This window comes from Peromyscus eremicus, chromosome 4, assembly GCF_949786415.1.
Source record: "Peromyscus eremicus chromosome 4, PerEre_H2_v1, whole genome shotgun sequence".
Taxonomy (NCBI): domain Eukaryota; kingdom Metazoa; phylum Chordata; class Mammalia; order Rodentia; family Cricetidae; genus Peromyscus; species Peromyscus eremicus.
In genome coordinates this window covers 126,267,283-126,339,371 of record NC_081419.1, presented here as the reverse complement: position 1 = coordinate 126,339,371, position 72,089 = coordinate 126,267,283, and the positions used below count along the sequence as shown (strand labels likewise).

The window sequence follows — 72,089 nt, the reverse complement described above, 5'->3', positions numbered from 1 at the left end:
GCAAACCCGTGAGGCCCAGAGCAGAATCGCCCAAATAAGATGGATCTCAAGCCCACGGAATCAAGAGATAATGAATTAACGTCATGTGGGAGAGAATGGATTGCTTTCAATGTCATTTAAGTATCGAAGTCATTTGTTACATATCAGCTGATAGCTAATAATGAAAGTGCCTCCCTTCTGGGTGGTTGTTGCTGTGACTGCCCTCTTGACAAAAATACTTACACAAAATTCTGTAACAGAGTCCAGGGTGTTCCCAGGCCCTCCGGAGCTCTGGTGGATAATAGCAGTAGCCACAGCCGTGGTGCTGTGTTTTATCTTGGAATTCGGGGAAGGAAAAGCAATGTCCAGGTCTAGGAATATCTCTCAGAGGCAGAGCATTTACTTGCATTTGCCTGTACAAGGCCCTGGCTTTGATCCTTAGTGCTGCAACCATAAATATCCCACTTGTCTCTCCTCCTAGATTCAATCCTGAGCCAGGACTAACCCAGGTTGTCTACCTTCCTGCTCTGCTTCCATGGAGCTGTAAGGTCTAAACCACTGCCCTCAGCTGAGTAATCTGTACTCCTTCCTCCTCTCTGCCACTTTGAGATTCCTTGTTGTTGAAACAGGATCTCACTTTGCAGCTCTGACTGCCCTGGAACTTGCTCTAAAGACCAGGTAGTCCTGAACTCAATGAAATCTGCCTGCTTCCAGAGTGCTGTGATTAAAGGTGTGCACTGCCATGCCCTGCCACTCTAATCATATAGTCTACATTTCTCTGGCCCCATTTTGATTGTAATCCTTCTGATGGGCTCACACAGACAAGAAAATAAAGTTGTTATCCTTGAGATAATGGGATCTCTAATGGGATCTTAATAGATGGAAACTGTAAGTCTGCACATGCTGGCACATGTATAATCCTAGCACTTCCGTGGCTGAGGTAGGAAGATTACCGTGAGTTTGAGACCATCCTTAGCTACAAAGTAAAACTATCACGCAAAACCAGCTGTGGTAGCACGGACCTATAAGCCCAGCACTTGGGACATGGAGGCGGGGTAAATTCACGGTCATTCTTGGGTATGTGCTACAAGAAACCCTATCTTAGAACAAAAATATATTTCTTTAGAGAACAACAAAAAGGAGGTAGCGACAAACACTGGGGACCTTCATAAGGAGCAGATACATTATCTGAACACTCCAAGAAAAGAGTGACTTGGAAATTGCAGGAACAAGGACATGAGTATGATGGAGTGGCTTCAATGTGCGTGTGAAAGTGCAAATATTGGAGCAGGGCCAGCAATCTAGTTGGAGAAGTGTAGCTAGAGTGTCTGTGTGGTGCTGGGAATCAAACTAAAGGCAAATGCTCTACCCCTGAGCTGCACGTGCAGCTCAAGCAAAGGGGAAGAAACTACCTCCTGTGCCAGCTGCGAATCCCCAGGAGCTCAGATACCAGCTCTTCCCCAGTCCCACAGCACAGGACCTGACAGCAGCCTTTGCTGAATGATCACTGAGCCAGACTTGGGTGCTGAATGTGGTCTGCAGTGCGGAAGAAAAAGCAAGATTAAGTTACAGAGTTATCCACTATGGCTCCTGGAATGTTTTTCCAGCTCAATTTTCCCTGTGTTGTGTGTTCTCTAAAGCCTCCATTCAAAATATAATTAGGAAAACCCAGTTTACTCTTAACATTGATTATGATGTCACTGTCTGCTGCAAATGAGACTGTCAGCTGGATAAAGCCAGAAACTTCTGGCTTAGTCCTTTCCTTGTCCTCCTAGCAAGGGGCTCCCCTATCCCAGGAAACAGCAGAACAACATGGACCACTTACTTCACTGGCACTGGTAGCTTCCTGCGAGGATGGGAGCTGGGTGCTGAACCCTGGGGACTTGCAGCCCACTTAGACACAATCCCTGCAGTGACAAGTGAAGGCAAGCCGATGTAGCATTAGTTTACAGAAATCTGCCCTGCTGCTGGAGTTGAGAGATGTCTCGTGGCTAATATGAGCTGGAGAGGAATTATCTCATAATTTAGCAATTATAGCTACTTTGGAGGCAGAATAAACATTTAAAATTAATTTCCAAACCAGAAGTAGTGCATTCCTATAATCCCAGCTACTTGGGAAGCAAAATGCAAGACGATCTCAAGTTCAAGGCCAGCCTGGTCATTTTACCCAAATTAAAAGAAACCTTTTTTCTTTTTCGAGACAGGATTTCTCTGTGTAGCTTTGGAACTTGCTCTGTAGACCAGGCTGGCCTCGAACTCACAGAGATCTTCCTCTCTCTGCCTCCTGAGTGCTGGGATTAAAGGCATGTACCACCACCACCCGGCAGTAACCACTTTTTATGTACTAATAATTCCTTTAGAAGATAATGGGAGACACAGCTCTTTCACAATGTACTTCAGTTGGTAGTTGCCTAGTACAAAGGAAGCCCTGGGTTTGATCCCCAGCGATGAATAACTGGAAATAGCAGCACAAGCCTGTCATTTCTGCACTTAGATGAAAGGAGGAGGATCAGAAGTTTATGGTCAAAAAGTAAACAGAAGTTCAAGGACACCTGAGCCTACAGAGAAAGTGGAAGAACAGCCTGGGCTACATGAGACCCTATTCAAAAGAAGGAAAGAAAAAAAATATATAAAAACTCTACTAAGGAGTATAGTCTTGAGTAGGTGGAGATTGGCACTCGCCTTCAAATGGAAAATCCTCTAGTAATGATATCCCAAAATTTGTCTGCCAAGTAAATGCAGTCCAGTGAAGATCCAATGCAGTTTTACTGCCAACATGACCCTAAAATTCAACTGGGAAAATAGATGCATCATTTTCATACCAAAAAGATCTAACATTTACTGGCCACTTACCATGTGCCAGGCCCCAGCAGAGAACTCCACAAACAAAACAACAATAACTAAACAAAACAACCAAACAAACCCACTATGAGGTTTAAGGACCATCACTACTAACAAATAGATCAGGGAGCACAGAGTCAGAGAGAAAACAAACTAGCCCAAGGGCCCAAAGGTCAGGCGTCAAGCTCCAGGAACTCAGCCGTTCCTGTTCCACTGCCAAGAAAAGCCTCGCGGTCAGTCATCTGCTTTGTTCAACCAGATCTTAAAATATATTAGGCAGCTCCAACAATAGGGCGATTTCAACAAAGGGCAGACATAACTACTGTACCAAACAGTACAGATAAGAGGGCCAGGTGTGTAAGGAATTGTAGTACGTGATGAAAAGTGGCATATTGAGAAGGAGCAAAAGATAGCTCCGTGGTTAAGAGTGCCTGTTGCTCTTGCAGAGCAATTACATTCTCAGCACCTACGGCAGCTCACAACCACCTTTAACTCCAGCTCCAGGGGACCCAAAGCCCTCTTTGGGCCTCCATGAGTACCCCCACACAACGTGCCACACACCCATAGCACAGAAACAAACCTTTAAAAATAAACTGGAGAAAAGGTAGACGTCAGCAAGAGCAAACAAGCTTGGATCCCATCACCTTTATTAAATCTATATACATTCCAGCATACAACTTATATTTTTATTTACATGTGATAATGAAAGTATTGGAGGAAAAATATCTTTCCTATTCTGGATCTGAAATGTTTCTAAATATGAAAGTTCAAAAGAGCTCTCTATCAAGTAAATCAGTTGATCTGACTACCTAAATTTAAGTCCTATGCAGCAACAACATGAAGGTAAAGATGAGAAAGTGAGGGAAATATCTCCCACCCATGTGATGAATTTAAAATTCTTAGCAGCAAGGCATGGGGTTGGAGAGATGGCTCAGTGGTTAAGAGCACTCACTGCTCTTCCGAAGGTCCTGAGTTCAATTCCCAGCACCCACATGGCAGCTCACAACTGTCTTGATGCCTTCTTCTTGGGTGCAGATGTACATGCAGATAAAGTGCCAATATACATAAAATACATGAATAAATAAAAAAAATATATCAAGGCATCGTGTCACACACCTGGAATCCTAATACTTGGGAAGTGGAAGCGGGAGTATCTGTTTGAGGCGCATAGTTTGAAGTCATCCCGGACTATATGAGACTGGTTTTTGCTTTTTGAATTTTTAAAATCTTTTCTAGAAATTAAGGAGTCACCATATTTATATGTGTATGTGCATGAGGGGAAGCACACACACCATGGCACATGTGTGGAGGTCAGAGGTCAACTTGCTTCCCCTTCTACTATGTAAGTTCTGGGGCTCAAGCTCAGGTCATCAAACTTGGCAACACTACCCACAGAGCAATCTCACCAGCCTAACAACAGCAAACAATCTTAGCAAAGAGCTCTTGTTCTGTTGAGATGGGGTTACTATGCAGCCCTGGCTGGCCTCTCAATGACTGTGTTCACCGGGCTGGCCTCGAACACACAGAGATCTATTGGTCTGTGCCTCCTGAGTGCTGGGATCAAAGGCGTGCACCACCATGCTTGCCTTAATAATTCTTAAAGGTTAATAGAAATATCTCAAATGGTGATAGGTCAAACTGGCAAGGGTTAAAATTGTTGGCAGAAATTGGTTTTACCAAGGGTATAGGAAGATAATCATAAATTACTACTGGGTGCCTAAGCTTATACAGTTGTTTGGGGAGGAAGCAGTTTAGCAATCTATAACAGAATCATACTTGTTTTGAGCGAATGGGATTTGAACACAGATGCAGCTAACAGATATCTGTGATGTATACCGAGGATTAGCCCCAGGGAATAAATAAATAAGTAAATAAGTGAACAGTAATCTGTGTCCAATGTTGCTAATACAGCATTGCATAAAATAGCTTAAAAACTGGTTAACCCCTTCAGTGACCAGCAAGGTTGTTAAATCCTGGTGCAGTACAATCAGGTGTTAGGTGTCTATTAAAAATAAGTCAGTCTAGTGGTGGGGGTGCATGCCTTTAATTTCAGCATTTCAGGAGGCAGAGGCAGGTGGATCTCTGTGAGTTCGAGGCCAGTCTGGTCTACAAAGTGAGTTCCAGGACAGCCAGGGCTACACAAAGAAACTGTCTTGAACAAAACAAAACAAAAATTAAATAAGTAAAAAATAATAAGTCTACGTTAAGTTTTTATGTGTCCACGAAGTTTTATTGAGTGGAAGCAATAATGTACTATGGACCTGTGTATATTGTTTTATTTTAGGTGATCCAAGTAGAGCCCAGAGCCTTGAATATCCTTAACTACACTCAGCCACTGAACTAAGCTCACAGTCCCCTGTATATATTATGAAGGCAAAACTAAAAGATTGTGTACAGATACTCAAAAGATCATTAGCTCTGGATAATGGACTTTCTAGTGATTTACTTCTTTAAATGTTTCTGTATTGTTTTCTTTCCTTTTTCTTTTTATCTTTGATAGGCTTTCACTATGTAGCCTTCACTAGCTCAAACTCATGATGCCCAGCTTCTTGTGTGCTAGGATTACTGGTATACCCCACTACACCCAGCCTTTGTGTCTTTTACTATCAGAATATATAACTAGATACAGTGATGCATAAGACCACATTAGGATCCTCCCTCAATACAATAGAGGTGAGGAGACAACCCAAGACTCAAGAAAGTTAAGCAACTTGCTCTGGGCATGTCAGGATCTGAACACGGGTCTGGGTGACACAGGGACTTTCCATAATGCTGCACCACTACTATTAGTACCATGTGCTAGTTGGTGATATCTTCCTTCTCTTGCATGCCTGAAGGATGGCTGCTTAATCTGTTCAGCAACTCCGCAGGATCTGTTCTACCCAAAGAGATTCTGTGGCGTCAAACCTCCCCATTGATAGCACTGATCTAGAGGCACACTCCCTTCACTGAGAGTCTTTGCTCATCAGGGTGGCCTGACATCTCCATCTTGTAGCACTTGGTTTGACTGCAGCACTTAAATATAGATTATGCATTTAAGCATACTGCATTTAAGCATACATACCATATAGTATGTAAATGAGAATGTGGTGAAGTCTTACTTATCTGCCAACTTTTCACACAGCTCTGCCACCTTCAGATTGCATCATTACTTGGCAGCCATGCACTTTAGTCTAGCTCTCATGAGCCTGGCTGTGAGGTGCCCTGGGGCCTTCCATCCAGCCCCTGACCACCTGGCATAGTTCTACAACGGACTTTGCTAGCCATTAGGCTTCACCACTAGATGTGACATCCCTTTGTGCAGAAGCTTCACCTTGCCTGCCTAGAGCATAGGACACTACTCACTGTGTATAGTGCTCAAATGAACACATGACCCTGCCACCAAGCCCTGTCTGCTCTCATTACTACTGGGATAAACATGCAAAGGGAGCAACCACTGTGTTATCCTTTAGAGCCAATTGTGGTGGTGTGTGCCTATAATCCCAGCACTTGGAGGCTGAGGCAGACAGATCACATTCAGAAATGGCATGAGATACATAGTAAGTTCAAGACCAGTTTGGTCCACACCGTGAGTTCTGGGCCAGGCAAGACTACATAACAAGACCTTGTCTCAGAAAACCTAAAGAAGCAAAAAGGATGTCCTTTATGAAAATCTGAAATCTTATCAGTGCCACTACTCACCTATCAGCTTTGGGAAGGACATGGTCCATGGCTGTAGCCCATGAGTTATGAATGGCAGCTGGAATCTTGTTTGTCTTTGTCTGGACAAGGTACATTTCAAAGCTAGGCCCTGCTTAAGAGTGGCCTGGCCCCATTCCTAGGGGACCAAGACTGTGGTGTCAAGCTGAAGCAGTCCTTGGAATAATGCCTTGCATAGTGAGCTGTGCCAGAGAAAATTCCTGGTGGAGAATTTGCCAACCAAGTCCAGAAAACCCGTGTGCATGGCAGAAAGGCTTACTGTAGGCACGTAACAGAATTGCTTTCTGTTATCTCCAAGGGAACTAATAGCATTCAGGGCTTAATTAGAGCATGCTGGGTATGACCAGGGCTGTGCTTCCCTCCTGGGATGTATATACATTAACACAGTAGCTACAGAACGTGCTGTGGAGTTCCCATTCTTCTGAGCGGCTCTCCACCTGGTCCTCCATCACTCCAAGCCTTACAGATTCCCCAGTCACCAGGAGTGTTCCAGGCACTTGTTCATGTTCCCTTCATCTGGCATGCTCTTGTCTCTTGGCCCAGTGGGCAACACCTACTCAGTCCTTGTCACCTCCTCTGGAAAGCTTCTGTCCACTCCTGGAGCACATCACTCTTCTCTGACAGATGGCACTTGCTGCAGGTGTCAGTAATTACCAAGTCATCTAAATGCCAGACCCAGAGAAGGTCATCAAGTCATCCCTTCAGGGAATTTGGCCAATAGATACACAAATGCAAAGTTTTAAAAGGGCTAAGAAAAGAAGAAGGTACAAGAGACCCTCCAGCCAGGCAGAGATAGGAGGAAACCAAGATGACTGTGGAGGTGACTTAAGATGGTGACTTAAGAGAGCCAGGCATGCTTGCACATACCGTAATTCCATCACTCAGAGGCCAAGGCAAGGGGATTTCAAGTAAAGGCCAGCCTGAGCTACATATGGACACTCAACAAAACAAAACAAAACAAAACAAAAACAAACAAACAAAAAAACCTACCCTGGTACCTAAGAGATGAGTAGGAATTATCTATGCAGAGTAGAAAGAATGTTTTTAGGCAGAGAGCACATGTATGAAACTGCCAACAGAACGAGAGCCAAATGGAGACTGTACCACCTAGCCTCAAAGGTCTGGGAAGGCAGTGTGAAGCAAGGGGCAGATCTCAAAGGTAGCAGTCACTCAAACTCCAAGCCCTTTGTTTTTGACACATACCCCGACCTGCTCAGAAGGGTCACAGTACATCTCTTGCTCTCCCTGTGTCCTGGGCAACAGGACTCCTAGCACACAGTGTGTAGATACCAGGTACCGATGGGCTGCATGGTCCCCAGAGCTGCAGCAAGAGACCTCTGCCTCTGCACACGTCCACCCCGCCAGCAAGTCCCCAGTTGGCTTGCCTAACTGAAGCAACCGGGGGCTGGTTAACCACAAACCCAGTGACAGAAACCAAGGCTGAGACGACAGCAGCTGCAAGAGCTACAGTTACGTCCTTGACAAATGTCACCAACAACTCCGCTGGCAGATGTGACTACTGCACGGTTCTTGGATACCAAATTCTCAGCGTCAACTTCAATCAGATGGCAACTCTAGTCTAAGAGGCTCACCAAAATCAGAAGCCCCAAGATTAAATGACCAGTGTGAAATTCAAAGCAGTCTCCAAGATTCAGTAGTTTCTCAAATACATTTTTAAAACAATGTCTCAGATGAAAATACAACTAAATTGGCAGGAATATCCAAGTCACTTGAGTACCCTGTCCTAGGTCTACCTTCACTGAGACAGTCCCTGGTCCAATTCAGGGTTCTAATATACTTTAAGAACACACAATTCAGATTGCCCTTCAAGCACTTGATTTCTAGTTAGTAGATTCTGACTATTCTCCATTAATACTTACTATTCAGAGCAGGGTCTGGGTGGGTTTCCTTTATGGAATGGGTTGAGAAGTAAAAGCATACTACACATAATTTGAGTATATTTTATGAAGAAAAACAAACTTTGCCTAAGTCACGCAAGTCACTGTCTTAGTGCTGTGTGAACTTCTTATTTATGTTAATGGGCATTTTGCCTGCATATATGTCTGAGTGCCCAGGGCCTGGGGAGGCCAGAAGAGGGCCTTGGATACCCCAGAAGTAGAGATACAGTTCTGAGCCACCACTGAGTGGTGGGAATCAAACCCAGGTTCTCTGGAAGAGCAACGGTGTTCTCAATTGCTGAGCCATCTCTCCAGCTCACGTGTGAATTTCTTGTTGGCATTTTGAGAGTTCTATGTTACATAACCTTCCGGTAGAAGTTCTGCAGACTTTACCCGCTGGTGAGGGTAAAGGACTGCAGGGGATTGGAGGGAGCAGCTCAGTCGAAGAGTGCTTGCTCAGCATGTGCAAGGACTGCACATGCGCCTCAGCACCACCAGAAGTGCATCAGCACTCTCTTCTACAGGACCTCCACCAGTGCTGCGCCCACCTGGCCACACGCCTTCCCTCTTCCCTTGTCCAGCTCACTCCTGTGCTCTAGACCTCACCGCCAGTTTATTTCTTCAGAAGCCCATCCTTTATTTACTAACTATTCTCTATATTGCCATGCTATTTCACGGAATTTATGAAAATTCTGGGTTTTGGTGTTACTGTTTGGGTTTTTTTGTTTATTGGTTTTCAAGACTGGGCTTCTCTGTATAACAGCCTTGGCTAGCCTGGAACTTGCTATGTAGACCAGGCTGGCCTTGAACTCACAGAACTCTACCTGCTTCTGCCTCCTGAGTGCTGGGATTAAAGTCTTTAATTATATTCTTTTGGTTAACACTTTCCCTATAAAGTACAAGCACTGTCCCTTTTCCATGTGCTAGGAACCCTCTTAGTGTTACACTAGTACACTAGCTTGATACACTATAGGTACTTGATAATTGTTAAATGATTAGCTGCTTTTCTTTAGAGTCTGCTAAAGATGCTTTCTAAGTCTTCGGTTAATATCAAATGTAAAGCTGGTTTGCTCAGTACTGGCTCCTGGTTTCCTGGGATATAGATTGTTTATCGCATCTTCCTAAACAAATGGCCTTATTGTGGCAATGACCACACTGTTGAATGTTGCTCTGGGGCACACACTGTGTTGGTTGCTTTCACTATATTGCTAATCTTCAGAAGGGCCCTGTAAGAATATTCTCACCCCACCTGACAGATAGGGGCTCTAAAATCCAGAGAAGTGAATTCAATTCCTCAGACTCACAGAGCTAGAGAGCAAAGTCAGTGCTAGAATTCAAACCTAGCTCAGAGTCCCAAGTTTGGGGTTTTGGTGGGTAGTCTAGATGAGAACCGTCCCCCATAGGCTCATGGATTTAAAACTCTGTCCCCAGTTGGCAGCTGTTTAGGGAGGCTGTGGAATTTTAGGAACTTTGAGGAGCCTTGCTGGAAGAAGTAGGTCACTGGAGGTTGGCTATGAGAGTTTATAGCCTTGCCCACTTCCAGTTCTTCCTCTCTGCTTCCTGTGTGTGGCTGAGATGTGATCTTTGAGCTTCCTGCCATATTGGACTCTTACCCTCTGAAACTGCAGGTCAAAATAAACTCTTTCTTCTATAAGTTGTGTTTGGCCACTGAATTTTATCATAGCAACAGCAGAGGAATTAACCCACGGTTCCTTCTGTTGGTCCCATTTCTCTGGAGGAGAAATGCTCTGGAGGAGGTGCTCAACTTGCTGAAGTTCACCCAGCATGCCTTGCGATACAAGAATCTATAAGACATGAGGCCTCATTCTGATTTTGACATTTTGGTTTCTTAATGGTAACAACATGACATTTTGTTTTTAAGAGAGACATGGATATTTTTTAAAATAAATATTATAAAGTATAATAGCTTCAAAAGAACTTTAAAAACAAAATATGAAGTTGAAAATTTTCATGCCTCTCGCCCAGGCCCAAGTAATTCAGGTCAGGAACTGCCAAAAAAACATAACACAAAATTTTGTCTCTTCCTTCCCTTCTATTCTTCTTTCCTTTTGGTGACGTTGGGGATCAAAGACAGGGCCTTGCACGGTAGGCAAGAACTCTAGCACTAAGCCACACCTCCAGGCCTGGCCTCACTCTCTCGCTCTCCTAGCTGTATTTTTCAAACGTCAGTATTACAACTCAATGCTGGTGTTCTCCTACTCTCCTCTAACTACAACGGTCTAAACACTGAAAGGGAATCACAGCACATCAGCTATAGGCAGGTCTCTTTAAAAGGCACTAATCATTTACAATGACACCTTTTTGTAGATACAATAAATCTGATTGATTTTTATTACATATCTTAGTTTAGAATCACTTGTACATCGCTAGACAAAGAGATAATACAAATAAATATCAATTGTAAAACTTAAGAGTCCCAAGTATTGGCATATCCTTTGTCTAAAGACAGCCGAAGAGAAGGTCAAGATCATCAGTAACTCCAAAGAGCCGTCAAGGCCCCGCCTTCTGCCTGCCCACATCATTCCTTTCATAAATCACCTCAGAAGCATTTCATTCAAGAGACGGGACAGAGAGGAAGGTGCCAGAATCCCAAAGTACCAGACCAAGACTTGCATGGTAACTGTGGGGCATGCTGTTCTCAGCTAGTTCCCTCAGAGCTTTTGCATTATGGCTTTCAGAGTACATTAGTAGCCCATTTCATCCACGGATGGTGTCTGGATGGTCCAAGGTGTTCACGGTACTCCTCAAACTCAAGAGGCAAAAGTGAGGCAGAACTGATAGCCTATGTTAGCAGGGAATCGATGCGTCTCAGGAACTTGGCAGAGTCTACATTCAGTGAGGGAGGACTTAACAAGAGTCAGGAGGGCAGACAGTGGCCCGTGCCTGAGCTGTACCACACTCTGGCACCCTTGGTCACGGAAGTGTAGGTGGAGCAATTCAAGCAGCATGCAGGCATCAGACGGAGCAATTCAACACGGGTCAGTCTCAAGAAAGTGCTTCATGCCTATGATTTGTAGCCGATTCTGAATCTAGGGGTCTGGAAATTGTGTCATTCTACTGATTAGAGGAAAAGAGAGTCTGATGAGGATTGTATACGCAGCCTCAAACACCTTCCAGATAGTCTTCTTAGATCCTTTTAAAGACTTGCTTCTAGACTACACTAGCTGCTGCAGGCATGAAGGCCTTCCAGCATCCCAGAACATTCTAGATAACTATCAGCATAAAGCTCTGGTCCCTCAGGGAGCTTGATATGTCCTCTCCTCTCAGCTCGATTCAGAACTCAAAGCAGCAGCCTTCTGGGGGCAGCCAGACATTTTCAAATCTGCTCTTTTCAGTATCGGATCCATGTTGAGAGAAGAGAAGCACCAGAGGCTGCCGGGAAGAGACAGCTTCATTGCCACATGGATGGCCCTTCTACCTGGTCTCCACAGACCACTGTAGGAACACAGCGGAGGACAGGGCAAAGCTTGCCTTAATCCTCATGGCTGTCGGCTGGCTTTCTTCTTTGGGCTGGAAAGTTCTATTATCACTTAACCACCCCCCATCACATTAGCCACTTCAAAACACCAGTATTAAGGTATGGTATTACCTGAAGTTTGCAATCCTTTGCTTTGCTACACGGATGTTTTCAGCCTACAGAATTCAGATTAGCTATGAGGAAATGTGGTAAGAGAGACAGTGTCGCCAGCAGCCAGTTACCTTAGACGACACATCTCATCATTTGGTTCCTATTCAAACAGGCAAATTCTTAGTACATAAGGAAGAAGCAGGGTTTGAGCCCCAGAAAAGATAAGGACAGGTTCCATTATACCCCAGGAACTGCTCAATAGGGCTCTGGGCTCAGAAGAATGCTCACTAACATAGGGATAAATGGATCTCCATTCTGTAGAATGTCAAGACATTGCCCTTGCTACCTCCTCCTTCCCCTGGGTTCTGATCCAGAAGTGTACCTGGAGACTGAGCAGCTGAGTTAAAAATGCATCTCAAGGCCCACCTGAGTTGCCATCTTCCTGAGGCACCATGCCAGCAAGGTGCACCAGTGTGGCAGACTTGGGGACTCAAGACTGTCCTCTCAGGCTTGGATCATGGACCCAGACACACATGGGGGCGTGCTTCTAGCCTGGATCAGCCATTCACTGGGCCTTCACCACAGACAAAGGCAAAGACTGCACGCTGGAGTATTTCTAAAACTGAGCAAGTTTTCGGTCTCTCTTACAGACACACCCAGAGCACAGGCACCACTGTGCACACACAGCCCCACACACTCATGCATTTCTCTTGGGGAAAATGAGTAACTGTCACCTAAGGACCAACATAAAACAAAGCTCGAGGGGCCGTAATATGAAGAACTAAAACTTACAAAGCACACTAGTCTATATAAACTGGAAGTGTGAACTCTCCTCTGAGCCTGCTCCCTCAGAGCCTCTTCGTGCCAGCACCTAGGGGAGCCACACTTCTAGGAGTCGGGGGGTTTTCTGTTCCTGGCAGACAGGATTCCTTTGCTTCCATTTCTGTCTTCCCTTCCCCTTGCTCTGGGTCTCCTGCCTCCAGCTCTGCATCTGCCTGCTCATCCTTCTGCTCTCAGGACAGGATGGACCCAAATGGGGAATTCACAAGTACCCCTTCCCGAGGCCTTCCCCCAACTCTAGTCCTATCAGAGAAGGCAGAGCCGGCCTCCCTTCTCCCACACAGAGGCCCACCTTGCAGCACATCCTGCAGGCACACTCTCAACGTGTGTCTGTCTACACAAGGCCGCTCAGAGCATGTGTACTGGGGGAAAGACGGTGACAAACGAGGAGTAAAGTGACATGGTAGATGGACATGGCACTGTTTATAGACTTAGCTCTTTAACAGGACGGTCATGGTTTTGAGGTTTGAAAAAAGCTATTTCCCCAAACTCTCCCAGGAGGCAAAGAGAATGTCTTTTCTATTGCTTCCAACACCAAGTCCTTCTGGAACAGGAACTGGAAGTCAGTGCCCCATTCATCAGGTTCCACAGGCAGATCTACTCCTATGCGGGGCCTGGAAGCTGGATCGTTGGTTGTGTCGTCCTGGGACTTGGTTCCAAGTGAGACCTCGCATTTCCCCTGACAAAAGCAGGCATCTGTTCAAGTTCTAGGACTTTCCGTCCCAATTCCACTGTCATTTTACTCCAAGGCTCCACACATGTGGTCCTAAGGAGGCCTCGACACCGTATTGTTTAACAAGAAGGGAACCTGGTGTGAGGAAGAGGCTAGAAGAGAGGAGAGGAAGGGAGGGAGAAGGAAAGCAAGGTTGTGGTCATTCTCTTGCTGTCCACTTGGACTTTGCACTTTACCTTACCCATGCATTTCTGAGATGCTAATGCAAGGACACTTCCCAGAGGAGCTGAGTGCCAAATCAGGACCAGTATGTTCGGGCAGATTGAGTTGGCTAATCTGCAGAGGCCATCTCTTCTCCTCAGGGGAATGGTTCTGCGTTTAGGCTCAAGTCATCTCTGCGGTTTGTGCTCACTCTTCTCTCAGAAGACAATGCTGTTCCCCCCCGGGAGGGGGTGCTGGGTTACTTGGGAACCAGCCCCCGAGACTGTGGGTAAAACTGAGATGCAGGGTTTCCTGAGGAGGAAGAGGAGGATCCTGATTTCCTGCCACTCTTAGGCCTGCAAAAGTCAAACACATGGACATTACCAAGCAGCATGTATATTCAAAGGTGGCCTTTCCTCAAAGGCCTGAAAACTAGGATTCTTTGAACTATAAACCCATTAGACTAGACTAGCATGACCCTCTAGGCCTGGCCAACCCACCTTCCAGGAGAGGTATGAAACCTGAGAGGAGGGACTTGGATGCAAGCCAAAATAAACAAGGGCTAGGACCAGGGCCTCCAGAGTGCTGGGATTAAAATATTCGCTATTATACCTGGCTCATATGTCCTTTCAGATACTGGTCACCAGAAGCCACTCACCTGGCCTTGGGTTTTCTGTTTGCAGTGCTTTCAAAGGATGATGCATCCACCTGTATCTCATCTTCATCCTGCAGAGCTGCATCAAGTGCAGCCTGGACCTTGGGGGAAATGGCCGGGCCCTCATAATCTCTGGTCGTCCGGCTGGGCATATCCAACTCCAAGAGCATGATGTTCTCCGCCTGCAGAAGCACAGCAGCCATCAGCAAGTACAAGGAACCCAGACAACCTCTGAGAACAGAACTGCATGCTACTTGCCATTAAGAGCCTCCCAGGAGGGCTGGCAAAATGGCTCACAACAAAAGGTGTGCTTGCTACCAAGCCTGATGACCTGAGTTCAATCCTTAGAGCCCACATAGTAGAAAGAACTGACTCCCACAAGTTGTCCCCTGATCTGCACACATGTCATGACACACGTGCATCCAAATACACACAAATAACTGTAATAGAAAAAAAATGTTTAAAAAGAGCCTGCCTGGGCTGGAGAGATGGCTCAGAGGTTAAGAGCGCTGACTGCTCTTCCAGAGGTCCTGAGTTCAATTCCCAGCACCCACATGGTGGCTCACAACCACCTGTAATGAGATCTGGTGCCCTCTTCTGGCCTGCAAGGACACATGCAGACAGAATATTGTATACATAATAAATAAACCTTTAAAAAAAAAAAAAAAAAAAAAAAAAAAAGAGCCTGCCTAAAGTGAAAGAGTTGCATGTGTATACATTTGTGTTTGTACACAATAAAATAAAATCTACAAACATACTATACACTATTAGCCATCTTACAATGTAAAATTCAGTACTATTTAGTATATTCATAATTCTGTACAATTATCACAAGGTATTTCCAGAATTTTTTTCACTCTAAAAAGAAATCCTTTTTCTATGACATATTGACCCTCCTTCCTCCTTCCCATAGCTCATGGCAAACACTAGCATGCTTTCCATGTCTAAGGATTGACCTATTCAAGATGCTTCACATGTGGCCTTTGATGTCTGTTTTTGTTTCGTTTGTTTTGTGTTTTTGTTGTTGTTTTGTTTTTTTAAGACAGGGTTTCTCTGTGTAGCCCTGGCTGTCCTGGAACCTGCTCTGTAGACCAGACTAGCCCCAAACTCAGAGATCTCATTTAATATTATGTTTATGAGTCATCCATATTGCAATCCAGACCAATGCTTCATTCCCTTTTTTATGTCCAATAAAAGTTACTGCATAAATATCCCAATTCATGTACATTCATCAGTTGATGGACATTTGATTGGTTCTGGCCTTTGAATATTGAACAAAACTACAATGACAATTCATCACATCTAAGTTTTTTTTTTGTTTTTGTTTTTTTTTTTTTTTTTTAAGATTTATTTATTTATTCTGTATACAGCATGTATGACTGCAGGCCAGAAGAGGGTGCCAGATCTCATTACAGATGGTTGTGAGCCACCATGTGGTTGCTGGGAATTGAACTCAGGACCTCTGGAAGAGCAGTCAGTGCTCTTAACCCCTGAGCCATCTCTCCAGCCCACATCTAAGTTTTTATGTGAACATGTGTCCTAGGTTCTTTTCTGTTGCTGTGACAAACGCCATGACCAAAAACAACCTGGGGAGGAAAGGGTTTATATTACACTTCAAGATCATAATCTATCACCGAGGGAAGTCAGGGCAGAAAGCTGAGGCAGGAACCTGAAAGCAGGCCTGCTTGCTAGTCCATGCAGCGTTAACACTGACCAGGGAACACAGTAACAGTGAGGGAGTACAGTGGGAACCATGGAGAAATGTTGTGGCCAGCAAGTTCACTTACTGTCTCATACTTGGCTAGCTTTTTTATATAGCCCAGGGACACCTACCTAGGGATAATGCCAACCACAGTGGGGTGAGCCCTCCTGCATCAATTAATAATCAAGATAACTCCCCACAGACATGCCCACAGGCCAATCTGAGCTATACAATTCTTTAAGCAAAGCTTTGACTCTAAGCTGTGCCACGTTGACAATTAAAGCTAACTAGGATATGTATTTTCAATTCTTTGGTGTAAACACAACATCCGATGTGTATTTTAAAAATGCATGTTGTTGCCGGACGGTGGTGGTGCACACCTTTAATCCCAGCACTCGGGAGGCAGGGGCAGGCAGATCTCTGTGAGTTCCAGGCCAGCCTGGTCTACACAGTGAGTTCCAGGACAAGCTCCAAAGTTACAGAGAAACTCTGTCTCAAAAACACAACAAATAAACAAACAAACAAAAATATGCATGTTTTGAATTATTTGGGGGGTGTGGGGAGTTAAGTGTTCACAGATGGGTATCAGGCTTAATCTGTCTATGATACTGTTCAGCTCTATTGTTGCCTTGTCAATTACTTGTTGAGTTGTTCTATCCATTAGTGGAAATGGAGTAGTGAAGCTGCCAATGATTACATTTGACCTGTCTGTTTCTCCTTCAGTTCATTCAGTCTGGCTTCGTGTATCTGGGTTTTGCAGTATACATGATTGTGTTAGTATCTTCTCAGAACCTTTATGATTATATAATGTTCTTTATCACATAACAATTTTGCCTATTTTCAATGCTATTTATGGATTATTCTAGCTGTCTTCTGAACTCTCTATGTGTGTACATGTGCGTGATCTCCTTCTATCCTATCTATCCTATGTACACAAAGTGGCCTGAAACTCATGGCAGTCCTCCTGCCTCATCCTCCCAGGTGTGAGCCATCATACTCAAAATGGGTAATTTTAATTTTCTACCTTGCTTTTCTGAATTTTTCTGGTTTTTTGTTTGTTTGTTTGTTTGTTTTTTGTTTTTTTTTGTTTTTTGCAATAAGCATGTCTCATATAAGATATGAAAAGGTACAAAGATGAAAAACAGTCATCACTAATAGTTGTCACAGCTGTTCCAGCTGCTCGGAGGCAGCAGCATCTGTGTGCTCCTGGGAAGCAGGTGCAGGGCAAGGTATGTGCTTGAGCTCCACTTGAAGGACCAGTTTTTGGCCTTGCTTCCTAACTGGTTTGTGAACGGCCTCCATCACAGACATCATGTGGTGAATGAGCCCTTCCTAGCTCCAAAGACAAGTGTACAGAGAGAGCAGAGCACACCTCCCCGCAGCTGCTGCCCACTGCCTCCAGGAAGTCTAGCCTTAGGACTCCAGAGAACCCCATTCATCAGTTTTCAACATCCAGACTGTGTACCGAATTTCTCCAGTGAAGCAGACTGATTACCAAACATCAGGAATTACTGCTTTCATTTCCACTTTTGGTCATGTCTGTCCCCTGAGAAGCCGAATATTTTATCTGTGCACTTTAAAGACTTTTTTTTTTTTTTTTGGCTCAATTACAAAAACCTGGCAAGTTATGCACCATCTGAAACTGCTAGAAAAATGTTTCTGAGGCTTCTGCCTGACACCGCCCTTCCTCCTCCATGTAAAACCCCACATAACAGGCAGTTTTTGCTTTTCTTTCTCAATTTTAAATGACTAAGCACCAGGACAAACAGCACCGAGTTCGTCTGGCTCTGGCTTGAAGGAAATAAAAAAATTTTTTTTTAATTTTTAAATGAAGCCAGTTATGATGACTCACACCTGTAATCTCACTGCTTGGGAGACTGAAGCAGGGGGATTGCCATGAGTTTGAAGCTATTATGGGCTACATATAGGTTCTAGGCCAGGATAAGCTTTAGAATGTGATCCTGTGAAAATCTTTCATTACCAAACTAATACAGGTTGTCCATGGATAGTTGCAAAAATACAATTAAGTAAAATGAAGGAAGGTTTAAATTGAGTACACTTTACCAATCGGGGTAAGCACTTCACATTTCCATGTATTTCACACACCAGATTTTTAATTCATATTTACACTTCTAGGACAAACTTTTTAAAATTCTGTTTGTTTTGTTTGTTGAGATAAGGTCTTTATATGTAACCTTGGCTTACCTGGGACATGTTATATAGACGAGGCTGGCCTTTAGTTACTTCCTGCATGCTGAATTGCAGATGTGTGCCATCATGAATAGTACAAACTGCTTTACAACTTAGCAATAATCATATCTCCCAGTTCATCACTTACCAGCTACCTGTGCTCTAAACAACAGGACCGACTGCACAGGGAAGATTGGAGAGTTCAATTAGAGAGGACAGTCAGAGATCAGGTATAGACCCAGCAGATAGGAAGTATTTTATTGCAAGGTATTTGGGGTCATTAAACAGTGCTCAATTATGTCATTTTACATGACTATGCAACTGATACATGTTAAATGTCCCTAGGACAGACCCATGTCACAACATTAAACATCTGCATCTTTCTAAAGGTCTCACAGAACTGTCAGTGCTTCCTTAACTGTTAACGTCTACTGGCCTCTGCGGACAGGGAGCTTGTTGCCCACCCCCGCCTTGTCTGGGGGTTCTAAACCTCATCTACTTTTCCTGTTTTTAATCTCTGTGTGTGTGACTGCAGGCGCTGGTGTATGTACATGCCTGTAGAGGGCAGAGAACACCCTCAGGTGTCATCTTCAAGAATGCTGCCCACCTCCTTTGAGACAGGGTCTCTCACTGACCTGGAGCTCACAATTTAGACTAAAATGGCTGGCTAGTAAGACCCAGGATCTTCCTGTTAGAGACAGTACTGTGATTACAGGGCACACTGCCCGAGCTGGCAAGGTGGTTGGTGAGTAAAGGTGCATGCCACCAAGCCTGTTAACCTAAGCTCCATGCCCAGGACTCACGTGGTGGAAGGGAAGACCTGACTCATGCAAAGTCGTCCTCTGACCTCCACACACTGACTATGGTGTGCTTGAGTGTGGGTCCTGGGGCTTGAACTCAGGTCCTGATCAAAAGACAAGCACTTTACTGAGTAAGTCACCCCAACCCTTGCCTTTCCATTCAGTATTCATCATCCGCTTGTTATTTCATGCATTATTTGATCTCTGGGGAAGTCAGGTACGCACCCTGTGTCTTAGCATAATGGTGTCTGAGGACTTCTCAAACTTAAACTCTTCTGAAAACACACACACAAACAAACAAACATTGGGGCTAGTGAAATGGCTCAGTGGGTTAAAATGTTTGCTGTGAAGCATGACAACCTGAGTTTGGTCCCTGGGACTCACATGGTGGAAGAAGAGAACTAGCTTCCACAGGTTGTCTTCTGATACTTGCTGTATGTAGCATGCGCGTACATGCCTCCCCGTACCCACAAACACACATGCACACATTTAAAAAAATGAACGTCATTTAAACAATTTTTTAAAATCCATGAACAGTCTTCTGTTGTGGAATATTATGTTAAGATGTGTTACTTTGTTTATGTGGAACAAATGTTTAATGATGCAAAGATGTGTTGCATTCTTTTATGCTGCATTTCTTTAACTCTGTGAAGCTCTGTTATTTTGCCTGTCTAAAACACCTGATGGTCCAATAAAGAGCTGAATGAGGAGAGATGGCTCAGGGGTTAAGAGCACTGACTGTTCTTCCAGAGGTCCTGAGTTCAATTCCCAGCAACCACATGGTGGCTCACAACCACCTGTAATGAGATCTGGTGTCTCTTTCTGGCATGCAGGAGAACATTGTATATGTAATAAATAAATAAAAAAAAGAGCTGAATGGCCAATAGTGGGGCAGGAGAAAGGATAAGTGGGACTGGCAGGCAGAATAAACAGGAGGAGAAATCTGGGAAGAGAAGATCGAGGAGCGAGAGAAGGAGGACTCCAGGGGCCAGCCACCCAGCTACACAGCAAGCCACGGAGGAAGAAGTAAAGAAAGGTATACAGGATAAAGATAAAAGCCCAGAGGCGAAAGGTAGACAGGATAGTTTAAATTAAGAAAAAATGGCTAGGGCTGGAGAGATGGCTCAGCAGTTAAGAGCACTGACTGCTCTTCCAGAGGTCCGGAGTTCAATTCCCAGCAACCACATGGTGGCTCACAACCATCTATAATGAGATCTGGTGCCCTATTCTGGCTTGCAGGCATACATAATACATATGCGATATACATAATAAATGAAAAAAATCTTTAAAAAGAAAAAAGAAAGAAAAAGAAAAAATGGCTAGAAATAAGTCAAGCTAAGGCCAGGCATTCATTAAAAAAAAAGGATAAGATTCCATGTGATTTGTTTGGGAGCTGGGTGGTGGGCCCCCAAAAGAGCAAAGAACAAAGAGACAGAGAGTTAAAAAAAAAAAAAAAAAAAAATAGTCTTCTCACCCTGTATCGGGGTTCTGGCCGAATCATCATGGACATCCGTGCGTGCTGGCTCAGGGGTCTCTTGTATCCCACGGCAGAGACTGGCCGCTTCATCATCTGCTGGTTCCTGAAAATGGATGACAGTGGTTAAGGCCCTGCTGGAATATGCCCCACAGGCCAGGCCCAGGCCCATGGGATAAATACTCAGAGAGTACTCTGAGAAGTAATCCAAGCCAGAGAGAACTGAAAGCAGTAACTTCCAGGACTAAGCCTGACCGGAAGCTGGGTGCTAACTGCTTAGGTTTTCTACTTGAGGTGCCATCTAATCCAGATGTGGGCATCAGGCTTCCTTTAACCTGGAAGGGACCCCAGTCACCGTCTTGTTCTCAGACAGCAGACAAGCATATCCACCACCACTACTATCCCTGCATCCTTGACAGACAGCTCCACATTCCCAGCATGGCCCTGGTATAGACTGACATACAAAATAACCCCTCTGTCCTATGGCCTAGCACATCTCACTTGACAGGGAAAAGGAAAATTTGAGGTCATGGGAAAGGCTATAACTAACTAGCTGACGGGTGATGAAGTCTCCAAGTTTCTAATATCATAATTGGGACCCAGCTTGTACCTCCTGGGCCTGTAGCTGCCACAAAATCAGGCAAGCAGGCTCCAGTACATTTTCTCCACATCTCAGTGGCCCAGTCCCATTGTGCAACATTCTTTCTGTTTTCCCTCCAGCAAGTCTACTTCAGGTCAACTGTGACTTACTCCAGTCTAGTTATAGGATGTAATTTCCAGTGGTCTTCTTCTTCATCAAAAAAGGACCTATTCATAATTTTATTCTTCTCTTCCAAGGGGATAAAGTTTTCTATAATAAGATGCCTGTAAGAACACACAGATAAATACAGATGAAGAATGCACACAGAACCAGGCAGTGGCACACTTGGTCAGCTACCTGGGAAACTGAGGCAGGAGGTCCCTTGAGTCTATGATGCCATCCTGGGCCAGAGTGAGATCTTTTCTCCAAAAACAACAACAACAAAATAAAAATAAGAGTCAAGTCACTCCGCAAACATTTACGGAGCAAGTACTATAGGCTGACACCACCCACAGAGCTGAGATACAAACGTGAAAGACACCTGGTCCTTACCTGAACAAAGAGGTAACAGTACACACCGACAGGTGCTAAGAGTGGGCCCAGGAAGCCGGGCGGTGGTGGTGCATGCCTTTAATCCCAGCACTCGGGAGGCAGAGCCAGGTGGATCTCTGTGAGTTCAAGGCCAGCCGGGTCTACAGAATGAGATCTAGGACAGGCACCAAAACTACACAGAGAAACCCTGTCTTAAAAAACCAAAAAATAAATAAACAAACAAACAAACAAATAGTCCCAGAAATATGGAAAGGTCACTCCTACTCAGGCAGAGTAAGGATGTGAGTGGAAAAAGTATGTGTGTGTGTGTGTGTGTGTGTGTGTGTGTGTGTGTGTGTGTGTGGCAGGGGGGAGGTGACACAGAATCCATCCTAGGGCATACATTTGCTACCCAAAGTATCTGCAGGTGGGCCTTCCATAATACTGAATGCACCTGTCAGTGTGTACTGTTACCTCTTGGTATCAGGTAAGGACCAGGTGTCCCAGCACTCATGAGGCAGAGACAGATGTAGGCAGAGCTCGGTGAATTCAATGCCAGCCTGGTCTACCTAGTGAGTTCCAGGTCAGCCAGGACTACACCATGAGACCCTGCCTCAGAAAAAAAAAAAAAAAAAAGATCCAGAGATCCATCTTGTTGGCTTGTTGTTTGGTTGAAACACTAACATCACCTCAGAGCTGATTTTTTCATTGTTGTTGTTTGTTTTTAAGACAAGATCTCACTGTACAGTCTGGGTTGGGCTTGTGATCCTCCTGCCTCAACCTTCCAGGTGCTGAGATGACAGACATATGCTGCTTTGCTTTATCACCTACAGAGCATTAAAAAATACATTGCTCAGGGGTCTGGGGACGCAGCACAGTTGGTAGAGTGCTTGCACGAGGCCTTGTGTTTGATCTCCAGCACCACATAAACTAGGTGTGAGGGCACATACCACCAGGAGTTCAAGGCCATCCTTGGCTCCATAGCAAATCTGAGGCCAGACTGGGCTACATGAGACCTTGTCTTAAAAAAAAAGATGCCCAGACTTCATGAGAACAATGGTTCTTTCTTTTTTAGATTTACTTATTATGTATACAACATGCCTGCAAGCCAGAAGAGAGCACCAGATCTCATTATGGATGGTTGGGAGCCACCATGTGGTTGCTGGGAATTGAGCTTAGGACCTATGGAAGAACAGCCAGTGCTCTTAACCTCTGAGCCATCTCTCCAGCCCAAGAACAATCGTTCTTATAGTGTTCTGATTGATGACAAAGGTGTTCATTTGACTAATCAGGAAAAAAATTCATGACAAAGGCAATTAAAGATTCTCTCTTGAGTGACAGATGAGGTCAGAAAATCTCAAAGGAGCAAGAAGGGTGAAGGAGAGGGAACAGGGAGACCTTCTCAAAGGGGCGAGAAGGTAAGGGGGAGGGAATGGGAGATCGTGTGGTGGTGACCTCACAGAAACAGGCTGAAATGAAGTGCCTTTGTCAGGAGCAGCAGGGGACAGTGGGGTGGCAGAGGGTGAGCTGGCAGGAAGCAGGAGGGCTGTCCTTGGACAGGACGGCAGGACGCTGCCGACCAGGTACTCACTTGAGCTTTAGCTCCCGGGTGAGCTCATTCTGCGTCTGCTCCAGCTCCTGGCGCTCCTTGATGTGTTCTTCTTGCAGGTCATGGATCTCAGCCTTCACAGCCTGGAGCTTGGAAAAGAGCTGGAGCCGGGGAGACACAGATGAGGAAAGGTTGTCCAAAGGCCCCTCCCCCGGGGGTCCAAAGGCCCCTCCCCCAGGCCTCCCCACACCTCCACCTCTTACCTTTTTGAGCTTTTTGGTCTTGATGTCTACCTCCTGCTGCAATGAGGTGTAAGTCTCTTTTAGTTCCAAGGTCTCCTCATCTCGACTCTCCATTTGCTGCTGGATTTCTCTTTCTCGACGTTTCTGAGCGATACCACAAAATTCATCAGCTTGCCCTAGCGACCATGTCTACACAGTATGGGTCTGGATGCTCCCAGTCGGTCTCCGGCTAGTATGGGGCTGACAGCTCCTCTCCGTTCCCTCTGGAGCTGGTCTCACACCACAGGTGTCAGGGCTGTGGCCTCAATCACGTCAGTCCACGCCTTCCTCCCCACACAAGAACGCAAAGTTACCTGCTCTGCGATCTCCTGGCGTTTCTGCTCCAAGATCTTCTGCTGTTCATTCGTATGATCTACTATATTTTTTCCTCCAACAAGCAGCTTACTCTCCATGGCCTGAGTGAGAAACAAAGTAAAATCCATCCCGTGGTCTCTCCCAGAACAGAACCCCTCACAGGAGACCTGAAAGACACTCTCAGGACTAAGCATGATGGTTCATGCCTGTGGTCCCAACATTCAGGAGGCTGAGGCTGGAGGATTACAAGTTACAAGCCAGCCTGGGCTACATATTGAGACGTTGTTAAAAAAAAAAAATATATCTCCCAAAACAAACAAGTAAGAAACTACTCTGGGGAACAATAAATGCACCCTGGCCATAACGGGATGGGACTACACTGGATGTCTGCTTTTGAGATATCTGTGGCTTTCAGGGTTTTTTGTTTATTTTTTAAGCAAGTCCTTTATTGGGTTGTTTATCCAGAACACTAATCCCACTCTAGACATATTAAACCTAGACCGGAGATGTTACTGTCAGTGAGGACCGGAAGGCTCAGAGCCCACCGAGGGACACAGACAAGTAAACAGCCTTTAACCAGATGGTATGGGATGCTATCCTGAGGGAAGTCTGAGGAACTAATGGGAGAGGGAGTCAGACTTTTGGAGGAAGTTGGGGGCAGCTTCTTGTCTGAAGAGACATCTACACAAAAAGCTGAAGTAAAGAATAAGAATATAAGAATTTGCTTTCAAAAAAAAAGGCTTTTGTTAGTAAGCAGGTAGAATAAGTAGACAAAGCCAGCAGAGGTTGATGCAAAAGCCTCAAAGCCCTGTTAGAAAACCAGGCTTGATCTTAAGAGCCTCAGGGAGCATGAGCGCACACAGTTAAACTGTGTTTTAAGACTGCGCCCCTGCAACAGGAGGAATTCCTGGAAGAGGGCATGCAGGAGGCTACTGCACATCGGGGTGTGTGTGTGTGTGTGTGTGTGTGTGTGTGTGTGTGTGTGTGTGTGTGTGTGGTGGTAGCGGGGTTGTAAAGGTTCTGATGAGGTAAGAGCAAGAAGCCTTGGGACTGAGGAGACGAGAAAAAGGGAAGGAAGAGCAAGCAAGGACACCTCCTAGGAGTCTAGCTTCACTGAGGGAAGGAAGGTGGAGGGCTGTTCTGATGGCCGCGGTCAGCAGCAGGCTGTGGGGCTAGAAGACAGACAGCTGTGGGCAGGCTATACACACTGAGAGCCTTCCGAGTGCAGATGGAGCTAAGGCCAGAGTAACGAAAGCCCAGAAACCAAAAACTCCTTGGCCTTGCTCTTAAGAAACTTTAGCTAGTCGGGTGGTGGTGGTGCACGCCTTTAATCTCAGCACTTATAAGGCAGACAGACAGATTTCTGTGAGTTCAAGGCCAACTTGACCTACATAGTGAGCTCCAGGCCAGCCAGAGCTACACAGTGAGACCACAATGCAGAGTGTGTGTGTGGGGGGGGGGGTAGGGAGAGGGAGAGAACACAGACATATTTGAAGAATAGAAATTAAAATTTGGCTGGGCGGTGGTGGCGCACGCCTTTAATCCCAGCACTCGGGAGGCAGAGCCAGGTGGATCTCTGTGAGTTCGAGGCCAGCCTGGTCTCCAAAGCGAGTTCCAGGAAAGGCGCAGAACTACACAGAGAAACCCTGTCTCGAAAAACCAAAAAAAAAAAAAAAAAAAAAAAGAAATTAAAATTTGTATAAATTCAGTAAGAAAGAGCCAACTGATGGCCCTAGTGTGGGCACCCAAGTGAACATCTAGTTCTACACTGCACTAGATGGAAGACACAAAGCTGATGGTTATTTATTTGTTGGTGTTATTTACCTGGGGCGAGAAAATATGAGGTACAACGGAACCCACTATAAGAGTTTTTATTAGGGAAGGGAAAGGGTGGAGGGGTGTAGGCCTACCGAAAAGAAAGGTGTGTGTGTGTGTGTGTGTGTGTGTGTGTGTGTGTGTGTGTGTATGAGAGAGAGAGAGAGACAGAGACAGAGAGACAGAGACAGAGAGACAGAGAGAGGTACAGAAGTGAGCTACCTCTGGTGAGAGGGAGAGAGAGTGGGGAACAGGCAGAGCCTGCTTTTATAGGTCACCTTGCGCATGTGTATATGGGCTTACGTAGCTACACCACGCATGCACATAAATGACATGACCACGCTGCACATGGATTATGTAGGACGTAAGGCCCCGGAGTGACTAAGCATTTTGCCTGACCGCTGACAGCACATGCACAGTCATGTGACTCCAGAAGTGGCTGGGAATAACAACACTGAGGAGTCTCCATACTCTAGAATATTACCCAGCGCCTGAGGCAAAGCAAAGCAGCTGTCAGAAGTATGTAAGTAATAGGCCTCAGAGTCCCCCTAAGAGAACAGCACAGGGAAATTGGCGGGGTGGGGGTTGGTAAAACTAACCAGCAGTGTAAAACCAGGGCACTGGGCTAAAATCACACAAAGACACTGTTTACTCTCACTAGTGTACAAAAGTTAGTCTGGAAGTCACCTCTGTTGGTAGGATGAGGAGTAAAATGGATACTTCAAAAGATTCGCTCTAGAGCCGGGCGGTGGTGGCGCATGTCTTTAATCCCAGCGCTTGGGAGGCAGAGGCAGGCGGATCTCTGAGTTCTCCACCAGCCTGGTCTACAGAGTGAGTTCCAGGACAGCCAGGGCTACACAGAGAAACCCTGTCTCAAAAAACAAAAACAAAACAAAACAAAAAACTCACTCAAGAACCTAAGGGAACAGCAAGTTTCCTGGAGCCAAGCCAAGAACGGTCACAGCAGAACATGGACATGGCCCACAAGAGGAGAATGAAACATCCCAGAATATTCAGAACAGTGACAGTGATGGACACAAGCACAGGAGTCAGTACAGGTTCTTAGGGACCCACATCAGGAAATGAAAGCAAACTGCGGCAGCACCTTACGCCCACGTGAAACCAGGGAGACGAGCTAAACGAACAACAAAAAAGCAAGGCAACACACACTGGATTCAAGACCATCACCCTTGGAGGAGTGAACACGGAAGACCTAAGGAAATGGACGCTGAGGCTGCAGCTCAATTGGTAGAGTGTTTGTCCCACATGCACAATCCAGGGCCCTGAGCCCCAGCGTCACATAAAATGGGCATGGGGACACATGCCTGTGCTACATGAGACCCTGTCTTAAAAAAAAAAAAAAATGCTGCTGGGGCGGTTGTGACCCATGCTTTTAATCCCAACACTCGGGAGGCAGAGCCAGGCGGATCTCTGTGAGTTCAAGGTCAGCCTGGTCTACAGAGCGAGATACAGGACAGGCACCAAAACTACACAGAGAAACCCTGTCTTGAAAAACAAAAAAACAAAACAAAAATGCTGGGCACAGCGGTGCATGCCTATAATCCTAGTACTTGGTAGGCTGAGGCAGGAGAACTGCTGTGAGTCAGGGCCAGACTGGTCTACATAGCAAGATCCTGATTCAAAAATACAAACAAACAGAAACATCAAATAATTAAAATGATACCTTCTTTCTCATAGAAAAAAGAGAGAAAGAAGAGGGCTGTCCTATTCCTTACTGGAAGCAAGGATGCCTGGGTGTTAGTTTTTGATTTTGACTTTGATTTTGGGGGATGGAAGGACAAGATCTCACTCTATAGCTCTGGCTGTCCTGGAACTTAGTATATAGACCTCACAAGCCATCCACCTGCCTCTGCCTCCTGGGCGCTGGGATTAAAGGTGTTTGTCACCATGCCCAGCGCCCACTGTACTTTCTTTGATCAGTGAAACGGCACTGAAAGGGAAGGGCCTGGGGAAGGGCGCAGTACCTTGATTTTGGCACCCAGCATCTCAGCAGCATCCTTCTCTCGCCGCAGGTCCTCCATCTTTTTCTCCTTCTCCTTCAGCAGCCTCATCTTCTCCTCTGCAACCAAGCTGTGGTCCTCTACAATGGCCCGCTTCTCAATCTCCAGTTTTTCTTGCTGTTCCCGCCAGTAATCATCCTTATCATCCCCTTCCTCCTCACCCTCTTCTCCCTCCTCCTCCTCCTCTTCCCCACCCCCACCACTGCCACCACCTTCCCTCCGCTTCTCTCGCCTCTTCCTCCTGCCAATGGAGCGTTTTTCCAGCTGGGCCTTGAGCCGAGCAATTTCTTCCTGGAATTCTCGAAGCAGAGCGTCCTTTGGGTCCTCATTGACCCTTGGCTTGTTCTTAATGTTTTTGGCACGGTTGGCATATCTCAGAGTGGTCAGGGTCTCTTCTACATTGTACGAGGCAGGTCCCACATTGGCTACCATCACAGTTTTGGCATTGCCACCAAGGGAATCTTGGAGAAGCCTAGTCAGTTTCGAGTCTCTATATGGAATGTGGGTGCTTTTGCCATCCACCAGGGCAGAGATGACATTACCCAAGGCTGAAAGGGACAGGTTGATCTTGGTCGCTTCCTTCAGTCTTTCCCCTTGAGCGCCAGTCTTGGCTTGCCGCTCACTGCCGGCAAGATCTACAAGGTTCAGTTTTCCTACCCGGATGTGGTTTTCACCATCTAGGCCCACCTCGCTGCATTCGATGGTGATGACAAAGATTGCGTGCGACCGTGAGCTGTGCTCGTTCATGTTGGTAGCACCGACAGAGCGGTTTTGGTTGCCCACATTCATCACATGCTCTATCTCCTTCACACTCTTGGTGACAAAGGAAGACAAATCCTTCACGTACACACCTGTATCGGGTCTCTCTTTGAGCTCCAGCCTTTTGGTCTGATCCTTTGAGAGCAAGTCTCGGATCTCTTCCTGATAGATCTCTAAGTAAGAGGCCCTGACCAGGTACTGCTGATTCTGTGATCGAGAGATGTGGGTGAAGATGTGATCAAATGAGTTGGGGATGACCCCTCTTTTCTCAGGGTCACCACGGACTCCCTCCATGGTATAGGTTTTCCCAGTTCCCGTTTGTCCATAGGCAAAAATTGTGCCGTTGAATCCCTGTAGGACAGAGTCCACAAGTGGCCGGAACGTCTCATCATAGAGTTCAAACTGCTTGGCATTCCAATCATAGACGGCATCAAAGGTGAAGGTCTTGGGCATCTCATGGGATGTGCCTTTGGGGTTCTTCACAGACACCTGCCCCAGCTTCACATCCACATCTACCACCTTGTCATAGGATGCAGCCTTTTCTTTACCATTCATGGGCCGACAGCGAACCACCACCCGGACTGACTCTGAGCTTTTTAACTTGGACATGATGAACTCTGACCAGCTCAGCCTTGAGGGCTATGAATCCAGAGTGGCTCAGGATGCTAAGGTCCTAGAAAAAAAAACAAAAGCAGTGAGCATGGAAGAGCCATGGTCGAGGGCTGCCTGCCAGCAGCGGGCACATACGCCATCTTCACTTGTTAACCTTCTTACTGCCATATTTAATAATTTTAGTATACTGAGTATTTCTCCTCACAAGACCATAACCAGTTTCCATAGTAAAAGACTCCATCCACTAATATTAATTCTTATCCACCTTCAGTCAATATTTGATGATATTACATTATTATTATATTATATTTATAAGTAGAAACTATAGGAAGCTTCTTTCCTTACCTTTGGTTTTAGAGAAAGGGACTCAGCCTTATCTCCTAATCCTCCTGCCTCCACTCCATGTGCTAGGATTACAGCATGAAGTATTACACCTTTGTTTTTTGTTTGCTTTTCTTAAGATTTATGTTGCTTTTATATATAATTGTGTTGGGGGGGGGGGCGGGCATGTATAAGTGAGGACGCCTATGGAAGCCAGGAGAGAATGGAAGATCGCCTGGGGCTGCAGTTAGAAATGGCTCTGAGTTACCTGAGCAGGGCTGCTGGAAACTGAACTATACTCTGCCGGAAGAGCATCCACCATTCTTAACTCCGAGCCATTGCTCTAGCCCTCACTGGAAGTCTTTTCAAGGCCTGGGTGACTTTATATCCTATGAACTCCTAAATCCCTAATTCATACCAAAACCTAGTAAGTAAATAAGTGAAGCATGGGGTGTAGTTTACACAATAGGAGCTTAACAGGGGCCAGAAGAGTGAACTCTAATAGAAACTACTGACTGAGGAATAGCTCGGCAATAGGGTGCACGTTAATAAACAAAGGCTCTGACTCAATACCCAGCACCAAATAAACACATGAAAGGCACACAAGAAAATGAACAGGTAAAGAAGTAAAAAAAGGGGGTGGGAGGGAGAAGTTGGGTACAATGGCAGCCTGTAGGGCTAGCATTTGAGACTCAAGCAGCATGATTCTGAGTGAGAGGCCAGTCTGTGCTTCATAGCATGGCCTCGTTAGGGTGGCTCAGGCACCATGTACAAGACTGTGAGATCTACCCCAGCACCACAAAATGGGGGGTATGCATAGACGAGGCCTGATGGGCATTTGGTGTCACACAGCCTTGAGAGGGGAGCCATCAGTCCACAGGACACTTTAGAGAGAAGACTCACTGGGCATTGGCTCGGATGTTTCAATACCTTAGCTTGTGCTGGAATTCTAAGAATCACTAAAAGATGGTTTATGTAAAATGTGCTCATCAGTGGGAATGTGGAATGGTGCAGTGCATTCAGCCATCAATTTAATAGATTCTGAATGCAAGGAGGAAAAGGGTAAGAGAAATGTAAAGGAAGAGAAAAACAGAAGCTCAGTTGCTGCCAGGAAACTCCGAAGGCAGAATAGGTGGCCGGATGTGTCCTTAGGAAAGACAAAGGAGAGACTAGATCAGAGCCAAGAGGGACACAAAGACTGCAAGCTCCTGATAACCTCCGTGCAGGGAATTTTTTAAAAAACAGATGATTCATGGTTTAAAAATTAGTGTTCAAAAGCCCTTTTAAAGACAGATGTCACTCCCTTGCCATTCTCCAGCCACCCAGCTCTCCTGTCCACAGACAAATGTCATTAGATCTTTTCCTTCTGCTTTATTTTATGTGTGTGGGTGTCTGGCCTGCATCTATGTCTACACACTGCATGTATGCACTGCCTACAGAGGCCAGAAGGCTGCACTGGACCCCCTGGGACTGCAGTTACTACTGAGGGTTGTGAGCTGTCTTGTGGGTGCTGGGAATTGAACCCAGGTCCTCTGAAAGAACAGTCAGTTCTGTTAAAGCACTGAGCCAGCTCTCTAGTCCCATTATTAGATTTTCAATCTATTTTTTTTTAATAATGTGATGTTATGCACAGCAATACACAATGGTTTGCATCTTGCTCTTTCTTACTACAACCGATCTTGAAGTTCATATCCTCAACAAATTGAGCCTTCTCTTTTACGACAGCAACATACTACCCCACTGTACGGCTACATCTAACTTATTTAACCTCTGCTACAGGCGCACTTATGTTGCTGGATGTGGCGGTGCATACCTGTAATCCCTGCACTTACCTAACTAAGGCAGGAGGATTATGGGCTTGAGGCCAGGCTTGGCTACATAGTAAGACCTGTCTCAAACAAACAAAATAACACACTTTAGCTGTTTCTGATAGTCCACTGTAAAAAACCTAGGATACATAATCATTTCATTTGTGGACAAATATACGTAAAAATAAATTCTCAGAAGCTGAATTGCTGAATCAAAGGATGCATGCATTTGTAATTGCAGCATACAGAAGAGCTGGAGTTATCCTACACAGAGAACAATGCTCCTTCCAGAAGCCATAAACTGCCAAATGAAAAAGTCCAGTGCCACATGCAGGAAACCTCTTTTCAAGTGGTTGGTCAGGGGTGTCCCAGAGACTCCCCCAAACAACAAAGATTATTGTCACTGCTCTTGCTTGCCCACCAGAACTTAAAGGGAAGATCCTGCTGCTGAAGACACTACACACTGGGTCACAGGAACGGAGAATCAAGTTGGCACTAATCCGGAAGCTTCCTTCTTGCAGGCTACTTTCCATAATCCTGAAGGTGTGAGTAGGCTGCTGAGGGTGGGGGTGGGAAGTCATCAACAGTCTTACTCAGCTGTGACTCCTGCAGACGACAGTGACTAGTGTGGTAAGTTGTGCACAGGGGTGCAATAGTGGCAGGAATAATATGGAGGTAGCCAACTGACTTCTGGTTGGATTTAAGGTCCACTCCTCAGGGGGAAACGCATGCCTAGTTCTGTAAATCTGGCCAAGAACCCACGGAGAGGGAGCTCACAGACGCCAATAGTTGCAGAACTATTACTTTGATAAATGGATATAATATCAAACTGCACTCTGCATTTGCATCTCTATACCCGTATATTAGCTCTCAGACTTCATCAGAGAAGTTTCTTGTGCAATGGATGATAGTTAATGCAGAGACTCACACTTGGCCAAGTGCAGAGAATAAGTCCTGTGGAGTACTCAGCCACAAATGGGACATCTGCATCATCCTCCCCCAGTACGAGGACCAGAGACCATGGTAGAAGAGGAGGCAAAGGAGACGCTAGAAGCCAAAGGTCAGGGAGGACAGGGATGAGGTAGGTTCTTCGGGACATGACAGGACCACCACACTCAGGGACCCCCAGCAGCTGTGGTTGTTTGTACAAGATCAAGCCAGGTGACATTCTAGTATGTGCGGGGGCGGGGCTCTCAGGCCCCCACCCCTACCTGAGGAGCTGTTGACAGCTGATGGCTTCTGAGGGAGAGTGAGTCCGCTTTCTTTTTTTTTTTTTTTTTTTTTTTTTTAAAGATTTATTTATTTATTATGTATACAGTGTTCTGTCTGCACATATCCCTGCAGGCCAGAAGAGGGTGCCAGATCTCATTACAGATGGTTGTGAGCCACCATGTGGTTGCTGGGAATTGAACTCAGGACCTTTGGAAGAACAAACAGTGCTCTTAACCTCTGAGCCATCTCTCCAGCCCGAGTCCGCTTTCTTTAGTGTGGCCCCTGGTAGGTCACCCACACTCTAGTGGATGGCCCTATACCCCCAAGTGTATGAACAGCATAAACTGGGCTTGGTGGACTATTAAAAAGAAAGAAAGAAAAGAGAACATGAAGTTGGAAGGGGACCAGGGAAGGTAGATCTAGGAGGAAATAAAAGGAGGGGTAGGGTAAAGGGTAAATATGATCAAAACACATTACACAGCATTCTCAAAGAATTAATAAAAATATTATATAAAAAGTAAAAATAAAAATTAGAAGGAAAAGCCAGATCTCTTACTCTCTTTGAATGTGTTTTCTGTAAGTTCTGCAAAAATCAGAGTCACTCTCCTTTCCTACAGATAACTGTCAAACTGCAAGGCACCAACAAAGGTGCTCCACCATAGCTGTGTGCTAATATAAAGGTGGATTAAAATTACTATGAAAGGGTTTGGGGACTGGAGGTGTAGCTCAGCACAGGAGCACATGTCCAGAATGTGGGATGCCATGGGTTCAGTTCTCAGAATTTGAAAGAAAAAAAATTCTTCTAAAACTTTTACCAATGGTCACTGCAGAGACTATGGTTAAACCTTAATTCTGTCCATTAAACACCACAAGACAACCATTTTCTACTGTTTAGTTTGTAGTTTTCCTCTTAAAGAAAAATTGAGATAGAAATACCTACCCACTGACACTCAATAAGAACTAAATCTCATGCCAGTTAAAGAAAATTGGACATTCATTACAGTCTTATAGTCAAAATTTGGGATTTCATCACATGGAACCAAGCATCGATAACCAAAACATTCAGGGGGCTGGAGAGATGGCTCAGCAGTTAAGAGCACTGGCTGTTGTTCCAGAGGACCTGAGTTCAATTCCCAGCAATCATATGGTGGCTCACAACCATCTGTAATGAAATCTGGTGCCCTCTTCTGGCACACAGGCATACTGTATACATAATAAATAAATAAATCTTTAAAACAAACAAACAAACAAACATTCAGGAGGGTGAGGTAGTAAGATTGTTAGTTGGAGACCAGCCAAGACTACATATTGAGATTTTGTCTCAAAATAAAATACAGGAGCCAGGCAGTGGTGATACATGCCTTTAATTCCAGCGCTCAAGAGGCAGAGGCAGGCAGATCTCTATGAGTTTGAGGCCAGCCTAGTCTACAGAGCTAGTTCTAGGACAGCCAAGGCTATACAAAGAAACCCTGTCTTTAAAAAAAACCCAAATAAATAAATAAATAAATAAATAAATAAATAAATAAATAAAATAAAGTAGAAATGTTGTCAGATGGGAAGAAAGAACCAGATGCTGAAGCCAGGCATTGCAGTGCATACCTGTAATCCTAGCACTTGGGTAGATCTCTTTTGAGTCCAGCTTGGTCACCCTGGTCTACATAGAGAGTTCCAAACGCCCCCATCAAAGCCTCCTGTAGGCAAGTCCATGGGGCATTTTCATGACTCAGAGCTCAGGACTGACCAGCAAGTTCACTGTGAGTGGTGTCATCCCTGGGTTGTTAAAGAAAGCGGGCTGAGCAAGCCAGGGGAGAAAGTCAGTAAGCAGCACTCCTCCATGGCCTCAGCTTTACTTCCTGCCTTGAGTTCCTGCCTCGCTTCACTTCCTGATGGACTGTAACCTGTAAGCCAAATAATCCTCTTTGCTCTCCAAGTGACTTTGGTTTTTGTTTTTTGTTTTTTTGGTTTTTCGAGACAGGGTTTCTCTGTGTAGCTTTGTGCCTTTCCTGGAACTCACTCTGTTGCTTACGTTGGCCTCGAACTCACAGAGATCCACCTGCCTCTGCCTCCCAAGTGCTGGGATTAAAGGCGTGCGCCATGACCGCCCGGCTCCCAAGTGACTTTTGATGGTGGTGTTTTAGCCACAATGACACAGAGCAAACCAGGACATGCCACTCTCTCAGAACTCCAACAGAGGCATGCCAAAGCTGGTGTGAGCACCAAGGAGACACTGGCCCAGAGCCTCCTGTGGGAGGGCCTCTGCTGCAGCGCCTGGCAGCCAGACGCGGAGACTGCAGAGTTCAAGGAGGTGGAGGTGAAGGGCAGGGCTGTGAGAGGACAGGCTCCTGTGTATCATGTCCTCCTGAGGATGCAGGCTGTCCCCACTCACACCTGTGGAAACAACATGGCCTGATCCTGTTCCATAAAAAGCCCATAGCAAAGACCTACAGGCCTGGCTACTACATTTTTTGAGCTGTAAAATGTGATAAAAACAAAGGAATGTGTTTAATGATCCACATTCACCTTCAAAACTCCTGACAAAGGAAGAAATTCCTAAAGATGAGTCCTCTCATTAAATCTACTCAATTCCTTTTTTTTTTTTTTTTTTTTTTTTTTTTGGTTTGTTTTGGTTTTCTGAGATAAGGTTTCTTTATATAAGAGCCCTGGCTGGCCTGGAACTCGCTCTGTAGACCAGGCTGGCCTGGAATTCACAGAGATCCTCCTGCCTCTGCCTCTGCCTCTGCCTCTGCCTCTGCCTCTAACTCTGCCTCTGCCTCTGCTGGGATGAAAGGCCTGCACCACCACGCCCAGCAAATCTTAACTCTTACCACATTTCTCTTAGAGCTTTTCACTCACCGGCTAGAGTAGCCATTATTATTGATGCTTTACTTCAAGAAGACAGACTAATTCAATTTCCTGTCTCCGGAGCTTCAAATCTTGTTCTGGGTCCTCCTCAGCAGAGAGGGCATTGTCAGGAGGATGCCGGACTCTCTCTCTATTATCTTCCTTCTGCTCTCCTGTAGGTCTAATCACAGTGACAAACCTTGAGAGAAACCCAGCAGTTCGGTCAGCAGTCTGTCACCTGCTTCCCAGGAACCTTTTCTGTCAGAACCAACATCCCAGGCTAAGACCCACTGTCTGGCTGACTGTGCAAAGCTGAGTTCTCCAACCTCGTGGCTTGCGCCTGCTGAGAAGATCAGTTACTTGTTTCTCAGCAGAGCCACAGTCTTCCACACTCTTCACTAAGTACTTCATTTTGGATTCATGTTGCCCTTCCTGGTTGTCATGGAGACTCACCTCAAAGTCTAGAATTTAGTGTGGCCTACATTCTGAGCAACTATCAGTTACTAGGACAGAGGTCACAAACTGGCCACATTCTACACGAAATGTTTTGTTTTTTAAAGTATATGTGTGGTCATTGAGGCCACAGCTTTGTATATGCTACACAAGTGCTCTACCACCAAACCATACTCCCAGCCCTCTGCTGACATTTTATTGATCAGTGTGCTGTTTAAAAAAAGGAGGGGGCGTGGAAGGAGAGGAGGGAGGGGAAAATTTGGTTGAGATGTAAAATTAAGTAATTAACTAAGTGAATTTAAAAGAAAAAAAGGGGGAGGCAGAGTATGGTGGTGCACACCTTTAATCCTAGCACTTAGTGGAGACAGGCAGATCTCTGTTTGAGACTAGCCTGGTCTAAATAGTGAGTTCCAGGCCAGCCAGGGCTACATAGTTAGACCCAATCTCTAAAAAAAGATAGATAGATAGATAGATAGATAGATAGATAGATAGATAGATAGATAAAACAAGGGAAGGCCAATGAGATGGCCAATTGGGTAGATGCTTACTGCCAAGGCTGACCTTAGTTTAATCTCTGGAACCCACATGGTAGAAGAGAATGGATTCCCAATGGTTGTCCTCCAACCTCCACACATACACAATGACATGCATATGCATGCACACATACATACACTCACACACATTCACACTCAGAAACACATCCATACACAATAAATAATTGTAACTTTAAAAAACAAACAAACAAACCCAGTATTCAGGAGGCTGAGGCAGGCAGGGCTCTGTGAATTCAAGGACAGCCTGGTCTACATAGTAAGTTCTAGCCCAGCCAGGACTACATGGTGAGACTCTAGTCTCAAAAAAACCGAATGATAAGATGCAGCTCTGCGGTGCAGCTGTGCTTAGCATGTGGGAATCCCAGGGTTCAGTCTCCAGCATCAAAACTCAGCAATTCCACCTTCTCCACGAATTCCTGTCCTGATGGACCCTTGCACATGTGCAGAAGGAAACAAAGGCAAGGATGATTCTTTTCTGTTTTTGATACAGGCTCTCATGTAGCCCAGGCTGACCTCCAACTCACCATATAACTGAGACCAACCTGAACTTCTGATTTCTCCTGCCTCTACCTCACAAGTGGTAGGATCACAGGCATGTACCACCATGCCTAGTTTACACAAATACTCCACCAACTGAGCTACATCTCCAGCCCCCAGCAATGTTATAATGGAAAAGAATGGGCACCTACACATTGCTTTATAGGGGAATCAAAATTAAAATACAATACATCCATATTATAGACAGTCCAGTACAGCAGTCAGTAAAGTAATAAATAAGAGGTCTGCAAAACAAGCCACAGCCCAAATCTGGCCTACAGCCATCTCTGTAAATAGCATTTCACTGAAACACAGTCATAATCTTTGTTTGCACATACCTAGATCTACAATGGCTATGAAATGGCTGAGTGCAGTGGCTATAACAGAGAAAATAAGGTCCCCCCCAACCCAAAATATTTACCAATCTGGACTTCGCAGAGAAAGTTAGACAATCCTTGAATTGGCAAGGTTTAGTCCAGACTCACCTACAAAATGAGACCCTGCCTCAAACAAACAAACAAACAAACAAACAAACAAAAAAACCGACACCAAGTCGTAGAGAAGGTACACACTGATGAGGATCACCGGCTATCCAAACTGGACAGTCAGTGGAGGAAACCAGTGAGAAAATGCATTAGAGAGGGAAACAGATTCAACTTAACTTGCAATATTTTGTAATTTCTCTTTTAAAACTAAAGTGAGCAAATGAGACATTAGCTGAACATATGGCATATACCTTTAACCCCAGCACTCTGGAGGCAGAGGCACTGGGATGGATCTTGAGTTCAAGGCCAGTCTGATCTACATAATAAGTTTCAGGATAGCCATGGCTACACGTCAAAACCCTGTCTCAAAAAGAAAAAAGAAAGAAAAGCCCACCACACTATTCCATCTTTAAAAGGATACTTGGGTCTTGGCTGACCTCAGATGCTCAGCCAGAGGTCACTTGAGCTTAAGTTTAAAAATCAGTCTAGGGGGCTGGAGAGATGGCTCAGAGGTTAAGAGCACTGGCTGCTCTTCCAAAGGTTCTGAGTTCAATTCCTGGCACCCACATGGTGGCTCACTACCATCTGTAATGAGATCTGGTGCCCTCTTCTGGCCTGCAGGCATACTGTATACATAATAAATAAATAAATTAAATTTAAAAAAAAATCAGTCTAGACAACACAGTGAGAGTTTGTCCCCCCTCAAAACAAAACAAAACAAAACAAAACAAAAAACCAGTTACTTAAATTTATTTTGTCTCACGAGTACTGGTTTTATCAAATAGATTCTAATAAAGTATCTTAAAGTAGGGAAAAAAAGACATTTAGCCAAGCTCTAGAATGACTGGAAAATGGTTATAAATGAAAAGGCAGTTTATAAAATTGAATGATTTCATGTCATCACGATTATGTAAAAATAAAACACTTGCTGGGTGGTGGTGGCGCACACCCTTAGTCCCAGCACTCGGAGGCAGAGGCAGGCAGATCTCTGTGAGTTCAAGGCCAGCCTGGTTTACAGAGTGAGTTCCAGGACAGCCAGGGCTACACAGAGAAACCCTGTCTCAAAAAACATACAAACAAACAAAAACACTCATTGAACATCAGCAGTGGTCCACTTTGGGTGATGGGAATGCAGGAGATTTCCCTGTTCTTTCAACATATCTGTATTTTCCAAATCTCCTCTCATGGGCGTGTGGCCTCTTCAAACGGGGACAGAAACAAATGGCAGCTCCACAGAAGCAGCCCTGCAAGAAGCAGTCCAGACACACAGACGCACGCTAATGCATCTCTAATCAGTACACTGCAACTCGGGTCCTCTAAGAGCCCAGGGAACCGCCGGCCAACTGCCCAGCCCAGGGTTCAAGGATGGAGTGTCAGAAATGCAGCCTGTGCCGTAGATCATGAGCACTGTCAGAAAAGCACCACAGGAAGATAAAAGCAACACTGTCAGCCAGCCTACGCCACCTCCATGTGCAGGCTTCGCCTAGGGAAGCCTTAGTCTCTGTATCAGGACTCTGAAATCCTGACGCACACCCGTGGCAACTACACTCTTCACCCTGGTCCCTAGGATGACATCATCACAACGGGAGTTACGAGATTTCCAGATGGGCACAGTGACTCACACCTGTGACTTCAGCACTAGGGAGGTAAGGTGGGGGGATGACCAGGGCCCAGGGGTTTGAGATCAGTACACACACACACACACACACACACACACACACACACACACACACAGAGTGTGTGTGTTCATCTCTGGTTACAAACCATAGCCATCTTGCAGAAGATTTAAAAGAAAGTAGTATCTGCATTTTCTTGTGAGTGCATAAAACATAGCTGGAGGGTAGGTAGCCTGGTGTGGTATCACACGCTTGTAATCTAAGCACTCAAGAGGCTAAGGTTAAAGATGGTGACTTGAAGGCCAGCCTGGACAACATCGAGTGATCTGTCTCAAAATACCAAAAATAACAACAAATCCAACCTCCAAATATTTGGAGGCAGATACAAGAGCCAGATGGCAATAATGGTTGTCAGGTACAGCTGGTTCTCCCTAAAAGAGCCAGGTAGCAAGGCCAAGGGCAGAAGAACTTCACTGTGGGACTTTTATACCTACTAGATTTTAAAGTGTATGGAAATATATTATCTAGTCAACCTTTTTTAAATTGTGGGCTAGGGATGTGCTCAGTTGGTAGAAGCTTGCCAAGCATAAAAGAAACCCTGGGTTTGATCCCCAGCACCAAATAAACCCAGACATGGTGGTGCACAGCTATAATACCAGCACTGGGGGGGTGGAGGCAAGGAAGTCAAGAATTCAAATCATCCTGTTATTCCGGGTTTGAAGCTGGCCAAATTACATAAGATACATGAGCCCCTATCTCAGAAACAAAAATGTTTTTGAATAATGTCAATATATCACCTAGTTAAAACAATTAAATGAGGGGGCTAAAGAGATGTCTCTGTGGTTAGAGAACTGCCTGTTCTTACAGAGGACACAGGTTCATTTCCCTGGACCCACACGGTGATTTACTATGGTCTGTAACTCCAGCTTCAGGGATCTGCCTCCCTCTTGTGGCCTCTTTGAGCAACTAAACATACACAGCACACACTCACAAACACACACACACAAATAAGACAAATCTTTTTTAAAAATGTAGGTAGGATTTGGAGAGATGGCTCAGCAGTTACGTGCACTTGTTTTTGCAATGACCTGAGTTCAATTCCCAGCACCTACACGGCAGCTCACAACCATCTGTAACCCCAGTTCCAGGTGATCCACCTCCCTCTTCTGACCTCTGCAGGCACCAGGTGTGCACATGGTACACAGACACACATGTTGGCAAAACATTCAAAAACATGTAAGATAAAAATAAATCTAAAAAATTGCCTACTGTGATTAAAAAAAAAAGAATCAAAAAAAGAATCAAAGCATGAGCTTTAGAGCTCCAGAGGAATGAGCATCTGCGCCGCCTTTCACTAGCTCTCAGGCTTAAGAATCTTATGTAAGCCGGGCAGTGGTGGCGCACACTTTTAATCCCAGTAGAGGCAGCGGCAGGTGGATCTCTGTGAGTCTGATCTCTGTGAGTTTGAGGCTAGCCTGGTCTAAATAGCAAATGACAGGCCATCCAGTGCTACTATCAGATCCTGCCTTAAAAACAAAAAGTTCTTCCATTGAGTGATGCTGGTAAGAAACATGCCCTGAAGAACTGTGGTCACAGGTGGGATGGGGGGGGGGGCGACAGTGCTCTCTGGTTAGTTGAGTTTACATGTCTTCTTTTGTCTGTCTTTCTGTTCTTTGGACTTTTTGATGGGTTCATGTATCTGTTTTATTTATTTATTTATTTATTTGCTCATTTGCTTATTTATTTATTTGTTTGTTTATTTATTTATTGCGCAGTGTTCTGCCTGCATGTACACCTGCAGGCCAGAATCTATTTATTTATTTATTTGTTTATATATTTATTTATTTATTTATTACACGATGTTCTGCCTGTATGTACACCTGCAGGCCAGAAGAGAGCACCAGATCTCATTACAGATGGTTGTGAACCACCATGTGGTTGCTCGGAATTGAACTTAGGACCTCTGGAAGAGCAGCCAGTGCTCTTAACAGTTGAGCCATCTCTCCAGGCCCTATTTGTTTTTTTAATCAAGGTGAGAGGACACAATAAAGCCATTCCTTGCTTGGGGAAACAAGGCTAGCATATTGATTTGGGTTTGAGCATCTGAAGACAGCACATTCTCAGAAAGCAACCGGAAAGCGCAGCCAGTCAGATCAGTGGTGCTGAACATTGTCATCTGGTGATACAAATGAAGCATTTACCCGGAGGTAAGGCAGAAACCCTTTTTGTATTTAATAGTGAAATACTTATAAATTACTACCAATAGATTCAAGTTTCCAGGACACCGTCCAGTGAGCCTGGGTGTTGTGTCAATCAGCAGCCCCCACTCACAGTGTGGCAAAGCTCCATTCATATTCACCTCACCTTTCTTTCTCCTTTTCTTAAGGCAGGGTCTCATGTAGCCTAGGCTATCTAGCCCCATACCATGAGCTATGTAACTGAGGATAACTTTGAACTCCTGTCCTTCCTGATTCTCTTCCCAAGTGCTAAGATTGTGTGTGTGCACCACCACACCTGCCCTATTCCCCTACTTCTTGTGTGTGGGTGTGGTGTGCATGGGTGTGGGAGTGGAAACTAGAGGTCTTCCTTAATCACTTCTCCACCTTATTTTTTTATTCAGGGCTCTCACTGGATCTGGAGCTCACTGATTTGCTAGCCTGGCTAGTCAGCACATCCCCAGCACTGGGATTACACACTTACACCGCCATGCCCAGCTTTTTACGTGGTTCTGGAGATCAGAACACATCTCCTCATGGTTGCATGACAAGCACTTTACTAACCTAGCCATTTTCCTAATCCCGTCCCCTACTTCTTTATGAACAATAGTACCTCAGGTGGCGTATACAATAAACAATTCTACTTCTCTTGCACAGATCACCTCAGGGTTTTGTTTTGTTTTTTTCCGATTTTTTAATCATGGCTAAATGCCGTGGTGTGGTTGTTCTCTAACAGTGCCGTCAAGATTGCCCGGGCATACACCTTGAGGACGGGTGGGAGGAAGCAGTAGGAGCCACTGCTAGAGATGAAAATGCTGTACACATTCCTTTTTGACAGAAGGCACTGCCCTGTCCCTTCTCCAGGCTGTATCATCTGTCAACTCACCACAGTGCACCCCATTCTCCGAGTCCCCAGACACTCAGAACCATTCTCTGAACTCCCGCTGCGCTGGGAAAGCCTTCCTGCCAAAAACTTCTCATTCCATGTACTGATCCAGGGAAGACATGAAGTTTCTAGGGTCACTAAGATGCTCGGTAGGTAAAAAGCACTTGTCAGCAAGCTTGACAACCTGAATTTGATCCAACTCCTATAAGTTGTCCTCTGACTATTGCATTCACTCTTTGGTGCACACATACCTGCACATGTACATGCACACACACACATACACACACACACCATACATACACACACACCTGCACATGCACACACATACACCATACATACACACACACACCTGCACACACATACACACCATATACACACATACCTGTGAGCACACACACTACATAAAATAAAAATAAAATGTGTTTTAAAAGAGGAACTGAAGAGTTGACTCAGCACTTAAAAGTACTTGCTGCTCTTGTACAGGACCCAGATTTGGTTCATAACATCTATATTACAGGTGGCTCACAGCCACCTGTAATTCCAGTTTTTGGAGGTCTGACATCTTCTGGTCTCCATGGGCAACACCTCTCTGCATGTGCTGCACATACATACATGCAGGCACACACACATACACATAAAATAAAAATCAATGTTTAAAAAAATAAGTTTATCTTTTTAGATAGATATACACATTTTCAGATAAAGTTAAATGATCTATAATTTGTTTCAAAATAATCAGGGTGCAGTAGATGGGGCCAGTGGAGGGCCTGACTGATGATGGTAGAGGCTGGAAGAGACAGGTCACGGTTAATTTCTACTTTCTTTTTTTCTTTTTCTTTTTCTTTCTTTCTTTGTTTTGTTGTTGTTGTTTTGTTTTGTTTTTTGTTTTTTTTAAACAGGGTTTCTCTGTGTAACAGTCCTAGCTGTCCTGGATCTCGCTCTGTAGACCAGGCTGGCCTCGAACTCACAGAGATCTGCCTGCTTCTGCCTCCCTAGTGCTGGGATTAAAAGCATGCGCCACCACACCCAGCTCCTTTCTACTTTCTGTGCTTGAGGTTTCCAAAATGGGAAAGGGGAAAAACACTCTCTAGCCAACGACTTTTCACTAAATAATTTCTTTTAATTATGGTTGAAAATATAAACACTTACAACCAGCTACAGTAGAACACACCAGCAGTCTCACTGGGGAGGTTGAGGCAAAAACATTGGAAAGTCAAAGCCAGCTTGAGTTCAAGGGCAGTTTAGCGAGAACCTGTCTCAAAATAAAAGGAAGAAATGGGCTGGGGACACAGATTAGTGATCGAGTGTGCAAGAGACACTAGTTTCAGTCCCCAACACCATAACAACAAAAAAACAAACAACAAACAAACAACAACAACAAAAACCAGAAATGTAGACAAAGGATGCAGTTGCAGGAGGAGAACCTTCGCTACCTCATTTTCTCAGTAGCAATTATTTATAGTCTCTAAACCCTGGAAACAGCCTTAGGGACAGTAGGGGACACGCGCAGAACCTGCAGCTCTTGAAGGTAAAACACACTTCAGAACACATTTGCACCCATGTAACAGCTAGCAGTAACAGCTAACAGGGTTATTTCTAGGTGATAGGACTTGGGGTGAACCTTACTTTGATCTTTTCATGATTTCCTTGATATTTCCTCAATGGAAATAATTTTTCTTTTCATAAACAGGAAAACTTTCCCTTTTTACAAAGGCTGCCAGGTGAAGCATCTAGGAGAGGCGCCATTTCTAAGGGCGTCTCTAACTCCTCACCGCTCCTCCTGAAAAACCGAAGAGCATCTTCTGTGGTCATCTCAGTCACCCGAGCAGACACTGTGTTCCACGATTTACCAGGGAGCTCTGTGCTCAGGTTCCTGAGTCATCAGCCTGGGCTACTAGGGACTGCGTGCAGAGCTCCTACTCTGTCCAGTCTGTGTCCTACACAAAAGGCCACACAGCCCCACTGATACCAGTGCTGAAGGTGCTATGAAGGACCCCAGTGTGGGTGACAGTGCATTCATGTCCCAAATCCCAGTCATCTTTCTATGTCACCTGGACCACATCCACATCTATACTGTGCTCTAGTGTAAGAAAACGAAAGCTTAGTGCCCAAACTAAAAACCCATTATCACTGGTGAGAGAGATCTCTAATGCAAACTATGATTTAAATACAACAGCATGCTAAAGATAGATCTGCCAGCAGTGAAGAGCTCAGCGTGTGCAATCAGGTGACAAAGTAAGGAGACACAATGTGTCACCAGGATTAACTGATCCTTAAACATTCCCACCTCAAGATATAATGCTGCCGGTTGATAGTGGCGCCTACCTTTAACCCCAGCACTCAGGAGGCAGGTAGGCGGATCTCTGGGAGTTTGAGGCCAGCCTGGTGTATAGAGTGGGTTCTAGGACAGCCAAGGCTATTACACAGCAAAACTCTGTCCTGAAAACATACAGAAAGAAAGAAAGAAAGAAAGAAAGAAAGAAAGAAAGAAAGAAAGAAAGAAAGAAAGAAAGAAAGAAAGAAAGGAAGAAAGAAAGGAAGGAAGAAAGGAAGAAAGAAAATGCAGATTGGTGGCAGTGACAAGAAGAGCCGACTGTTCTAAGAAATGTGCCCTGAAAACCCCACCCAGAAGGTCTAGGAGAAAGACCAGCATAGAAGCGCCAAGAGAGAAGAAAATGTCCACCTCACGGCCCAGCCATGTGTTTGTGTGTGCAGCTACAGACATACATAAACATACACAGAGAGAGACAGACACTGAGGTCCAGACAGGTTGACTTATTTGCCACGTCACAAAAAAGTGGCAGAGTTACTACTACAATCCTGCCAGAATTTTCTGTGCTAGCATAGGCTTGGCCAATAAATCTTTGAAAATATTTTTAAATTTGAGGGGATGAGTTTGAGACAGGGTCTTGCCATTTAGCCCTGGCTAGTCTAAAACTGGCTATGTTGACCACAATGGCCTTGGACTCACAGAGATCCACCTGCCTCAGCCTCCTGAGTGCTGGGTGAAAGGCGTGCGCCACCAGCTTTGCTTTGTGTTTTCAATTTTTAAAAATATGTTTGTTATATTGTGGTGATCTGTGTGTGTGTGCACCCATGGGTGAGCACCACTGTGCGCGCACATGAGGCTGGAAGACAACCTGCAGAAGCTGCTTCTTTCTGTGTACTAAGTGTGTCTTCGACTTTGAACTCAGGTCATCACCTTTATCCACTGAGTCATCTTGCCAGCCCCGGACAGGAAACTTTCTAAAGATGCTGCAGGACTTCCGCCCTCTCCTCTCCCACTCCAGATGTGATCGGCAGGAAGAAGAACCAGTTGAGGGGTCCAACTCCAGCTGTAAGAGGCCCAGAGCTAGACTACTACAAAGCATGAGTGCTAGCCTAGCTAGGCCACAGCTGGGTCTCTGTAGCCTCAGCCATCAAATACTGAGACTCATCTTTACTCTAAAACAGCCCAGGGAGTTTCCTACCTCCTCAAACAGCCTTTGAAGTTACTTTTTGGTCTGTTCCTTTGTGTGTTGAGATGGGGTGTGTGTGTGTGTGTGTGTGTGTGTCTCTTGTAAGGCCAGCTGACCTCAAAGGAATTGTGTAGCCCTGACCCTGGACACCTGACCCTTCTGCGCCCACCTCCTGAGTGCTAGGATTATAACCAAGTGCCACTGTACCTGGACTGGTGTCCTGTTTCTATTAGCATTTCAAATTAGTTACCCAGGTACAGAAGAGAGCCCTGTGACAAACCTCATGGATGCTGTGGTCACTGCTCACTGGAGAACAGATGGGGCCAAGGATGGAGCTCTGTGGTAGAGTATGTGCTTGGCATGCAAGAGGCTCTGGGCTCTGTGGAAGGGAGGGAGGGCAGTAGAGAGCCAGCGGCACGGTTCAGTGGACAGCAGTGTCTGAACCCCGAAACCCACACAAAGGTGGAAGGAGAAAACTGACTCTACAGAATGTCCTCTGACTTCCACAGGTGCACTGTGGCACACACACCCACATCTACACACACACCATGCACACACAAACATACACAATAATAAATAGCTTTTTTTTTTTTTTTTTGGTTTTTCGAGACAGAGTTTCTCTGTGTAACTCTGGAGCCTTTCCTGGAACTCACCTGTAACTCAAGGCTAGCCTTGAACTCACAGAGATCCACCTGCCTCTGCCACCCGAGTGCTGGGATTAAAGGCGTGTGCCACCACTGCCCGGCTCATAAATAAAAAGCTTTCTTTAGAGAGAAGTGAGTAATAGGCTGAGCATATGTGGGAAGTATTTGACTCTTGGTGTCTCTACTTCCCTCTTCTGGGAACTGGGAGGAACAGTTCCTGTACAAGACTGCTCTGAAATCAAAGAGGGCTTGCAAGCGCCTGTCTCAGCAAACATTAGCCATCACGACACACTATCACCTCGCTGTTATCACTACCAAGTCCGAGGGTTTGGGGTTTTTTTCAGCCAGCTTTGTGTTTCATCAATGGGGCAACCACAGGCCATGACCCGGGGCAACCTCAGGCCATGACCCAGTCCTTGCACAGGCACAGCCACTCGGTGGTAAAGGAGATGGGGGGTGTGCATGGCTCTCATCATCTAAGGCTTTAGGTCAAGGGTTTGTACTTCTTCCCTTATAGGGTTTTCTGAGTCTGGTTCACCATGGTGACACCGGAGATGGATCTGACAACTCAGATCTTGGATACACAGATAACGGTGACAACAACAGTTATTTTAGTGACCCGCAGCTGGGGCAGCTCCATTTTCAGATCATCCAGCTGTTTGAATAGCTCCACCCAAAATTCATCCAGCTGTTTGGGTGGCTCCACCCTCAGATCTTCCAGTAGCTCCTCCTTCTTGGTCATGGCTGCACTGCTTGCAGCTATGGTGGCCTGACTGGAAGGAGTCCCTAGTTCTGCTTCCGATCACCTAGGTGAGTATACTAGAGATCTTGTAGGCAAGTGTACCTAGGGACCGTGGTGAGATCCAGACCCTGATTTTTCCGATCTAGGCTTAGACTGTATTGTCAAGAAGCACCCAGTAACAAGAGTACTTCTGTCAGGCACAACACACTTGGGCCAACGAGAATCTACTACCTCAGCACTTGCGGGCACTTAACACACTAACAAACAGGAGTGACCTCTCCATATCTCAATGTCCTCACCTGAAAACAGGACAACCCATACTCCACATGCCCACGACTGACTGGGAATCAGCTGATGAGAAGCCCAGGAAGGAGCACCATAAACACCAGAGCTACACGTAGCAGACGGTGCAGTCATAAGTCTGCTGAACATGCACCACTGAATGCCAAATTTACAAAGGCTGTTACTGGTACGTGTGAAATGAGGCCTGGATCTCTTGCTTGGATGAGCTACTACTCTCAAGAGTCCTCTAGGAATTCTGGCAGAACACAGCAGCTTTTCAAAGCCTTCCCCCCATCTAACATGCTCTGAACCTTTAGACCTACTGTCCAGTGGCCAGGAAAGAGGCACTTTGGCAGGGAGAGCATGACCATCTGAGGCACTGGGAGTGAGCTGTGCTAGTGAGTCTATGCTCTCCCCCAGAGCTGGCTGGCTAGGCTCATCCCAACCTCCATCAGCCAAGATCCACAAGTCAGGACAGCAATGCTAACAGCCTGAGACAGGTAAGCATGATCCTAGCAGAGCCCACACCTACTGCTCCACAGACTGACACAGGGCCAACCTAGAGAAAGCAGGTCTTCTGGATGCCCAAGGTGGAGCTCTGTCAGATGCTCCTGGCTGTCTTCCTTCAGCAGAGGCTGGAGATTCTTTCCAAGGGCCTAAGGTACTGTTTGCAACCTGGGCCTCTGGGAATAATTCAGTTGTTTCTCTCAGGGCACCTCTCCAAAAAGTCCTCTAATGTTATGGAGGCAGATGGCCCCTCTAACATCTACCTAGCTGCTCAGGCCAAAAACCTAGGAGTCATCCTTAATCCTCCCATCCTGCTGGCCTCACCTCCAAAACATGTCTTTCTGCTGCCACCACCCTAGAAGGCCACCTCCATCTTACTAACCTCTTACCTAGTCTTCTGGCTGCCACTGAAAGCTCTCTCAAATCCACAAGCCAGAGGCCAGAATGAATTCACTTTCTTTTGTTTCCTTTTGCGATGCTGGAGACGGAACAGAGGGCGGAGCACACTAGGGGAGCACTCTACACTGAATCTCACCATCTGCCCTCCAAGTGATTCCAAAACAAAACAAAAAACTCGGGGCTAGGGGTGTAGCTCAGTTAGTGGAGGGCTTCTCTGGCATACACAAGGTTCTGAGCCCCATATGCGCTGGTGTGGTGGCATGTACCTATAACCCCAGCACACAGGAGACGGGCAAAAGAATCAGAAGTTCAAGTTCATCCTTAGTTGACTACATAGAGAGCTTAAGGTTAGCCTAGGCTACATGAGACCTTGTCTCCAAAAAAATTAAATAAATTTAAAAAGCAGCTAGGGGCTGGAGAGATGGCTCAGGAAGTGCTTTTCCCGAAGTTCCAGCACCCACATGGTGACTCTCAGTTCTCAGCAACTCCACTTCCAAGAGATCACACATCTCCTCTGGCCTCTGTAGACATGCTGAAAGTGAAACACCGGCACACGTACAGGTAAAACATCCACACACACTCAGAAACAACAAGCCGGGCGGTGGTGGCGCACGCCTTTAATCCCAACACTGGGAGGCAGAGCCAGGCGGATCTCTGTGAGTTTGAGGCCAGCCTGGGCTACAGAGCGAGATCCAGGACAGGCTCCAAAAAAACCAACAAAAACGAAAACACCTACATCATGACACCTTCTTCTCCAAAGCCTTCAATGGTCCCCACTGCTTCCGGACGACTCCAGCCTGTAAGTCCCCTGTGGTAAAACTCCCAGTGGCACTCCCAGCTACCTCGCTCCACCACAGCCACTTCTTGTAGTTTCTGGAACTTACCAAGCTTGTTCCCACCTTGGAGTCTTTATCCTTTTGGTATACCTTCAAACAGTGTGAGCCCTTCCTGAAAGTAAGCCTCAAAAAATATGTCACCACCTCACAGATGACCTTTCTGATCACTCAACTGAAGCAGCAGCGCCCCGCCCCCCAGAAGTGACGTTCTAACCCACCCCTGAGCTACTCTGTCCACAGTGCTCATCCTGCTCAGATGCCCTTGTCTGTCTACTCTTTGGTTTCCAGTTTGCACCTGCTGAACTGTAACCGTGGGACCAAGGACCTGGCCCATCTCTTCACCGTCATCCCCAGACTACACAGGGCTGCCACATACCAGTTGCTCAGCAGATGTCACACAAATGAAGCCAAGAGCACAGCAGCAAGAGCACTGTGCTTCGAGTCCGACAACCCGGACACCAATGTGAGGTGGGCCACTTCCCAGCAGCAAGGCGTCTCTTCCTCGGGGTTCCCCATCACCCACTGGAGAGCTGAATCTGCACCTCCCCTTCCTCAAGAGTACCAGTGAGACCGAGTAAAGCCCATTTCAGAACTCAAAAGCATCAAGATCCATACAGACAGCAGTGTGTCAACACCACAAGACAAGGCTCTTCCTCAGTGACCTGAAAATCCATAGATGAAATGTGTGTGATCCCGGCATGCAGGAGGAACTGCAAGTGCAAGGCCAGCCTGGGCTACATGACAGGACCCTGGCAAGACAAGAAGAAATGGAAGGAAAGAGAGAGGAGAAAGGGAAAGGAGGGGAAGGAAGGAAAACAGGGAAATAAAGAGGTGTAGACGCAACCCGAGGCTCCCCACCTCCACCCCTCCCACGCTGCTCCCACCCCCAGGTACCTGGCAGACCTCTCAGGACACAGTAGACAGCCGTGGCCTGACTCTGTGGCCAGACAAACACAACACATGAATCCCTTCGGAAAGTCAAGGCGAGTGTGTTGACATATACCCACAGTCTCATCTGCTCGGGAAGCTAAGGTGACAAGATCACTTGAGCCTGGAAATTAGAGGGTGGCCAGAGCAACAAGGTGACCTTCCCTATCGAAGAACAAAAGCCAAGAGGCCGGAGATGGGGTCGGTTAGTAGAGTGAGGGCCTAGCGCGCACATGGCCTTGGTAAACCCCTAACACTGAACGGGTGGGGAGGTCAAATTCTGTCAAATGACAGTGACTTACAAACGAAGTTCTGGGTCCCTTGAAGGTTGTAGGGTACAATATTCCGTACATCCCTGGAACAGAGATTTTCTGAATTTGGTGCCAAACAACAAAACCTCGATTTCTATGACTAATTTCCTCCTTAAAGCAAACAAATAAAAACAAGGCCTTGAGGGGTTGGGGATTTAGCTTAGTGGCAGAGCGCTTGCCTAGCAAGCGTCAAGGCCCTGGGTTCAGTCCTCAGCTCCAGAAAAACAAATAAACAAAAAAAACCCAAAGGTTTAAAGCAAACAAAAAAAAAACAAGGCCTTGAGTAGCTCAGATTGACCCTAAACATGATATGTAGCCAAAGTGGCCTTGAAATTCTGATTCTTCTGCCTTTAACACCTGAGTGCTGGGATTACAGACACACACCACCATGCCAGGCTCTATGTGGCACCAGAGGTGAAATCCAGGGTTCATGCATACTAGGCAGGCATTCTACCAACTGATCTACACTCCCTTGCCCCAGATTTCTCCTTTCTTTGCAGACCATCCTGGCACGGAAGTCCTGGTTCCTGGAGAAAGCCTGCAATAACACCAACATTTACATAAGGCTATGGTGGCAAGTGCCTCATGCTTATGATGATCTTGTAAGATTGACGGGCCTGAGATTATAACCACACACTGTACTCATTCATCAACAACAAATAGGATATGAAATGCAGTACAGGTGCTAGGTTAAACCCAAATAATGACGGCTAAAGTTTACCAAACGTGCTAGGCAGTTCACATGGATCAGGCTCAAGTCACTCTTCCTAATAGCCCTGCAAGATGTTATCCTCTGCTCTGTGGGTGAGGAAGCGGTGATACACACGGTAAGCGTTGCTGGGTGGCGTGCAGTCTGAAGGTGGCTGGCCAAGCTTTTAACCCAGCAGGCCAACTGCAGACTTGAACCACAACAGCACTGATGGGGCCTTTAGTACCATCCAGCCAAAACCCCTCACTAAAGAGGGGCCAAGAGACATAGAATGCCACTCTGACACATTCCAGCATGGGGTCGGGAGTTCGTACTTTAAATGCTATCTATTTCAATGATTCTTTCCCCTCCAAACGCCATAAATTATTATAGGAAAACCTTAGTACCAGGAGTGGGCTACCTCACCATGAGCTGCTGGAGAATGATGCTATTTTGGTCTGGGTTTGCTAAATGAACAGAACTGAGAATAAATGTATTTATTAAAAGGGAATTTATTAGACTGGCTTACGGAATGCTGTAGTCCAGCAATGGCTGTTACTCACTGTAGTGGCCAAAAAACAGGCAGTTGTTCAATCCACAGAGCTGGATGTCTCAGCAGTCCCCCATTCAAATCACTGGAGATGCCCTTGAGGGACCCAAAACAGGCTAATGCCACAGCCGCTGGTTGCCCACCAGAATGAGATGGTAAGAATTAATGCTGAAGGTACATAAGCTTTGGTCTCCTGACACAGAGAACCCAAGCTGAAACTGAGCTGGAAGCTTTCCCTGCTGCTGGCTGTGCTTCACAGGCCTGGAAGGTGCTGCAGCCTGCTGGGGAAGAACTGTCACCAACAGTATCATCGGCTGTCGATGCCCAGGGAGATGTGCCCACTGCTGCAACAGAGGCGTGACTGTCACAGGTAACCAACAGCTTCCGCTTGGCTCTGAGGCCTGCTCTACAGAAAGGAGTTCCCATCCGGTACTGCCACCGGGTCAAAGGCCCATGGCTGGAGAAGACCCTAGTGGGCCCTAGTGGGAGGCGACTATTGTATTACTAAATGGACACGATGTATCTGCCAAACTAAGTTCTAAATATTTAGTGATGAGGTCAGTTTTGCTCACAGAAGCTTCTTCGGGAGTGGGCAGTGGTGACTGAGGCTCATAACTGGTCAAGGTGCTCAAAGTAAGGGACTGTTGAGTGCTCAGCCTAAGGGGGAAATTTACCCCCTCCAAGGTTCAGAGAACGTCACAGAAGAGGAGGCAGAAGAACGTAAGAGGCAGAGGACAGGGAGCCGAGTGAGTGGAATGCTGTCTTTGGGTAGGACGTGGCTGTGGCCCCCTGAACTCTCAGCAGCTGTGCTTACTGTGTAGAGACACACGAGACTGAGCCCACCAATATTCAGTCATGGAGGGAGAAGGGCTTCATAAGGCCCTTGATGGCTGCTGAGGAAGAGGCACTTCCTGCAGTCACCAAAACACTAGTTAGCTGCCTGTGCTCTTATAAATAACCCCTCACTGCCAGGCGGTGATGGCACATGCTTTTAATTCTAGCACTCAGGAGGCAGAGGATCTACGTGAGTTCAAGGCCAGCCAAAGAAATCCTGCCTCAAAAATAAGTAAGTAGCCGGGCGGTGGTGGCGCACGCCTTTAATCCCAGCACTCGGGAGGCAGAGCCAGGCGGATCTCTGTGAGTTCGAGGCCAGCCTGGGCTACCAAGTGAGTCCCAGGAAAGGAGCAAAGCTACACAGAGAAACCCTGTCTCGAAAAACCAAAAAAAAAAAAAAAAAAAAGTAAGTAAGTAAGTAAATAAATAAATAAATAAATAGATGATAGATAGATAGATAGATAGATAGATAGATAGATAGATAGATAGATAACCAACCCCTCGCTCCTGTTCCTATAAGCAATCCTAATTAAACTGGCTGGGTTGCCAAAGGCGTGGGGAGATGTGGAAGGAGGAGTATTTGGTGAGAGAAAGGACACCAGCAGGAACGGGAGGATAACAGGGGTGAATATGAGCAAAACACATTATATTCACGTATAAAAGCGTCACAGTGGGGCAGGGAGACAACTCAGCAGGTAGAGCACTTGCCACGCAGGCCCGACAACCTGAGTTTGATCCCCAGGACCCACATAAAGGGGGAAGGAATCAACTCCATGAAGCTGAGTTCTCACCTCCACATGCCCTAGCACATACCGGCACTCACACATACACATCACACACACACACACACACACAAACTACAGCAATAAAGATATTTTTAAAGGTCAACGAAATTTATTAGACAAAATGAATATATGCTAGTAACAAATCCAACAAAGTTTTTTTCTGAGATCGTGTCTCCATGCCATCGGGAGAACAACCTCTAGCAGAAGCAATTAGAAGCAACTCAAAATACCCTTGTGGCCTTCTAGCAGTTACTGTTGAGAAAGCAGAGGCATTGGGGAGCAGGGAATAAAATGCATGTCCAGCACTGGAAGCCTCAGATTCTTAGGCAAGCCAACTCAATTTTCTCAGGCACAGGTTCCTCATCTACAAGATGGGCTGCCTGACAAAGTCTGTGAGGATTAAATGAGATAACGCGCCTCAAAAAAACTTCTTAATCATCAAGCTCTAAATGATCACTACTCTCTAAGCACTTGGCAGAAGAGAGAGCTATACCCCTGTTGTTCTTATAAACTTACCGGTGACGAACAAGGCACAAGTACAAAACGAAACCATAACCCCCCACCATCTACAAAGTCTTATCTCTGGGTTTCTTCCCACCAGGACCTCTTGAGAGGTCAACAACTCGCCTTCTCTGAGCAGATCAAGAAGTGAAACTGTGGGTGGGGAATGGCCAGGGTGGTAGGAATACCCCGGGAGCTGGCAAGCTACACACCTAAGCTCCCTGGTCCCAAGACATCTTTCCCCTCCTGGAAGGCTCCAACCCATTCCAAATACCTCACTATAGTGTGTTACGCACTAACCAGGTGTTTTGTAGAGGGGGGCTCACAAGTACCCACGCCTACACGAGGATTTATAGGCAGTTAACGGTTGCTAGGGGGAGGGGCTCACAAGACCCCGCCCATTCCTGAGGTGCCCTGTTGGCCCCCCATCCTACCCAGCACCTCAAACGAGTTAATGGTGATTGAGGGGGTAGGAGGCATTTTCTTCTGTAGTGTAGCCATGGGTAAAATGCCCACGCTCCTGCACAGAACCCTGTACCAAGTTTTTGCAAGCTGCCCTAGGGAATGGAATTAGAAGGGGCCAGAAGAAGGGAAGGGGGTCAGTGGGAGGGGGACATGACCAAAATACATTATATACACAAACGAAACCCGTTATTATGTGCAATTAACATCTGCTAATTAATAAATAAATAAAAAGCCAGATGTGCCAAGCCAATCCAGATGCCCTGCCCCACTGGCTTCCCACAGCAGTCCATTATCCCACTTTACAGATGAGAAGACTCAGTGCCACGCGATGCAGCTTCAAACTCAAGCACACAGACTTCAAACAGGACTCTTGGTCCCCAAGTAGAGTACCCTAGCCGCTCTCCCTCTTCCCACCTGGAGCCCTTTCACGCACACATCTCCTCTGCAAGTGTCAGGACCCCACTGAACAGACAGGTCTGTTGCTGCCAGAGAGGGCAAGGGGTTTGTCCAAGGTCACACAGCGAGCCAGGCATAGCTCCGAGGCTCGGACCTCAGGTACTTGCTTCCTGGGCCGGAACCTGTGACTACGGCCGCGGAACCGCAGTGAGGACTTAGCAGGGGCGGCCGAGATTGGGGGTCGTGCCGGCCGCGCCCGAGAAGGAGCCTGGCGATCAGCTAACCCAGAGGCCGGGCAGAGGATACTGCGGCTCGCGGAGCAGCGACGCCGGGACAACGCTGGGCGCCCCGCGGGGACCCCGCAGCCCGAACTCACCTGCAGCCGCAGCCGAGAGCGGGCGGCGGCGGCGAACCCCGGGCTCAGCCATTCCCCGCTGCCCCGGATGGGGAGAGAACGCGGCCGCTCACTTCCTTAGCAACCCGGCTCGGCGACCCACTTCCTTAGCAACCGCGTCAATTTCAATAACTTTATTGGGCCTCGGACGCAGACAGCCCACCGAGGGGCGGGACCCGGTGTGCAGAGGCACTTCCCAGGTTCCCTGCGCGCGCCCACACTCTGACCCACCTAGGAGCCCCGATTTCATCCGCGGGTCTCCTGTGCCTCTGCGTCTCCGTCTGTGAAACGGAACTCGGTGCCTTGGTCGCACTACGCGATTTCATCGTCCCCTTCCAAGAGCTCTTTTGCGTCAGTTCTCTGATCTAGGTCTCAGATTAGTGTTGAGCGGCTCCCAATTAGGGTGTACCCAGGGATGAAGCCAAATCCTTAGGAAAATCCTCGACTCTGCTGTCTGTCACTTCCATTCAGCCACAGCGTCCCTCTGTCTGCCTTTCAAATATCCCTGCATTTCTTCGCCAACAAGGGATAGCACCACAAACAAGGCCAGGCCACCGTCGTCTTTAGCCTAACCTGATGCTCCTACTCTGTTTATAGACTTTTTGCTCTGGCAATCCATTCCCGACGAGATAACCTAAATAATAATTTTAAAACCTGAAACACCTCACGTCACCCTCCCTTGATAGCATCTTCGGAGTCCTGCTACTCTCTCTCATCATCAAACAAAAAACCTTGGCTGATCATGATGACTCGTGCCTGTAATCCTAGCACTTGGGAAGTGGAGACAGGTTTAGAGCAAGTGTGTGGCCAGATTGAACTACACAGCGAAACCCCCCTCCCCAAATATCAAAATGAATATACATAGTTGTGCCGGGCGGTGGTGGCGCATGCCTCTAATCCCAGCACTCCGGAGGCAGAGGCAAGCAGATCTCTGTGAGTTCGAGGCCAGCTTGGTCTAAAAGGCTAGTTCCTGGACAGCCAAGGATACACAAACTCTGTCTGGGGGGCTGGAGAGATGGCTCAAAGGTTAAGAGCACTGGCTGCTCTTCCAGAGGTCCTGAGTTCAATTCCCAGCATCCACATGGTGGCTCACAACCATCTACAATAGGATCTGACTCCCTCTTCTGGGATGCAGGTATAATGCAGGTATAATGCAGAGCACTCATATATAAAATACAAATAAATAAGATTTTTTAAAATTTATTTAAAATGTCTCCAAAACCAAGACAAAACAAACAAACAAAAACAACAACATACAATTGTAGGGAAAAGATGGCATCTCTGATGGCTCCATGGATAAAGGCTCTTGACGACTTGAAGAGCCCAGGGACCCACAGGGCAGAAGGAAAGAAACAACTAAAGTTGTCACCTGACCTCAGAACATGTACACACACACACACACACACACACACACACACACACTGAATGTAATAAAAAGATACTAAACTGACTTAAAGTAAAGCTTACCTGTATTAGTTACAAATGCTTTACTGTGCCAAGGAAATAACAGGTAATGCAATATATGCACTTACGTTTCAAACAACTTTTGGTATTTTCTAGAGCTAATAATTACCAAAAATTTCCCCCATTTTCATTAGTTCTTTTTGTTGCTATTTGCACCCTCCCCATTCCAGGATGGCCTGAAATTCACTATGTAAACAAAAATAACCTGGAACTTCTGATCCTCATGCTGCTGCCTAAGTTCTGACATTGCAGACTCATGTTGCACCACGTCCCATTTATGGGGCATCATGAGTGCTAGATGTGAACTCTATCACCTGAGCTCCACACTCAGACTAGTTGTTTTGGTAGGGCTTTTTATTTGTTTTGTTTTGTTCTAATTTTATGCGTATGGGTGTTTTGTCTGCTTGAATGCCTGTGCACCCCATGTGTGCCTAGTACCCAAGGAGGCCAGAAGAGGGCATCGGATCCCTTGAAACTGAAGTTAGAGACAATTGTGAGCCACCATGTGGGTGCTGGGAACCAAACCTAGATACTCCGCAAGAACAGCAAGTGCTCTTAACTACTGAGATCTCTCCATCCCTGTTGTAGAATACTATTTTAAGATGTGTCACATTTGTTTATGCTGAAGAATATTTGTTTAATGATGCAAAGATGTGTTGCATTATTTTATGTTGCATTTGTTTAACTTTGTGAAATCCCGGCTAAAGTTTGTTTTCTCCTTACTTGAGGCAGGTCACTCATGGCTCACTGCTGGGTATACAGGCTAGATGCCTTGTTAATGTCATCTCAGATATACTAAGATTACAGATACATACTACTGTGTATGACTTTACATGGGTCGTGGGGATCAAACTCTGGTCCTCCTGCCTACATGGCAAGCAGTTTACCCACTGAGCCATGTCCTCAGCCCCCAGATAGTTCTATTTATCCATGACATTAAAACAATTTGAAACACTTCTCCATTTTGTCCATCCAAGGCGAGTTGTGTTCTTTCATTTAGAGATTTATATTCTTCTGAACTAGAAATGTATTATTTCTTTAGTAATTTTCTTCTCTCATTTTTTACCCTTCTACACCTTCATTATTTAGAGTTGTTCCTTGTGAACCCAGCTTATAATTTTTCTCCTTGTTTTTCTCCTCACTTCTCTCTTTTTTGCTTTTGTGTTCTACTCTGTGACTTCTCCATGCCCATCTGCTTCTTCTGTGCAAGGATTCTGGTCTCACCTCTTAGACATCAGGTTAGCATGCTCATCTGCAGACATCTGAGCTTGCAACTTGTAGACCAGGCTGGACTTGCACTTACAGAGATAACCTGCTTCTGTCTCCTGAGTGATGTGATTAAAGGTTTGTGCCACCATACCCAGCTACATTTATTTATTTTATGTGCTTGAGTGTTTTGCCTGCATGTATGTATATATGTGTACCATGTACATGCATGGTGTCCACAGAGGTCAGAAGATGGTGTGGTGGTTTGAATGGAAATGGCACTATTTGAAAGGATCAGGACATGTGGCCTTGTTGGAGGAAGTATGTCACTGGGGGTGGGCTTCAGGGTTTCAGAAGCCCAAGTCAGGCCCAGTGGCTCCCTCTTCTTGCTGGCTGCTGATCTGGATGTAGAACTCTCAGCTACCCTTCCAGCACCATGTCTGCCTGTGTGTCACTATGCTCCCCACTGTGATGATAATGGACTAGACCTCTGAAATCCCTTTGGTTTTCTGGGTTCTATTGTAGCTGGAGATATCTCGGTGATGGGGCCATGGACATCTGAACATGTGGGATCTCAGACTGTTTTTCTTGCCTTTTACAGTCAATATCTAATTGAAAGGCAGGGTTATAGTTAAAACTGCCATGTGAAGCCTGTCTTTTCTACCTCCCAGTTGGTATTGAGGTCACATGGTATTTCAGTAAAATATAATATGCTTTTTTCTGAGGTCATATGGGTCAGCAGAACGGTGGTTAGGGATACATTCAAAGGGAGAGGCCGGTAGAACAAAAGGGGAGTGTTCCATGATGGCCTGCAATGGAGACGAGAGAAGATGAAAGAAGGAAAAAATGGAGAAAGGAGGGAAAGACAGAGAACTACTGGTCTGTTTCATCCAAAAGCATGTTTCCTTAAGAAGGAGAGCCGGGTGTGTGTATGTGGATTCCCAAAGCATCTCCCAGTGGAACCCCTTCTTAGGATATTGAACATCTTTAGTGCCTTGACCTAGATGGGTACTGATACCACCTTAGCTTAAAACTGAGTTCCTCGGGGACTTATGTCTCCTTTCAGCTGGGTAGCTCGGGGGCAAGCACTGGCTTTGTATCACCTCCAGTTGGAGAACTGCGTCTCCTGCCAGTGAGCCTTTTGTCAAAGATACTGACTCCCTGTGCTGAGTTACTGCCTGAATGAAGGTTGTGGAGAAGTTGTATTTATAGTTAGGAACAGTTGCTTATAATTGTAATCCTCATCATGATAGGGTCCCAGCAGACCATACGCCAATCATGGATGTCAAGAAAGCATCCTGGTCTAAAGGTGCTTTCTTCCTGAGACTCTGGGAAAGAGGTATGTAGGGGCAATCCATAGGATGTTTCCTAAGTTTGAACCAATTAAGGGATGATTCTTCCTAGATGGAGGGAGATGATTAATCCATTTCATATTACAGAAAGGACAGGAACCTTGTATTACTTATTTTTCTATTGCTCTGACAAAACCCCATGACCAATGCAATTTATAAAAGAGAGGATTTTATTGGGATCTGCCTCTGCCCTCAAGCACTCAGATTACAAATGCATGCTACCACATGGATTTTTAATTGTTTTTAGACTTCTTTATTTTATTATTTTATGTGTATGAGTGTTTGCCTACATGTAGGTATGTGTACCATGTGATTGCCTGGTTCCTAAGGAGGTCAGAAGAGGGTATCAGATCCACTGGAACTGGAGTTATAGACAGTTGTGAGCTGCCATGTGGGTGCTGGGAACTGAACCTTGGTTCTCTGCAAAAGCAATAAGTGCTCTTAACCACTGAGCCAACTCTCCAGCCCCCGTGTGGCTTTTTAATGTGGGTGCTGGGGATTGAACTCAGATCTCCATGATCTCCCGTGGAGACAACTCACTGAGCTATCACCCTAGACTACTATGGCCGGCTTTACTGTGATTTTTTTAGACAGGGTCTCACTGTGTATGGAACTCACAGCGTAGACCAGGCTATCCTCACGTGGAGATCCACCTGCATCTGTCTCCTGAACACTGGAATTAAAGGCTTGTGCCAACATCTCTGGTCTTTATTATGAACTTGCCTACAGGAAGGAACTCCTAATGAACTTCCTACAGAGTTGACCAATAGCATGGCCTGGCTCTCCATGGCATGGCAAAAGGACCATTTCCCTTCTTCTCTGACATTCTAGAACAGGGCTGACAGATCTGTGGCTGTGGTGAGAATGTTCTATATTGGCACCATCCAGTATGGCGGCCAGCAGTCACATGTAGCTGCTCAGTTTCTAAAACAACACTAGAGCTACTGAGGACCTGAGTCCTGTTGACTTAGTTTTGATTAATTCATGTTTAAGTTGTTACCTGTGACTACTGGCTGTCATACTGCACAGCACAGTTCCAGACTATCCAACAGAGATTTCAGGTGCAGACAAGTTGGGGCTTGAATTCCAGTTCCTTCCTTTATCTAGCCGGTGACCCAATGTAAGTCACTCGCCTCTTTAGGACTCAGTTTCTCCACCTGTAAAATACATCCATAAGTGACACTGTCCAGGTTTGTCATACATAGTAGATAAAATATGGAGTCAGGTGTAGCATGCCTCTCCTCCCAGCCCCTGGGAGGTGGCAGGAGCAGGGGCATTAGGAGTTCTGGTCTAGCTTGAACTATGGAGTGAGTGCTACAGCACTTGATGAGCAAGCACAGGGCCCTGGATTCCAATCCCTACCACATGGATGGGAAAGAACAAAAACACAAAACTTTATTAGATAGGCCCCTGGTGTCCTAGGGAAGCAGCAACTGCCAAGGTGAGAAGCCCTGCCCGTAATAGAGCTCAGAGTTCTTTGAAATTTGATGCTATTTGAGGAAAAGGGCTGGAAGGGGGTTGTGTAAAGAGACGGTAAAGGAATGGGAATTATTTATTGCATGGTAAGGAGGTGGTATCCCTGCGCCCCTTTCAAGAGGAAATAAGACGTTGAGCTTGGATGGAGGCCAAGTACATGAGACAGGCTTAATGGCTGTCACTTGGCTAGGTGCCCAGGTTCAGCATGGATGAGACTGTGTGACCTGAGAGAGGCTCAGAAGACTGGGAATGGAGCTAACAGCTTCTACATTCACATCTTTGATGTTTTTGAAGCAAGCCGGGCAAGAGTTAGATGATAATTGCTTCCTCCTCAGGCACTTAATGGCTGTGTGACCTTGATCCTGTTCACCTCTCTCTCCCTCCCACCCCAGCTCCTACCCCCAGTGCTGGGATGAAACCCACAGCCTTGAACTTCCTAGGGAAGCTCTACACTGATCTAAATCTCTAACCCTTGGACCTCATTTTCCATGGTGCCTCCTTGAAGGGTTCCTGTGAGGATTTGCTGAAGGGATAATAAGCATGAAACACTACCCTGAATGTAAGGCACACCAAATGACAAGGAACGGTGAGAGTAATGTGTCAACATCAGAGCCAGGAGTCACAGAAACCAGGTAACCAAACCAGGGCTTGTACATAGCTGCCAGGACTGGATTTTGTCTTTTGTATGTGCATCTCTGTATCACAGTGGCCAGCCCATAGCAGCACACAAAGACACCTATTAAAAACATACATTAGGCTGGGCGGTGGTGGCGCAAGCCTTTAATCTCAGCACTTAGGAGGCAGAGGCAGGTGGATATCTGTGAGTTCGAGCCCAGCCTGGGCTACAGAGTGAGTTCCATGAAGGCACAAAGCTACACAGAGAAACCCTGTCTCGAAACCCCTTCCCCAAAGGAAAAAAACAACAACATACATTAGAAGGCTTTAATCCCAGCACTTGGGAGGCAGAGGCAGGCGGATCTCTGTGAGGCCAGCCTGGGCTACAGATTGAGACCCTCTGTCAAAAAGAACAAGGAGAAGCACACATTAGGGCTAGCATGACGTTTGCTGCTAAGACTGATAACCTGAGTTCAGTCTTCAGGATATACATGGTGGAAATACTTACCTCCTCATGAATGCCATGGTACATGTGCACCCACACACATAATAAATAAATGTTAAAAACATAAATTATGGGGGCCTGGAGAGATTGCTGAGTGGTTAAGAGTATTTAGTGTGCAAACCATGCAGACTTTGAGTTTGGATCCCAGCACCCATGTACCAACCAACCCAGACACGGTCTTGAGATAGCTTATAACCCCAGTGCTGTGGGCAGCAGCAACAGGAGGATTGCTTCAAAGGAATGGGGCAGAAAGTGATACAGGATTATCTGATATCTTCCTCCAATTTCCCCATGTGGACATGCACAGGCATGTGCAACCCATCCCAACACATACATGTACACATACACAACATATTCTCCCACCCATCCACCCTCACACACAATTAGAAAAGCAGTTTCTAAAAACCAAGGCAAAAAAGTATACTATTTAAGGTGTGGTAGTGGCACATACCTGTGATGTTGGCTCCTAGAGTCCTGAGGCAGGAGGCTTGCAAGCTCAAGGTCAATGTTATGGTTAATTGTCCTTGTCAACCCGACTCCCTACCACACAGAGCCCTACCTCGGGTATGTCTAGCAGGGTGCTTCCAGAAAGATTTGACTGAGCGGGGACGACCCAGGGTTCAGTTATGGATTAAACAGGGAGAAATCATACGGATTAGCAGCTGTGGTTTCTGCTGGCTGCAGATGTAGTGAGACCAGCCACCACCTACTGCTGCCACCATGCCTCCCCCACGGGGGTACACTGTGTCCCCTTGAACCATGAGCCAGGATAAACTTTTCCTTCCTGAGGTTGCTTTTGAGCAGAGAGTTGATCACACAAGAAGAGTAGCTACAGCTTGGGCTACAGAGGGAAAGAAAGAAAAAGCCATCCTTTATTTCTCATTAGCAGCTTTTTTTTTTTAAGCCTAATATTAGTATTGTAAAGGGTGGAGAGCGAAGTGCTTCTGTCCCCTGAGGATGACAGTGGGAAACTGGCCCAGACAATAAGGAAAACTCAGCTATGAGAAGCCACTGGAGTTGAACATTTTTTCTTTTAGATTATTATTATTTTTTTTTTATTTTATTTTTTTTTGGTTTTTCGAGACAGGGTTTCTCTGTGTAGCTTTGCGCCTCTCCTGGAACTCACTTGGTAGCTCAGGCTGGCCTCGAACTCACAGAGATCCGCCTGGCTCTGCCTCCCGAGTGCTGGGATTAAAGGCATGCGCCACCACTGCCCGGCCTCCTTTTAGATTTTATTTTCAGAAAATGATGAGACATGCTCCCAAAGATTTAGACACAATCATGTCCACCTCAGTCCCTTCTTCCTCCCTCTCCTTCCTCCTTCCTTCCAACTTTTTCTTTCTTTCTGTCTCGAGGTCTCTTACAGCCCAGGCTGGTCTGGAAATCTCTGTGTAACCAAAGATGATCTTGAACGCTTTGTTTGTTTGTTTGTTTTTCAAAACAGGGTTTCTCTGTGTAGCCCTGACTGTCCTGGAACTCACTGTGTAGACCAGGCTGGCCTGGAACTCACAGAGATCCACCTACCTTTACCTCTTCAGTGCTGAGATTAAAGGCGTGTACTGCCTCTGCCACCCCACCAGGCTGATCTTAAACTCTTGATCTTCCTGCTCCCCTCCCACAACTTCCCAAATGCTGGGATTAAAGCCATGCACCACCATACCTGGCACTAATACAGTGCTGGAGATCAAACCTATGGCTGCATGTGTACTAACTAGGTAAGCATTCTACAAAACGAGTTACATCCCCATCCTGACTCAGTTTCCAGCAGGGAAACATGTTCAACATTAGGGGGATGGGGAGATGTCAGGACAAGGGTAAAATGCTGAGCAGAGTGGCACATACATGTAACCCCAGCACTGAAGAGGTTAAAGCAGAATTGCCAGTTCAAGGCCAACCTGGCATACAAAGTGGGAGCCTGTCTCAAAAAACAAAAACAAAATCAAGATGCCTTTAATCTCAGCACTCATTAGGCAGAGGCAGGTGGATCTCTGTGAGTTCAAGCCTAGCCTGGTCTACAGAGCAAGTTCCAGGATGGCCAAGGCTACACAGGGAAACCCTGATAGGAGAATTCCCATTGGGTTATACCTGGCCTGGCTCTAAAACGCTAGCACCTAGCCTTAATCCATCTTTTGTTTCTTGGTTACCTTGTTTCTCTTGTTGCTCTCTATGTGAATCTTGTCTGAGAGTTTCCCAAGGGTACAAGCACATGCAAAACTTGTTTGGGAAAAATCCAGCAAACTGTGATATTCCTTAATTGAGAATTTGCATTTGGCACTGTCCCTTTGGAAGTTTCCTCAAGGTGTTTTGGGAATATGGAAATCAACTTGCTAAAAATGTAAATCTAGAGGACAATAAAAATGCCCTTGGCCGAGGGAAGATGTCTCAGTCTGGAGAGAGGCTGATTCCCCTGCAGCTGGAAAGGCTAGAGACATCCCAAAAGTGCACTGTATCTTCTTTCCACAGACCCCAGTGAACCGACACCCATACACCAACACTTGGCACCCACGTGAACCCCGTCTTAAAACAACAACAAAACAAAACGAAAAGAATATTGGCTACTCTTCCAGAGGCCCCAGGTTAGGTTCCCAGCACCCATATTAGGCAGTTCACAACTGCCAGATCCAGATCCAGGGGATCTGATGCCTTCTTCTGATCACCATGGGCACCTGCATCCATATGCACATACTAACACACACACACACACACACACACACACACACACACACAAACCCCAAATCCCTAAACCTGGCTACACTGGCCCTGAGGCTTCTTATGACAGCCAGTGGCAGAAAGGAGCAGTATACCCCCACTAAGCAGGAAATGTGCACTTCCTTTGATGTTTTCCCACCCAGTCTGTCTCCTTCCTTCTCATCACCTGCCCGGCTCTTAGAAGCATTTGACTTTGCCATGCTGGGGTCCTATCAATTGGAATGACTGGGTCCTGGCTCCCTCACACTGAACTTATACAAGCTGAGGCTCAGGAGATACTTGTTAGAGGTCGTAGGGAGGGATTTCAAAAGCCTGGGAAGGGGTAGCTGGAGATGTAGCTCAGTTGATAGAGTTCTTGCCCAGCATACTCAAAGCCATGGGATCGAACCCTAGCACAGCATAAAAAACGAGCATGGTGACACAGGCCTATAATTCCAGCTCTCAGGAGATGTAGCCTGAAAGGACCAGAAGTTCTAGGCCTTCTTCTTCTCAGCCACCTGGCAAGCCTGGGATACATGTCTTAAAAACAAAACAACAAAACAAAAACAAATGCAGTTAGAGAACCTAGATTACAGAATGCATATGTAGTTCCTTCCAGGCTGAAATACTGAATACTTATTTAGCACTTTTCAGAGTATTCTTAAGGGGTGAAGGAGTAAAACACCAGTGGTCTGAAGAGAGAAAGAGGAAGGTTTAAGTTGGGAAGGGGATGGAAGGACAGAGCACAGAAGGGGCTATCAGGAGGGATAAACACTAAAGATCTTTTTTAGAAGCTTTGTAAAGCTCCGTCCCTATCAGCTGTGGCGGGAGTTCGTGAACCTCACTACCTCACTCCCATTCGGGCTGGGATTTTGGCTAGCTTGATCTTGTGCAGTTATAGCCCTTGTGAGCTCTTATGTGAAACGTCCCTGTCATGTCGGGAAAACATTGTTTTGCAAGGCTCCTCTGCAGCCTCTGAATCTTACAATTCTTTCTGCCCCTGTTCCTTGATGATCCCTGAGCTTTGCAAGGAGAGGCTGTGAAATCGATGTCCCATTTAGGGCTGAGCATTCCACTGTCTCTTATTCTCTGTATTCTGACCAATTGTGAGTCTCTATACTAATTGCCGTCTACTGCAAAAAGAAGCCTCTCTGATAAGGGCTGAGAGCTGCACTAATCTATAGCTATAAAGATAGCTGTTACGTCCATTTAGCAAAATAATAGTAGTAGGTTCTCCCCTAGTGCCTATGACCTAGCCACCCATGAGTATATATTCGATAGTAATATACATGAGTTCCTTTTCTTTTCTTTCTGGTGTGTGTGTGTGTGTGTGTGTGTGTGTGTGTGTGTGTGTGTGTGTGTGAGAGAGAGAGAGAGAGAGAGAGAGAGAGAGAGAGAGAGAGAGGAGAGAGATGTACCCCTGACCGGCCTGGAATTCACTATGCAGACTAGGCTGGCCTTGAACTCACAAGACACATCTGCCTTGGCTTCTCAGGTGCTAGGATTGAAGGCATACATTACCACATCTGATCTTGATTTCCTTTTCCTGAAGCCGTTAATAAATCCATCAGAAAGTGGTTGATTACTCCCGTAACGTTCATACCGTTATTGCACCAATGGACACGTCTCTCCAAGCTAGTTGTTGTAGCTTCCAGGGTCACAGCTTCACAGCTGACTAAAACTGTTGATTACTTTTCTACCCAGCAGACAGTGTAGCACCTTTCGGCAGTAAGAAAGCCAGCCAGTAGGGATGAAACTTCTAGGTCATTACCAACTTGATTTCTCCATATCCTGTGACACAAGTGTGTGGTATCTTTAGCAATAGGGTCTTACTGTCAAGTTCTGAATGGTAACCAAGAGCGGTAGCAGTACCTGCAATGCTTAGAAGCAGAGGTTGTCTATGGGACCTCCCTGGTCAACAACTCAAAGAGAGGTAAACCACGTCTAACACTGATCTTTTTGTTTGATAGTCTTTGGCATCTGGGAGCATTAGCATCCCGCCCCCAGTATTGTGTAACTTCATTTAAACTCTTTTTACGTATGTACACATATGTACAACAACCCTGGTGGTGTTGCCCACGCTCCAGCGGACGTCCCCACCCCCACAGACATACTGACAGCTCTAAATGGACTCAGCAGGTTAAAAAAAAAATCCATAAAGTTTGGAGGGAGAGGGAGGAAGAGGTGAAGGAGGAGTTGGAAGGGAGGGAGTGGAAATACATTTGCAGAACACATTGTGTATACACATGAAGTTCTCAAACAATAAATAAAAGTCTTCAAAAAGCCAGGTAAGAAAGCAACTCAGAGCTATACCATTCCTCCCAGGCGTGCATTGGCAAATGCTTACTTAAGGCTGGCTGAAGACCAAGTAACTACCTTCCCCTTTGGTCTCAACTTACTAGTTCAAGGTTTCCTTTCCAATCACCCTTGTTTCTCATCTGTTTGCAGAGTTTACTGTCTGACTTCTTACAAGCTTTCTTGTAAGCTTCCTCAAATCCTTTCTGGGACTAGGCATGGAAGACAAATAAACCTCTATTTAAATACTTGTTCAAGGGCTTGGTTCCAGGTGCTGAAAGGAAATAAAAGAAAAGTCTAAGTTCCAACTGCCTCAGTTTCCCTGTGATATTTGAGCTCCAGGAGAAGTGGTAAGGAGCTCAGTCTGGGGTGGCAGCTGGGAGGAATGGTGGGGGGGTGGGGGGGTGTGCACCTGGGCACCCCTTACTGTGTCTTTGGGTTTTATCCACCTGACTCTTTGCTTTAAATCAGTGGTTCTCAACCTTCCTAATGCTGTGACCCTTTAATACAGTTCCTCATGTTGTGGTGACTCCCAATCATAAAATTATTTTCATTGCTACTTCATAGTTGTAATTTTATTACTGTTATGTATTGTAACATAAATATCTGTGTTTTCCAATGGTCTTTGGCCACCCCCTATGAAGAGATCATTTGAACACCCGAGGGGGTTTAGATCCACAGGTTGAGAACCACTGCTTTGAATGGACTCTCTTTTGTTTTTGTTTTTTGAGACAGGGTCATTCTACAGAGCCCTGGCTGTCCTGGAACTCGATGTATAGACCAGGCTGGTCTTGAACTCACAGAGATCCCTCTGCCTCTGCTCCAGTTAAAGTCATTGGCCACCACACTACACTTTAAAATGGATTTTGTTTTGTTTTGTTTTTTGTTTTTTTCAAGACAGGGTTTCTCTGTGTAGCTTTGCGGCTTTTCTAGAACTCGCTTTGGAGACCAGGCTGGCCTCAAACTCACAGAGATCCACCTGCCTCTGCCTCCCAAGTGCTGGGATTAAAGGCGTGCGCCACCACCGCCTGGCTAAAATGGATTTTTAAAATCTGTATCTGTTTTTTTTTTTTTTTTTTGGGGGGGGGGCGGCGCGTTCATCCCAGTACTGGAGAGATGGTTTAATTGGTGAAGTGTTTGTTGTAAATCATGAAGACTCAAGTTCAGATCCTCAGCATCCATGTAAAAAGCAGGGTCCATCTGTAATTCCAGAGCTAGGATGGTGACAGCAGGATTCCTGGAACCATTCTAATCAGTGAGCTCCACGGTCAGTGAGAGACCATCTCGAAAATGGAGGCAGAAGGCTACAGAGATGGCTCAGTGGGTAAAGCACCTGCTGCATCCGGATCCCAGCACTCACACAGAAGCCGGCACCATGACAGCAAATCTGTAATCCCAGTGCTGGGGAGATGGAGGCGAGAACCCAGAACAAGCCGGCCAACCAGACTAGCCTAAATGGCGACCTCGGAGTTCAGCACGAGCCCCTGCCTTGATTTATACGGTGGGGAGTGATTGAGGAAGACACCCAATGTCAACTACAGGCCTCCACACAACTGCTCACACATGACTGCACACACGCAAACATGCACACACATGCACATATACACGTGCAGAGAAAAGGTAATTTGTCCTTTTTTCCCCATGAGTGTCTCAGTGATCCATTTAAATTTACAGAATAACTTCAATTTGATAACACATTAACATATTGTGGTAGCCAGCCTCCACGATGGCTCTCAATGATCTCCACCTTATATTAAACCCTTGCATGGTCCTTTCCTACACTGAACCAGGAATGATTTGTGTTACTAATAAAATATAGCAGAAATGAAGTTATGAGCCACTTGTGAGGTTCAGTTAAGAAAGATATTTCAGCTTCCATGTTGGTGTCTTATCTCTCAGACCCTCTGCTAAGGGAAAGGCTAGTTGCCATATTGGGAACAGCCCTGTGGAGAGGGAGGCCTCTGAACAACAGCCTGTTTGGAACTTCAGTAGCCAATAGCCATTGAGTATAGCATCCTGGAAGTAGATCTCCTGCCCCAGTCAACATCTTCACTACAAAATGACAAAACAGGGGCTGGAGAGATGGCTCAGAGGTTAAGAGCACTGCTTGTTCTTCCAAAGGTCCTGAGTTCAATTCCCAGCAACCACATGGTGGCTCACAACCATCTGTAATGAGATCTGGTGCCCTCTTCTGGCCTGCAGGGATATGTGCAGACAGAACACTGTATACATAATAAATAAATAAATTTAAAAAAAAAACCAAAAAAAACAAAATGACAAAACAACAAAAACAACAACAACAACAAAAGAACCCCACACACGTTAAAAAAAGAAAAAAAAATACGAAACTTGAGCCAGAGCACCCAGCAAGGCTGATTCCAGATCCCTTACCCTCAGGCATTGTTTGCTGCCTTCCCTACTGAAATGGGGGGTGATTTATTTGTGGTAATATGCAAAACACATGGTCCAAAAAAGGAGAGAAGCTGGGGCTCTTTGTCACACCCACATCTGGATCTGTGACACATCCTCTCCCATACGCTGCATCTCGTGTGCTCTTTGGAAATAAGATGACACAGCTTGGGCCACTCTCACAGCTCCTGGCCCAAGAGAAGCCAGGTGGCTGTGAACACAAGCCCCTCCTTCCCCAGAGACACCACCTTTCCTTGCCCAGCTCTCATCACCCCCTTGTATCCCCACATCCTGTCTCTCATCTGAGGGTGGGGGCTTCCCCTCTTCACACATGTGGAAAATATCACTTGTCCTTTTTCTTTGTGTGTGTGTGTGTGTGTGTGTGTGTGTGTGTGTGTGTGTATGCATGTGAAGGCCCAAGGTAGACATCAGGTGTCTTTCCTCAATGGCTCAACAATTTGGGGGGGGGACAAAAATCTCTCACTGAATCTAAAGTTCATCAGTTTGGCTAGACTGACTGTAGGAATCCACTTATCAATCTCTCCCTGCCCCTTCCCCAGAAGCCTCCCATCACCTCTGCACCAGCCCAGGCTGGGGTTATAGGCATGACCTCTCATACATAGCTTTTTAAACTTTTTTAAATCAAATTTGCTTACTTTGTCTGTGTATATGCTTGCACGCATGTGCGTGCGCACGCGCACACACACACACACACACACACACACATATTTATGGGGAGGTGTGTGCATGTTATGGTGCATGTGGAGGTCAGAGGGCAACCTTCAGGAGTCAGTTCTCTCCTTCTACCATGTGGGTCTCAGGAATCAAACTCAGGTCCTCAGTCTTGCTGGCTGGTGCCTTTACCAATGAGGCCTCTCACTAACCTGATACCATCTTTTTCATGGCTTCTGAGGATCTGAACGCAGGTTGTCATGGTTGTGTAGCAGGCACTTTACCCACTGAGCCATCTCCTCAGCCCTGTTCTTCTTTAACTTATAGAAACCAGAGCTCAAGATCTACCTTTTAATTTCAGCTCCAGCTCCTGACTTCCATGGCCTTCTCTCACAGCGCTTGGCCTTCACCATGCCCCAGACCATCATCCTTCACTTGAGGCTTGCTGAAGTATATTGGGCAGAATGTCATTACTGAAACTGATAGTCAAGATAAATCAGTTTATGTATATGAAAGGTTCGTTTTGGCTCACAGTTTAGAAGTTCCAGTCTGGCTAGGTGGGCAGAGGCAGATGGATCCCTGAGTTTCAGGCCAACCTAGTCTACAGAATGAGTTCTAGGACAGCCAGGACTACACAAAGAACACCTGTCTCTTAACAAACAAACAAAAAACAAACAAACAAACCAAAAGTCCCTGGATCTATTGCTTTTGGGAGCTGTGCTGAGGGAACACATTGTGGCCGGACCTCATGGTAGATAAAACTGCACTTGTGGCCAGGAGGCAAGCATGGGAAGTAGAAAGGGGCTTGAAACCAATGGTCCCCTTCAAGGGCTCTCGTCAATGACTCCTAACTTACATGTTGAAATTGAGAATTCTCCTGGAGCTAGGGATGCAGCTCAGTTGATAGAGTACTTGCCCTGCATACACTGAGCCTTACATTTAATCCCCAGTTGTTATAGAATATTATTTTAAGATGTGTTACATTTGTTTAGGCTGTGGAACATTTATTTAATGATGCAAAGATGTGTTGCATTCTTTTATGTTGCATTTGTTTAATCCTGTGAAGCTGTGTTACTGTGCCTGTGTAAAACACCTGATTGGTCTAATAAAGAACTGAATGGCCAATAGCAAGGCAGGAGAAGGGATAGGCGGGGTTGGCAGGCAGAGAGAATAAATAGAAGAAATCTGGAGAAGGGAGCGAGATCAAGGAGTAAGAAAAGGAAAAAGCCCAGAGGCAAAAGGTAGACAGGATAATTTAAGAAAAGCTGGCTAGAAACAAGCCAAACTAAGGCCAGGCATTTGTAATTAAGAATAAGCCTCGCTGGGCAGTGGTGGTTCACGCCTTTAATCCCAGTACTTGGGAGGCAGAGCCAGGCGGATCTCTGTGAGTTCGAGGCCAGCCTGGGCTACCAAGTGAGTCCCAGGAAAGGCGCAAAGCTATACAGAGAAACCCTGTCTCGAAAAGCCAAAAAAAAAAAAAAAAAAAAGAATAAGCCTCTATGTGTGATTTATTTGGGAGCTGGGTGCTAGGCCCCCCAAAAGAGCAAAAACGAACAACAACACCCAGTACCACATAAACTAGATGTAGCACACAGGTATAATCCTAACAGTGTGATGTGGAGGCAGAAGGATCAGAAGTTCAAGGTCATCCTTTGCAACATCATACATTTAAGGCCAACCTGGGATACATGATAGCCTAGCTAAAAACACCCGCTAAAAAACCATAAAAGTTTAAAAATATATAAAAAGTATAATAAGGGCCAGGCAGTGGTGGCACACACCTTTAATCCCAGCAGTCAGGAGGCAGAGCCAGGCGGATCTCTGTGAGTTTGAGGTCAGCCTGGTCTACAGAGCGAGATCCAGGACAGGCGCCAAAACTACCCTGTCTCAAAAAAACAAAACAAAACAAAAGTACAAGAAGAAGAGGAGGAACTAAAGAAGGGTTAGAGAGATGGGGTATCTGACGCCCTCTTCTGGCCTCCAATGGCACTGCACACAGCATATGGTACACAGACGCATATACAAGCGAATGTTCATACCTAAAATAAAAAGTACATTTAAAAGGGTTACTACCATAGGATGTCACTTATGTGAAAAGTGAAACCGTAGCGATGGGTCTGTGTTTGCCCAGGTTGGGGGTGGGAGAACTGTGTCACTACAAAGGGGAAATTCGAGGTTTTTTTTTTTTTTCTTTCAGGCGACAGAACTGCTCTGTATCCTGTTTGTGGTGTTGATTATGCAAACCTGCATGTGTGAAAATTCATAGAACTATCTGTACACAGCAGAAAAAGAACAGGGTGAATTTTACTGTCGACTAAGACAAACCGACGGCCTGCAGGAGCCAGCTTCTCAGCGGATGCACAACCATCCTTGCCTCCTTGTATTGTGACCTGGTGTCTTCTCTCCCACTAACCAGAGCTAGCCTAGGGATCCAGAAAAATTACAGAAGTGACAGCGTGTGACTTCTGAAGCTGGTCAGTTTTTTTTTCTGGATGTCTAGAGCCATGCACTTTCTGGAAGTTGGACCACTGCTGCAAAGACTCCAGAGTGGCCTTGTGGGAAGAAACCATGTTCATAGCCAATTGCCAGCTCCAGCCCACCAGCTGGAGACTTTGGAAATGGAGCTCGTGGCGCTGGCTAAGCCTCTAGGCAACTGCCTGGGCCCCAGCCAGCATCTGACTGTGGCCTCACCACAGACTGGGCCATGCTCTGGAATTCCTGGCGGGTATAAACTGAGAGACAATACATGATTCAT

At 45.9% G+C, this 72,089-nt stretch overlaps 1 protein-coding gene across 1 annotated transcript; it reads right to left on the bottom strand.

Annotated features, from left to right (window-relative positions):
* Window positions 1-13,250: 13,250 nt before the first annotated feature.
* On the bottom strand, window positions 13,251-54,751 carry Kif3b (kinesin family member 3B). Its single transcript, XM_059261663.1, has 9 exons — window positions 54,635-54,751; window positions 27,598-29,065; window positions 23,797-23,898; window positions 23,465-23,587; window positions 23,244-23,362; window positions 21,292-21,405; window positions 20,542-20,647; window positions 14,379-14,557; window positions 13,251-14,076 (listed from the first exon to the last, which is right to left on the bottom strand). Exons 2-9 carry the CDS (start codon window positions 28,999-29,001, stop codon window positions 13,980-13,982), a joined length of 2,244 nt encoding a protein of 747 aa, XP_059117646.1. The 5' UTR covers window positions 29,002-29,065; window positions 54,635-54,751; the 3' UTR covers window positions 13,251-13,979.
* Window positions 54,752-72,089: the final 17,338 nt, after the last annotated feature.

Coding starts and splice junctions, on each gene's coding strand:
- Kif3b (XM_059261663.1), bottom strand. CDS start 29,001: ATGTCCAAGTTAAAAAGCTCAGAGTCAGTCCGGGTGGTGGTTCGCTGT. Junction 21,406..23,243: donor ACCCGGGAGCTAAAGCTCAA/GTGAGTACCTGG, acceptor GTGTTCTTACAG/GCATCTTATTATAGAAAACT. Junction 14,558..20,541: donor GGCCAGAACCCCGATACAGG/GTGAGAAGACTA, acceptor GTGCTTCTGCAG/GCGGAGAACATCATGCTCTT.